This window comes from Dama dama, chromosome 13, assembly GCF_033118175.1.
Source record: "Dama dama isolate Ldn47 chromosome 13, ASM3311817v1, whole genome shotgun sequence".
Taxonomy (NCBI): Eukaryota; Metazoa; Chordata; class Mammalia; order Artiodactyla; family Cervidae; genus Dama; species Dama dama.
Window position 1 is genome coordinate 39,062,922 of NC_083693.1, and position 71,394 is coordinate 39,134,315.

General features: G+C 47.5%; 1 protein-coding gene and 1 pseudogene across 3 annotated transcripts; one reads left to right on the forward strand and one right to left on the reverse strand.

Moving 5' to 3' along the window:
* Positions 1-9,384: 9,384 nt before the first annotated feature.
* Positions 9,385-17,106, forward strand: CRABP1 (cellular retinoic acid binding protein 1). 3 transcript variants are annotated; one of them, XM_061159632.1, is made up of 5 exons: positions 9,385-9,634; positions 10,193-10,335; positions 10,880-11,058; positions 13,081-13,194; positions 13,589-13,750. In XM_061159632.1, exons 2-5 carry the CDS (start codon positions 10,266-10,268, stop codon positions 13,733-13,735), a joined length of 510 nt encoding a protein of 169 aa, XP_061015615.1. In that variant the 5' UTR covers positions 9,385-9,634; positions 10,193-10,265; the 3' UTR covers positions 13,736-13,750. The 3 variants fall into 3 exon arrangements, with proteins under 3 accessions (XP_061015615.1, XP_061015616.1, XP_061015617.1); XM_061159633.1 differs by having other exon boundaries at positions 9,385-9,560; XM_061159634.1 differs by lacking the exon at positions 13,589-13,750 and adding an exon at positions 16,823-17,106 and having other exon boundaries at positions 9,404-9,634.
* Positions 17,107-26,631: 9,525 nt separating this feature from the next.
* LOC133068005 (POU domain, class 5, transcription factor 1-like) lies at positions 26,632-28,867 on the reverse strand (annotated as a pseudogene).
* Between the last annotated feature and the right edge of the window lie 42,527 nt (positions 28,868-71,394).

Below are 71,394 nucleotides of genomic sequence, written 5' to 3' on the forward strand. Positions count from 1 at the left end.
TTGCTACAACCAGTTTGTTCTCTTGACAAAACTCTGTTAGCCTTTAAGGTCAAACTTGCCTGTTACTCTGAGTATCCCTTGACTACCTACTTTTGCATTCAAATCCCCTATAATGAAAAGGATATATATATATATATATATATATATATATATTAGTGTTAATTCTATAAGGTGTTCTAGGTCTTCATAGAATTGGTCAGTTTTAGCTTCTTCGGCATCAGTGGTTGGGGCATAGACTTGGATTACTGTGATGTTGAATGGTTAACCTTGGAAACAAACCGAGTTCATTTTGTCATTTTTGAGACTGCACCCAAATACTGCATTTCGGACTCTTTTGTTGACTGTGAGATCTACTCCATTTCTTCTAAGGGATTCTTGCCCACAGTAGTAGATATAGTAGTCATCTGAATTAAATTCACCCATTCCCATCCATTTTAGTTCACTGATTCCTAAGATATCGATGTTCACTCTTGCCATCTCCTGCTTGACCATGTCCAATTTACCTTGATTCACGGATCTAACATTCCAGATTCCTATGCAATATTGTTCTTTACAGCATTGAACTTTACTTTAACAACCAAACACATCCATAACTGAGTGTCATTTCTGATTAGGCCCAGCACTTCTGTCTTTCTGGAGCTATTCATAGTTGCCTTCTGCTTTTCCCCAGTAGCATATTGGACACCTTCTGACGTAGGGGGCTCATCTCCTAATGTCATATCTCTTTGCCTTTTCATACTGTTCATAGGGTCTCATGGCAAGACTACTTGGGTGGTTTTCCATTCCCTCCACCAGGGAACCACATTTTGTCAGAACTTTTCACTATGACCTGTCCGTCTTAGGTGGCACACAGCATGGCTCATAGCTTCATTGAGTTATGCAAGTCCCTTCGCCACGACAAGGCTATGATCCCTAAAAAATAAATGGATACAAATAAATAAAAACATTAAAATCTGATGTCCAAACCGCATCCTAGAACAATTTTATCAGCACCTCTGAGGGAGGCACCCAGGCATTAGCATTCACTTGGAGCCCTAGATCTCGATGCATAGCCAGATTAAGAACCAGGGCTTCTTAACCTTGAAAATGATGCCTGGGAATCTTGTTCAAATGCAGACTGTTATTCAGCAGGTTACACTGGGACCTGGGATCTGCATTTTCCAAAAAAGCTCCCAGGTGCTTCTGATGCTGCTGGTTCTCAGACCACAGGGTTCAGTCATTCAGGAAGTCCCTTCAGGCTCAGACGATCTAATGAGCTCATTCCCTACCTTCCAAGGACTGACTGTGAAACCTCACTCTCATGATGGCCCACCAGGTTTTTCCATCCCTCCGCACCTTCCCAGTGAAGTAGGTTATGCCAGGGTGTCCTCAGAGGCCCTGCATCACAGTGGGACAGACACTTGGGCTGAAAGACCGAGTCTCCACCTCCCCCATGGCAGGGACCAGGCCAGGGCAGGGTCCAGACAGGGCCAAGGGGCGGCTCGGCCAGCATTCATTCTCAGGCTGCTGTAACAATGTACTGCCACCGATGAGCTTCAACAATAGAAATTTGCTGTGCACATTTCTACAGATGAGAAGTCCAAAATCAGGTATCGGCAGGGCTGGTTCCTTCCGGGGACTGTGAAGGGAGAAATCTGCCCCAGGTCTCTCTCCGGGGCCAGCAGATGGCCATCCTCCCTGTGTCTCATCACATCATCTTTCCTCTGTATGTGTGTCTGCATCCAAATTTTTCCCTTTTATAAGAACACCAGTCATCCTGGATCAGGGTCCCCCCTAATGACCTCATTTTGACTTCAACATATGATTTTAGGGGAAAATGATGTATAACCCACAACAGCCTGTTATATAAGAAGTCAGCCTCAAGTTACAAGATCATCTGAGTTTTCAAGAGGAGCCAGAAGTCTGGATTTACGTGTGAAATCTTCTGATTTTTTAATGTTGGCAATGTCTTTGATTTTAGAGCAAACTGTGGGGACCTCATGCTCTACATCTGTATGGAGCATCCGTGCCTGGGCTGCTCACCCTCCCTCCCGTTGGAAACGATGCCCCAGGACAGGCTGCAGCCCCCTCCAGCACCTCCCTGCTGCCCTTGCAGTCTGCCTCCCAGCTCTCAGCTTGCCCTGCTCCCCCACCACAGCTACAAGATTCCCTCCTCTTACCCTCCTCTCCCTTCTTTTCCTTCCCTTTGTTTCTCTGCCTTTCAAGCCACCAGATTTGTGCTCTTGCAGTTCCCTCTGTCTGAAGTGCTCTCCTGGCAAACGAAGTTTTAAGCTTCAGCTCAGGGGGTCATCATTTCTCCAAAGCCTTCCTGGACTGCCCCTGGCACCATCCTCCCTTCCTGATCCTGAACCTCTTAGAACCGTCCCCTGCCCTGCTTCTATCATTGTCCCAGCTTCAGAGCACTTATTAGGCTTGCTTGCTGCTCTGTCTTCCCCTTTCCCCTCTATTCTGTGGCACCACGGGAGTTGGGAACCAGCCTCACTCATCAACTCCTAGGAGGTTCAGGCAATCACAGATTCAATTTCTGGCTCTGCCTGGCTTCAGTGACCTGGAACAAGTCACCCAACCTCTCACTGTCAGTTTGAAAATCTATAAAATGGGTATAACAAAACCCACAGCATTATTTTGAGAATTTCAGAACCTGGTACATAACAGGTACTTTAATAAATATTTGATAAATGAGTGAAACAATCACTCTAAGGAGAAGCCCTCAGAGCTCCCACTGGGGCTGATGAAATACTAGGAGTGAGTTGAGTATAGATTCTAGCGGCCAACAACTGTTTCATCTTTTGTTTTCACATGGTTTCATCTTTTGAATTTCATAGTAATTCATTTTGCATTTTACAGCAGGCGTGGTTGGTATTCTCCCTTTCATTTTACAGAGGAGGAAACTGAGGTTCACAGCGTTGTGTCATTCCATCTTGCACAGCCACTCCGTGGAAATCCAGGACTAAAGCCCTGGTCAATAGACACACAGATCTACCACACCTGTTTCTCCTGGTCCCGGTTTTAGGCAGAGTTGTTCTCATCAGCAGTCATCTGGTCAGACATCCCAGGCTGCAGACAGTGCCACAAGCCCAAGACCCCTGGGGCTGGTGGGCCAGGACGAGGGCTCCAGCCTACTCCACTGCTTGACCTGAGCCCAGGCACCCCTCTCTGGGCCTCTAGGTCCCCATCTGTGCAACAAACCAGCTAGCCCACGTGGGTTCACCTCTCAGATCTATCTTAGCTAGCTCAGTGACCTTGAACATGGTGCTTCATCTCCTGTGTTTCAGTTCTCTCATCTATAAGATGAGAGTACCTCTCACAGGACAGTGGCAAAAACATGAATGGTCATGAAGCACTTAGTACAGTGCCTGGCTCATAGTAAAAGCTCAGGAAATGTTAGCTACTTGTCTTTATTCTGTTGTGGGTCTCCACGATCCCCAGCACCCCTTCAGCCCTGGCGCTGCCTGTTCTCTGACTCCCAGTCCACTGCTCCTTCCACTCCATTAACCTAGAAGAAATCCGCCCAGCAGGGCAGGGGCAGCCCCACCCCCAGTCTTCCCCAGGAATCCCGCTCTTCTTTGTCCCGTTCTGCTGACTCCCAGATCGTCCTGGCTGAGCGGCCCCAGCCCCCACTAAGAAGGCTGTCCAGAAGACCCCCACTGGGACCCTGTCAGAGTCCCCAGCTTTGGGGGGCTGAACTCTGACCTCCATTCTTCCAGCATGAATTCAGCCTGCCTAAGGGCATGGGGCTAGGCCAGCAGGGCCCCTGGGAGGCTGAGGCTCTGGCATGACTCCAGGCAAAAGTAGCAAAGCTCAGCAGAAATACCCCGACAGGGATGCAGGTCAGTGGCCTGGGAGGAGCTGGCAACAAGGGGTCTGCAAAGGCAAGGGCTGCCAGCCAGGGAACAAAAGGGTCTGGGAGAGAAGGCCCAGGCTCCAGCCCCAGGCCCTGAGAAATCTACACCAGAGAGGAAAGGCCAGGAATTGGCCATATAGCATAGGCAACTTCAGGCTGCTGATGACGCCCACTTTTAACCTGGACTCTGGGACCCCTGGATCCTAAAGTGAGGCCATCTGCCTCTGAGGGAGAGAGACCTGTTTCCTACTGGAGCTGTAAGGGGCTCAGGGCACTGCTTGGCTCCAGCCCTTTGCCTCTGCTGTTTCTGCTGTCCTTCCCCCTTTGTCTGCCTGTTGAAATCCTCTTCACCCTTCAGAGCCCTGCTTCAGCTTAATGCCACCTTCTCTGGGAAGTTCAGATGCCCTAGAAGTGGGATGTCCTCACCTGGGCTCCCCAAGTGCCTCCCCTCCCTGCTTCAGAGCACTTACCACGTTGTCTCAAACTTTCTTGGGTGCTTTTATCTTCCCTACCAGACTGTGAGTTCTGGAACGTCTCTTCACCTCTGAACCCTGGGCCTGGTCCACAGTACTCTCTCCAAAAAGGCCGAGTGAATGAATCTACCAATGGGTCTTATGTTCCAAAAGAGTCTTTTTGCTCTAGAGATTCAAAGATCAAAACAAAAGGAGGACCCTGACTGTAAACACGTGTGTGTAAACATGCAACATTTACACAGGGCACCCTGGGAATTTGCTGGAATCCCATAAATAAAGAATTGACCAGCAGGGTGTAGCTGTGCTCAGCCAAGAGGTCACCTTTGTCTACCTGCCAGTGCCAGCTGAATCTCCTTGGACTAAGGAGTAAGGAGCCAGAGTTTGACCCCCTTTCTTGGCCACCCAGGCAGGGCACTGCTCCCTTCCCAGACCATTTGTCACCAGAATTCCATTTGGAATTCCAGGCCTCTGTCTCCTGGCCTCCTACTCCCGCAGCAGAGCTGCACTCTGAAGCCTGAAATTCAAATATTGTGATCCATCTTAACCCAGAACTTCATCTCTTGACAGGCTGTCTCTCTACCCCAGAGCCCCTACACTGTGGCAAACCGAATTCTTCATCCTAGAGGCCTTCCCAAATGCTCCCTCCGGTTGCTTTAATGGAATTCCACTTTCTAACAGTTCCATCTGCACATCCCCATGAACCTCAAAGCTTTTATATCATCCAAGGTGGAGGTCAACATCCTTCCCATGAAAATCATCTACCACAGTCTGGGTTGGGGCTCTCATCTTCCACGCCACGTCTAAGCTAAAAACCCCATACAGATATATCCTTCTTCAGTCACCTGACCCCACTGATTTACCTTTCTAAATATTTTTCAATTTGCTCCCTTCTCAGGTTTGAGCCCTCTTTATCTCCTGCCTGGACGGTTATAGTAAACTCCTCATTGACTTCCACGCATTAGCTCTCAATCTTCTTCAACTCATCCTCCATACAGGTCACCAGTGGGATCTGTTTAAAATGCAATCTGACCAAGTCACTTTTTCCTTAAAAATCTTCCATGGCTCCCATTGCTTTCAGAGGAATTGATCACAGTGGGTTTAGCACCACACCAGTCCTGCAGGATATTTCATAGACATAAGATTCATGAAATGCTGTACACAATGCCCCCCTTTAAGATTCATAATGTACATTAGCATCTTGCGGATGGCTTCAGGACTTCCCTGATGGCTAAGAATCCACCTGCCAATGCAGGGAACAAAGGTTCAGTCCCTGTTCTGAGAAGATTCCACATGCCATGGAGCAACTAAGCCTGTGCACCACAGCTACTGAAGCCCTTGTGCCCTAGAGCCCATGCTTTGCAATAAGAGAGTAGCCCCCACTCACCACAGCTAGAGAAAGGCCACAAGCAGCAACGAACACTCACTACAGCCAAAAATAAATAAATAAAAATTTAAAAGATGGCTTCATCATCCTAAACTCCAGCATCTTGCTCTCTGACCATGCCTACCTTCTTGCTATCCCCCAGTACACAGGTTCTTCAGCTTCACAGGACATCCAGAACTCAAGCCCTTCCATTTCTCTCTACCCTAGTCCTGTCAGACCTCATTGGAACCCTGCCTCATGCCCAGCATCACTTCTGTGCAGCCTGAGTCACCTCTCCCATTTTCAGAAGGGGCTCTTCTAAGTTTGCGGAAGACCATCTCCTACTTATGGGGCAAGGAGAGAATTTAGGAACTCCCTTCATGTCTGGTTCCCTTTCCTCCTGCCTCCCCCTGAAGGCAGACATCTCCACCTACATTCTGCATCTCGTCCTCTCTCCCCTTTACCACCTGTATCCATCTTCTTTCTCCTATATCTTCTACCTTTGCTTTAGTCTCTACTTTCAGCTTATAAATATCAAACTCTTCTGTCTAACATGCAAACGAACCCCCTCCCCAGTAGTCCTTTGAATGCCACCTCCTCTCATAACTGCTAATTCCTCTCTCCCCTCCCCTGTATAGCCTTACTTTTCTAAAGAAGAGTCTACCTTCTTCACTTCCATTTCACTCTTTCCATTCTGAACTCAACCCACTGCAGCCTTTCAGATTCCACCACCTTCTGAAACTGCCCTGGCTGCAGTCGCCTAGAGTTACCTGACTCACCCATTCACTGCCTTGCCTTCACGATCCTCCCTGGAGCAGCTGACACTGATGGCCCATCCTTTCTTTTGTACACGGCTGTGTCCTAGCTGGTAGGACATGAGCCCCTGCTTTTCCTCCCGCTTCCTTTGACTCTGCCCTGCTCACCTGCCCCCTACACCCTGAGAGTCTCCAAGCTCTACCTTGGTTGTCTGCTCTTCTCTATGTGTGCTCTGTCCCTGGGCATCTCATCCACACTCATGTCTTCAACTGCCCCCCAGCATGCAACCACCCACACACACCCCTGTCCTCATCTCAGACCTCTCTCTGGAACTCTAGGACCACACTGCCCACTGTCTCCTGGGTCCTGGGCGCCCCAGACAACTCACAGCCAACACATCCTGAGAAGGACTCATCTCCTGCTTCTGTGCTCCCCCAGGAGCAAATGAGGCCATCAAGTGCACAACCCACACACTAGGGTCACCCTGGTCCCTTCCTTCCACTTCTCCTTCCGCTGCCAGGCATAGCTGGTCATACAGTATGGCAGAGCCAACCTGACGGTACAGAGGAGAAAACTTGTCAAACACAGTTCCAGGGGCCCTACCCTGACTTACTGAATCCAAAGCTCCCAGGCTGGGCCTGGGAATCTGAGTTCCTAGCAAGCACCTCCAGCCTGCTGGAATGCCTGGCTCAAGTCCCAGACTGGCATTTAGGAACCACTCTTCTCTGATTTGTCCCCTGCCAGTCTCCACTGCCAACAGCACCTCTGCTTGCCCCATCTGATCCATCTTCCACACTGAAGCTAAAATGCCGTAGGACTATGGCTCACCTCTCCTAAAACCCTTCTATATGCGCCCCCCACCCAGGAGCCCTGCTTCATAGCCTTGTGCACTCAGTTGAGTGACTTCTGCTCACCTCCTGTGTCACCTCCAGCCTCACTCCCCTCTCCTCAGATGATGCACTCCAGCTGCCCCAAAGGATAATTAGTCCCCAAACCCACAGCCCTGTTCTATATAGCTCCTGGCTTTGCACACGTTGCTTTTTCTAATCAGACCTCCTCACTCCCTCAGCCCGTCTGGACTGACTCTTAACGGCTCAACACAAGCTGGGCTAAAAACCTGCCCCTTAGGCACTGTTAGCCCACATGGGGACTACAGATTTCCTAAGATTCCCCCCCCCCCCAGGTAAATGGTGGGCCCTCAAAACAGAGCCTGGACTTTGATTGTTCACCATCTCCAGAGCTGAACCCAGCAAGATTAGTGGATGGAAGGGTAAAATAAGAGAAGGAATGGGAGAGAGCAGAGAGGCCCAGAGGAGTCAGGGTGATTCTGCCTATCTGTCCTTCGGCCCAGGCCACCAACTGACCTCTCCTTAGCAGGGACTCTCCTCTGGATCCTGAGGCTGGGTTCTCAGAAATACCACTCTTGTGGGGTTTGAGCTGCCCCCCAGGCTCTGACATTCCCCTAGTAGCCAGATCGGAGAGAGAGCTGCATTCCCCCCTCTCCACGTGACCTCTGATAAGGTTTGGGGCATCTAAGAAGTCTTAGCTCCTTCTATCTGCCCTGGCCACCTCTGAACTTCATTAACAAGGACAGCGGGTTCACAGGATCCCAGGACCAACCTGCACTCTGAACTTGCAGTCCCCTCCTCTTCCTGGACCCTCTCCCACTCTTGCTCAGTGCCTGGGCAATGCACCACGACTTCCCCATCCTCTTTTCCTTTTCCCCTTTTTGCCCATTCAGTGTCTTTGCTACAATACCTGCCAGTCACTTCAAGGCTTTCCCTGTGGCTTTGACTCCCAACTTTACTGCCCTCCACTGTCCTGCTTCAACCCCTCCCCAGCCTGGTCTGAAGATGGCGGAGGCCATGTTGGGGAGGAGAGCTGGATGGGGACAGAGGTCTGCGTTAGTTGGATGGCACCCCCACTTTGCCCTCTCACTGTGCAGACACCAGACCCTCCATTAAGTGGGCTTGATTCTGTGGCAGCCCTAGCCTCTGCCTCCCACACTCAGGATCAGGTACATAATTTGTGGATCCGGTGCAACATGAAAATACAGGACCCCTTGCCCAAAAGCGGTTAATAATTTCAAGACGGCAGTAGGAAAGCACTGAACCAAACACCAAGCCCTCCTAAATGCATGGCTCTGTGTGACTACACAGGTCTCACGTCCATGAAGCTGGCCCTGCCCACACCCTTTCCCAGCTGGGGACAGCCCCTCTCCCCTCTCCTGTCCTCAGCTGTTTTCTAGGGCAGCTCCTCGGGGCCTGAGAGCAGGACCCCAGCCCCAGGCACCCACAGAGGCCAGAGCCCTGTTCAGCAGGCACTTAATTCCTGCAGTCCCTCTGGCAATCATCGCCCCCACACTACCTCTGGGCTGCAGGGTACATACACCCTCCTCAGATCTATGCTTATTGACTGATCCCCACCTGGCTAAGCCTGTGGAAGAGAGCACAAGTTGACAAAGGCTCAATCACTGCCCTCCAGGAGTTCAGTTAATAGCAGGATTAACAAGAGCAGGACCAAACACAGAATTCAGCGGGTTCAGAGAAAAATCATCATATTTGATTAGGAAGCTGAATTTCAAAAGAGATGGCATAAAAGTGGACTTCCATGAGTGGGCAAGATTTTATTTACCCGAGGAGGAAAAGGGCTTTCCCCGACGGTTGCACAGCAGGCGCACTAGAGGTGGGAAGATGCCTGGCAGCTCCCAGAATCCTGGGCTGTGCAGTTTGCCGAGGCATATTGATGGCAGAAGAGTGGGAAGAGACTGGAAGGGGATTTTAGGGTCTGCGTGCAAAGCTCTAAGAGCTGTGGTGAAGTGTTTGTACTTTGGTGGCGGAGGCACTGAGGGGGCGTTAGGTTTGGGCCGTTATTTCGGATCAAAGGGAGAAAAGAGGCGATTTCCTCCACTTGGCCCTCCCAGCCTGCCGGCAAGTGCAAAGTCTCACTTTTCTGCAAAACAGGCCGCTGATATCCAGGCTTCTGGAGCTTATTCAGTCCACCCTTCTCTGAGCTACCCACAGGGTGCAGCGACCTGGGCTCCCTCCCGCAATACCACCGCGGAGAGCCCGCAATCTCGCGCGATCCTGGGTTCCCCGCAGCAGCGCCGGGCGGTGTTGGAGAGGTTTGAGGCTTTTCCGCCACTTCCTTCCGTGGTCCTGCTCGTGGTGGTGGTGGTGGTGGAGGAGCGGAAGTTAGGTGGGTCGGTGGTGGTTGCGGAATAGGATCCAGGACTGGGAGTGGAGGCGACCTACTGGGCGCATCCAGAAGGCATGCCTGGGAGTGGGGACAGGGTGGCTCTCATCCCCTGGTGGACCTACTACCCACTTATTTTATCTGTATATTATGTATATTCTCAAACATATACAAAAGTAGAGAGAGTGGTATAATGATTTCGCCAAGCCCCAACGCCGAGCTTCAACAATTTTCTCCTCTTGGCCGATTTTGTTACATCAAACCCTCTCCCACCACCCACTTTAAAGAAGGATGTGGGTGGCCTGGGGGTGGCAGAGGCGCCCCCCACCCAGAGTTGTAGGAGAGCTGGTACCAAGCTTGCACCCCTGGCCAATGGACCGCCAAGAGGCAGAGCGCGGGCACAGTCGGGCTGGGAGAGGGGCTCACGCTGGGTAGAGGCCGCGGGGGGCGGGGGCGGGGCTAGCGGGGCGGGGCTTGGAGCGGCGAGGGGGTTGGGGGCGCTCTCCCGGTGACTCAAGGCGCGTGGGGCTGGGCGCAGAGCTGCAGTCTCCGCCTTTGCAGCTTGGAGTGTGCCCGCTGCGCCGCAGCTGTCCGTGCCTGCCGCCGCCTTCCCGCCGCCGCCACCGCTGCCACCATGCCCAACTTCGCCGGCACCTGGAAGATGCGCAGCAGCGAGAATTTCGACGAGCTGCTCAAGGCGCTGGGTAAGCTGGCCCGGGCAGCGCGCCCCGACGGAGAGTAGCGGCCGGAGGCGCCCCGGGGCCCGCGGGGAGTCGGCTTTAGGGACCAACACCAGGCAGGAGGGAGCCCTGGGTGCCTTAGATCGGGGCGAATTCCAAGGAGCATCCCATCTAGAAGTGGCGAGGAGAGCCCGGGATCCACTCATCCAGCGAACGTTTGCTGGATCCTTGGCGCTTTCCCCGACGGCTCAGCCTTTATCTCGCGCTGGATCATCGCGAGGAGATATTATTACTGAAATCCTGGGAGGGTCAGGGACTTTAAATCTGGGGGCTCATTTTGAGAACAGGCCCTACCACGTGCTACCGAGGGAAAGCCATTTACCCTCTCTGAGCCTCAGTTTCGCATCTTGAAAATCAGGGCGAGAGCCGGGGGAGGAATGGTTTAGTTGTAAGTCCCTCTTCTATAGTCAGAGGGTTTGGGAAATGCCGGGCCAGTTCTGGGACAGTGGGCGCGGGTGGCGAGACCCCGTGACCCGAACCCGGGTCGCCCTCGTTCTTCCCGGGGCAGGTGTGAACGCCATGCTGAGGAAAGTGGCCGTGGCGGCTGCGTCCAAGCCGCACGTGGAGATCCGCCAGGACGGGGATCAGTTCTACATCAAGACGTCCACCACGGTGCGCACGACCGAGATCAACTTCAAGGTCGGAGAAGGCTTTGAGGAGGAGACCGTGGACGGACGCAAGTGCAGGGTGAGGTCCCAGAGTCTGGGCAGCGTTCCCGGATCCCCGCTCCCTACCCAGGAACCGCTGCAGCCAGACGAGACCCCCGTCTGCTTTTGCAGCCTGTGGCGCGCCTTCCTTGCAGGGCGTGTGCACCGGCTGTTTGCCCAGAGGATCTATGCAACGCGTTGCCCTGGGCTCGGGAGAAAGTCCCACCCCAGCCCCTCCCAACCTCATCCCTAAATTGCCTCCCGGGGTGCTAACAGCCGCGCTTAAAGCGCGGGCTTTGGGGTTACACCGCGTTCCCTGCAGGGGTTTCTGCGGCATTTTGCAGCGATCCTCGCGCGAGCGCAGGCGGCTGGGGAGGAGGAGGTGGCTGGGCCGGGTTGCCCGGCCGTGCGGCTGCCACGTTTCCTGTCGCAGGTGGAGCCGCAGCTCTTGGCGTCCCGCCCTCCCAGGTCCCTGGGCCCTTGGGAATGCTCTGGATCCAGTTTCAGCAGTCTTGATGGCCCCGGTACCTCTCCTGCCCGCCCTCAGTTAGGTTCCTTAAAGGAAAAGACGAAATCTTTCCAAAAGCAACGCAGATTCTGCCCGGAAAATGGACTGAGTGCCCTCTTTTAGTCCTCAAGGGCAAGAATTCTGTTTCCATTTATCGGCCCCTGGGATGAATCGGTGGACTGGAGCAAGGGGTTGTAAATTCCTTTTTTAGATGGGCAAAGTCCCATTGGTTGGTCTCTGGAATAGAATGGAAGGTTGGCTACCCATGTATTTTGAGGACAGACGGAAAAATCGCCGATGCTACCACTTATTTAAAAAGTGACAAAATGTCTCCCTCCTCTCCCCCAAGGTTTGAAAAAAGAAAAACTCATAGCATTCCAGAGAGTGAGAAATTGTTTTTCACCTTTCCGGAGCCCTGCCTGTCTGATCTAGAGTGAGACTCTCTGGGCACTGGATTTGGGAGGACATAGAAACAGCCCCCCAGAAGTACCCTGGCCCATGAAGCAATATTTGACCCCCAGAGTTGGCACAGCCTGAAAATGATATCTGGGCTTGGAGCTGGCAAGATCCAAGCCCTCAGTCACTGCTCTGTTTGCAAAAACAAAAGAGAGGACATCTCTTCAGCGTAGAGGGAGGGTCTGGGAGTCTAAGGTGAAAGGCCTGGCAACAGGCAGGACTCAGTTTGGGTACATCCAACAGTGAGTACTGCTGGAGACAGTAATTCTGATCAGAAATCAAAGGTTCACGGGACAGCCTGGGGAGCAGGGCTTTTTCCATCCCCACGATGCCTAGTGAACGTGTCCCATGTGTTAGTTAAAAAGTCAGTATGTGCACATTCAGTACAGCCGCCTCGCCCCGCGGTACGGCATTTTGCTTCGTGCAGACACTAGGGAAAACTACAGGGGAATCCCTTCTTTGCCTCCTACCTCCGACAGCATGAAGACCCTCAGATCTTTTAAAAAAATTTTTTTTTTTTTCTAGAGAGATGTAACCTGGGAAGTGGCAGTGTTTTTATTCTCAGAGTCAGAGAAACTCAGGATTATCAGAGCAGGCTGTGTACTGCATCTGCTGAGTGCAAACAGAAAGAAAGGCATTATCCCCAAATCCGTGCAAGGAACAGCTCCTGATTTGCTGACTAGATGTGGTCACAAACATGGTGTCAACCATTCTAAAATTTTGTATTTCTGTTGTGAAGCTTTTTGCCCTGAACAACCAAATTGCTTGAAGGGGGAGTCCATTTTGACATAAATGAATCATTGTATGATCTCAATTTTATTCCTGATGATGTAAGGCATGCCTGAGGCTTTGCTGCTTCTGTGTGTGTGTGTGTGTGTGTGTGTGTGTGATATAAGGTATATTTATGCTCCCATAAAATCTGTGGTCAGCCCTCTGAATTTGGGCTTAATAAGGCGCAGCAGAGAAGGTTCTGTGCGCTGCTGACAGGGACCATGTGTTGCTTCTCTGCACAGCAATTATTCTCCCGTGCTCATTGTTGTCTCTGCTCCCCGCTGCCAAGACTGTAATTAATGTCACTAATGGTTTTCCTGCCCGCAGAGCTTACCCACTTGGGAGAATGAGAACAAGATCCACTGCACACAAACTCTCCTGGAAGGGGACGGCCCCAAAACCTACTGGACCCGTGAGCTGGCCAACGACGAACTCATCCTGGTGAGTGAGACCGCCCCCCCAAGCCTAAAAGGAGCTCGAAGATTTCCAGATGCTGCCCGCAGTGGGGCCCACCAACATTGTCCTCACTCACCCATTCAGGGAGAGACACTGTATGCCCTGGCTTAAAATGTGAGCAGAAAAGCTCAAAATGACAGTTTAGGCCAGAGGAAATCACTGTTAGATGGTTGGCAGGAGAGCGGAGGCAGGGGGCAGAGCAGGCATGCTGTGCTGCCGGCCACCATCCAAACCCACACATCCCGGTGGTGACCTGCTGACTTGCTTAAGCCAACCTCCCCTCCAGTTGGGCTCAGCGTGCGTGGGCTCTGCGAGGTCCCAGAGTTCACTCTGCGGAAGGGGTTTTCCTCACCTTACCATTCTCCACTTTGCTCTCTAGGAAAGATTTCAGAAATTTCAGTACGCCTGCAGTGGAAGTCTTTTTACCTTACCCCCAAGACCCCGACCCCCGCCCTGGACTTACAGACTCCAAAGGCTTTCCGGGAGACAGACAAGAAATGCTAAGTTAAGACAGTCTGAGGGTTAACTGGAGAGGGTAATCAGGGAATCAGATTGAAGTATTTTAAACATCCCTGGTCATGCAAAATATACCTGCTGAGGCTAAGTTAGAAACCTCTGTAGTTAAATCACACACCTCCTTCCCCTTTATTTGGGGGAGCATAGGAAGTGGGGGGAGGCAGGGGTGAAGGACAGCTCCCTGTTATGCTCCCTTTGTGTTTCAGAACAGACCAAGCTTTCCTGACAACAGCCTTCCCCACCCGCCTCTTCACTCCCTGCAACCACCCCCACCCCAGAAAATGGGAAAGCTGTTGTGGGTAACCAGGAAATGATATCCTTTGTTCTCCATCAGGCCTGTTGTTAACATCTCCCCTCTAAAACTGCCTGCTTGCCCCGTCTTAATGAGTGTCACCCTGAAATGTTGGGAAAGGAGGTGGCAAGGAATGCTAGGATAGGACTCACTGTGTGACCCAGGCCTGGCCCTTCCCTCCCCAAGCTGTAAAATGAGGGTTTGGACTAAAGCCTGGTTCCCCCCCATCCAGGTCCCTCTCAGCCCTGAAATTACATGTTTATTCTGTAGGAAGACCCTCAATTGAGCTGTTTCTGTTACTCCAGTGGAGGCCGCTTGATCTCACTCTTGCTTCTTGTCCTTCCCTGAGATGATTTCCCAGATTTCCTCCTTTCACAGAGAAAGGACTGGCTTCATTTGCAACCTGGTTAATGTTGTTTCCAGGGCAGGAATACATTGATGGGGTTGGGGGAGCAATTTGAGGCCAAGAGATGGAAATTTAAGAGAAAAAGGGACATATTCATTGGGACCATGGATAGCAAAGAGGGAGATGATTTTTAGAGTTCTTGAGGGTAGCTGAGGGTTAAGTAGGCTCGGTGTGCTTGGTGAGAAAGTGTGATTTTATTAATCTCTGTAGTATCTGAGCAGCCCGCACACTGGCTCAATTCTGTTAGGAGATTTCCCCCACTTCCAGCTCCCCCACTGCATCTCCACCCTTGCCTCTCTCCCTGGCTCAGCAGACATGCATACATACATACGAGCCTCAAAGGGAACATTAATTCTTGGCATTTGGGATCTAAAATATGGGCTTTTGTTCCAAGGGTTATTATCATTAATAAATCCAAACATAGGGAAATGCCGTCTCTATAAACAAGAGGCAATTTATTCCAGTTAACTTGAAATAAGCTCTCCCAGCAACCCCGAGCTATAACTTGCCTTCTTTTGAAAACTGAGTAAAGTCCCTTAAACCACTCTGGAACATTGTGTGGAGAGTTTCTTTCAGGAACCTCTCAGAATAGTTTGCGGGCTGAGAAGGACATTTCGAACGCGATTGGAAATGTAGCCATTTCTTCTTGTTTCGTGAGGCCATTTGATGCCTGGGTGAGGTGTCGATCATTCCAGCACAGGTAAAGAGTCCAACCCCCAAACTTTGGCCTGCCGTGGGACACTCCATGACCATAGAGCTGGAAGAGTTTTGGAAAACTGACGTGGTTCTGAGAGGTCTGGACATTTGAGAGGTGAATTTCTATGGGAACCCCTGCCTCACCCTCCCCCAGCACCCAGCATCATCTGCTAATTCCTCACTAATGAGGAGAGGGAGGAAGACCGAGAAGGTGTCCAGAGGAGGTATAGCTGTGCCGGTATGATCAGCAGTTCCCTATTTAGGCTGGTGATGAGCATTTGATTCCTTCATAATCACTAATGACTAGTATTTCCCTGAAACACACTTTAGAATAATGTCCCAACTCATGTTCTCTGACAGCATCTCATGACCAACTGAGTGACCCAGGGGAAGATACAAGTATGTTCAAGCTCTTGCATGCATGTGTGCTAAGTCGCTTCAGTTGTGTCCGACCCTTTGTGATCCCATGGACTGTGTAACCTGCCAGGCTTCTCTGTCCATGAGATTCTCCAGGCAAGAATACTGGAGTGGGTTGCCATGCCCTCCTCCAGGGCATCTTCCCGACCCAAGGATGGAACCCATGTCTCCAGTGGATCCTGCATTGCAGGGGGATTTTTTTTTTTTACACTGAGCCACCAGGGAAGCCCATTCATGCTCTTAGTTCAGGGTTTTTAACCTAAGGCCCTTTTGACAATTCGAAAGATAGGGACTCTCCCACATAAAAATGTATGTCTGCAAACAAACATACCTACGTCAGTCGAGAGACTGGAGACATCCTATTTGTTTGTCTTAAATTTTTTTTTTTAATATACATATGGCCTTTTCTGTCCCAGTTATCTGTGAGAGACCCAGGGGAGCAGGCCTGTGAGTAATTGCCAGTTTTTGGAAGAGTTGAGACAGCTTACTTACAGGGATGTATTTTTAGAGGCCAGAAGAAAATGGTCCTCCTCCATTTGTGGAATGATTTGTGCCCTCTCCACAGCAAACAAAGAGTCACAAAACTGTAGCTGAAAGAACTGTGGGATCATCTTGTTCAATTGCACTCCTGCCCTCAACTCCCTCCTGCTTCATCTCCAAATTGTCCAAGAGATCAGAGTGGTGCCCCAGCTCACCCGACTGTGAGTTGCAGGCCTAGGTCTGGAGGCCTATGTCATGCTCTTGCAACCAAGATCACGTTTCTAGCTCACAGGTTCCTTGAGTATTACTGACACAACATCTCAGGTGTCAGGATGGACAGCCACTTCCTAGAAGGCACTTCTACACCCTTTCCAAGGATATCCCACCTGACTGTTCATTACTGGATCCCAGGGCTCAGTGGCCCGGGCCCACTGTCCTCTTGAAATCACTTGAAAAGAGACAGAACCACTTCAGAAATGTCCAGTATGACATACCACCACCCCCACTTCAGTTTAATTTAAAAAACCAAAGCCAGGAAACTTGCATTTTTTATGTCAGCACTCCCAGGTTCCAGAAGCAAAGGAAAACTGCACACAATATAATTCTATACCCTAGCTGCCTCTCTGCCAGTGCAGAGCTCAAGGGAGGAAAAAAAAAATCCTTAGCACTGAGCATGAACACACAGCACAGGAAATTGAATGTCTGTTACAAAGAGTTTTTAACAGGGCAGTAAGTGGCCTTATTAGCGATATGCTTTAAACATTTTTGCACAGGCATCTGCACTGATTGGTTTTCCTTCCCTGCAGACGTTCGGCGCCGATGACGTGGTCTGCACGAGGATTTATGTTCGGGAATGAAGGCGGCCAGCTTGCTCCAACTTTGGGGGTGGGATGCATGTTCCCCCAAGGAATGTCATAGTTCTGAGCCGCCAGCGGACCTCCTCTTCCCCGGTATTAACGTTAGGTGATCCCAATGTCCCCCCAGTACAGTAATGCTGTAGTGTTTTCCCCAAGGCTCTGTGCCTCTGTGTCCCTGGCGCTCCATAGTCTGGCATCTGTATGGTTTCATCAGTCATTAAACTGTGTGTACACACCTCAAGGCTTTCTCCTTCTTTGGACTGCCTCTTTAGTTTCCACGAAAGTCTTGGTGATCCTGCTGACCTGAGCCCTGCACTGGTCTGCGTAGGGGCTTTCAGCTTCTACCTGCTGCCCTGGTGCAGAGCTTGGCATATATGGCAAGGGTGGCGAGCTGGGCTCCCTCTGAAAGGATTCACAATGCAGATCCAGGCGTGCTTAGACCTCACTATGCTGGTGTTTTAATTGAATTAGTTGATATATTGCTGGTTCCCAGCAGAAAAGGGAGGGCACATTCGAAAGGGTTAATTGAGGAGTGCTCAGAATGAAGGGACTATTTACACAGGCCTTTACAAGGATGGGGTGAAGAGAACCAACAAAGGATGGTGAGGTACTCAGAGACCAGCAGTAGGGAGCTGGTATACTCCCCTAGAGAGACAGACAGAGAGGTCATCAGACCACAAGAGCTATAGCTTGGAAGAGAGACCACTACGTACAAGAGTTGTGGAGTCCACGGAAGAATGTGGTCACTGCCAAAGCCCCAGTATGTGGGCAGAAGGGGGTTCAGAGGGTGGGGGAGAGTCTCTGGCTTGGAACAAGGGGGTTAAATATACTGACCACCCAACTTTCAATCTCTGATCTACTTACTCTGTCCACTGGCCAAACCCATCTGGAATCTAGAGGGCAAAAGAGTGGGCAGGTGGGGGGACGAGGGTACTGCCCACAACAGTTACCCTCCTAGGATATAGCCAAGAGGAGAATGGATCCCAACATGCAAAAGGACAACAATCCACAGTCACCAACTCTAACATTCGAAAAACCAGGAGAATTCATATGAAAATCTGCATTTCTATTTCCTTAGAAAAATTGGGAAAATCTGGCATCTCTTACAGGGCAACAGTTGGCTTAGCAACTTCCCCCTTTTTAAGTGGAACTTACACTCTCTGCCTTCCCATGGGACCCACCGTTGCCCCTGCCCTAATTTGCATTGCTTGCCCGGCTTCTTGGGCATCTCTCCCTGCCATCCTAGGCACAGGGGTTCTTGGCAGAGCCAGGCCAGAGTTGGCTGGGTGGGCATGGGTGAGGCCCAATTTAGATGACCGGTTTAAGGTGACCCTAAAGAGCTCACCCTGGGTGGCTCAGATAGCAAAGAATCTACCTGCAATGCAGGAGACCCTGGGTTTGATCCCTGGTTGGGGAAGATCCCTTGGAGAAGGAAATGACAACCCACTCCAGTATTCTTGCCTGAAGAATTGCATGGACAGAGGAGTCTGATGGGTTACAGTCCACAGGATTGCAAAGAGTGGGACATGACTGAGCGACTAATACTTTCACTTTCAAAGAATTCACACCCTGATGGGCAGACACCTAAGGCCCAGGTGCCACCACCTGTGTGTAAACGAGGACACCTTTACCTGATTTATCACACCTCTGCAGTCCAGAACACTACTTTGCTAATGGGAACTTCAGCTCTTTCTCAAAGATTCTACTACCTACATCTAGGAGGAGTTGCCTCATGGTTTCTTGGAGGAAGGGGGCTGGAGTGGCGCCTCAAAGGAAGGGGAGAACCAGGACTGTCTGGAGCACCACTGTTTACTTAGACTCAGAGGCTGTAGCCTGTTTCTCTTGAATCCTTTTCTTCTTCAGTTTCCAGAGAAAAAGGAACAGTGTTTCTCATCCCTCTTTGAACACTGCTCACGAGACATTAGCATGGGACCCAATATGGGAGTTGCTGCTATAATTATCAACCTTTAAATATTTGTGTGTATACACATTGGTGGCTCAGATGGTAAAGAAACTGCCTACAATGTGGGAGACCCAGCTGCCATCCCTGGGTCGGGAAGATACCCTAGAGCAGGGTGTGGCAACCCACTCCAGTATTCTTCCCTGGAGAATTCCACGGACAGAGGAGCCTAGTGGGCTACAGTCCATGGGGTCGCAAAGAGTCGGACATGACCAAGCAACTCACAGACACATTACATATGATATATAATTTACACATACATGTAGGATGAACACCTACACAAAATACCACTGTCATCAGAAAAACCTCACTATGATGCTGTTCTAAACACGTCACTCCTCTGCCCAGCAAACCCATGGTCTGCGACAGAAAGGTCAAACTCTCTGGCACCCTCCATGTCTTGGTCTCACCAGGTGAAGCAAAGAATGAGCGCTTTGGTGTCTGTCACACCTGGCTTCAACTCCTGGCCACACCTTTGGTTTGCAAGTACTAGAAACCCAACCCCAACCAGCCCCAGCATAAAGGAACATACTCTGCGACAACACAGCTGAACCTTGAAAATGCTACGCTAAGTGCAAGAAGCCAGTAACAAAGAACCTCAGAGCGTGTGGTTCCATTTCTATGAAATGTCCAGAACAGATAAATCCATACAGACACAGAGCAGATTGGTGGTTGCCTAAGGCTGGACATAACGGGAGGAAATGGGAGTAAAAAGATTCTCTGGGATGGGGGGGCCGGTGGTAATGAAAATGTTCTAAGATTAATGTGGTGATAGTTGCACAAATCTACAAACACACCAAGAAAACCACTGAATTATGCATTTTAAATGGATGAATTATATACGAATTATCTTAATAAAGCTATTGCTTTCTTTTTTTAAGGAAGTGCTGACCTGGTTGTGAAGAATGCTGGGGAAACTCTCGGTATTCAAACAAAAGCTTCAGGAGCTGGGCCTTAGGCCCTAGAATCTGAGGCAAACCCCTCTACCCCTCCATCTCTGACTCCATTTTGACTTCTTTATTGAACAGATTCAGGTCATATGACCACCCCTGGACCAATCACAATTGAGGGAAACATAATACAATGATTGGTCAGGCCTAAGACATGTGACCTCTCCTGGGCTAGTGGGCAGAACCTTTTAGAAAAGGAAGAATAGAGGGGAAAGAACTGGGTAGGAAGGAACTGATTAAGCCATCCTCCATGCTGGCTAGCAAACCTTTCACAAATTATTTAGTCCCTTGCTATGTAAAGTGAGACAATAAAATCCATTTGGCCTGGTTGGTGTGGAGATTAGTGGAATTAAGGCTTGTAAAGTACTAAAAGCTTTATATTTATCTTCCCTGGTGGCTTCTGGTAGAGAATCTGCCTGCTAATACAGGAGACATGGGAGACACAGGTTCCATGCCTGGGTGGGGACGATCCTCTGGAAAAGGAGATGGCAACCCTCTCCAGTATTCTTGCCTGAAAAACCCCATGGACAGAGAAGCCTGGCCGGCTACAGTCCATGGGGTCACAATGTCAGACACAACTCAGCGACTGGACAACAAAAGAGCTTTAGAGATTTCTACACAATCCTGCCCTGTAGCCACATGGGTCCAGACCCTGATTCCCACTCCTCTGAGTCTCTCAGATCTTTTATATTTTCAAGGCCTGCATTCACCTCCTCTAGGGCGTCTCTCTACGTCTTTTGCACCCACATCAGGCTCACAATTACCGCCTGCCTTGTGCTTGAAGGGCTTCTATTGTGGTCCTGTGTTGTCATTCCACATCTCCTAGGTTTCTGACATTTTCCGCCAACCAGCCTGTGTGGTCCCTGAGGCCAGGAATGGCTGCTTAACCATCTCTGCCTCCTCCCCCACCACCCCCTACTGCCCCACCACAGGGCTTGGCAAATGGGGAGAACTCTGTAAACATGTGCTGATTATCTGACTGATGAAGGGCCAACAGTTTTTATAAGATCTAAACCTTCCTGAATGGATGTCTGCAAGGGAAAGCAGACATATGGGCACAAACAGCAGTACTCAACTCAAACACCATCCAACAGTAAGAGAAATCCCTCAGGTAGGTAGTATATATAATACACATAGCATATTATATCTCAGAGGCAGGGGGATAGAGATCGCAAGACTCATTTAAAATAAAAGTTCGAATAGTGCAGGAAACCCTGCTCAGGAGCAGGAAAACTTGGAAGAAGCAAACTTACTGATTGCTTGTCCCAGCACCCCTTCCATCCACCTCCTACAGTAGAGGCTAGGAAAGTCAATGCTTTCTTTCCCAGCCTGCATTGCAACTAGCGTTGAGCATGTGACCCAGTTCTGGCTAATGAAACATAAAGGTAAGTCTTTCAGAAGGTTTCCGGGAAAGACGTTTCCTTCCTGATAAGAGAGGAGAGCCTGAGAAGGCAACATCTTACTGCCTCTCAATATGGTATGTGATTGTGATGCCTGGAGCTGGTGCAACTATCTTATAACCATGAGGAAAGGAGATGTCAGCTCAGACTCATTGAGACAGTACAACCCCTACCTCTCTTTGGATGTATTGCTATGTGATCTAAAAAAAGAAAAAAGCCCTTGTTTGTTTAAGCTTGTTAATTCAGTGGTTTCCATACTTGCAAGTAAAAGCATTTCAAGCTGATACACTGAGGTGATGGAAAGGACAGGGGCCTGTCTGGATTGCAGATTTCTAGGAAGTCTTGTCTTGATGATGACTACCACTGCTATGGAACTAGACAATGTGCCATCTTGCTCACAGGAAAAAATAATGTCAAAATATTCTGTGGCAGTTAAGATTCTGTGCATATTGTAACATCTTTCTTAATTCTCTTTTTTATTTTTAAAATTTGTAAATTTTATTTATTTATTTGGTGGCACTGATCTTAGTTGCAATAGGTGGGATCTTCAATCTTCGTTGGGGCATGTGAACTCTTAGTTGTGGTATATGGGATCTGGTTCCCTGACCAGGGATTGAACCCAGGCCCTCTGCACTGGGAACGCTGGAGTCTTAGCCACTGGACCACCAGGAAGTCCCTCAAATTCCCTTTTACTTCATCTTCTTCTCCTCATCATGGCAGCCAACACTTCCAAGTGAACAGCAGATGTTATCAAGAAAACATAGGGCAACCAGCCTACTATGCAATGCAACCTTTCGTACCACCAGTCTAACCCCACCCACTGCTTTCAGAGCCATCTGTCCTCTGGGAATACACTCCAGGGCTCTTCCCGCCTTTACTTTAAAGCTCATTGGTGTCTGGAAAGTCCTTGGACCTTCTCAAAAATGTCTCTTACATCTATATCTGCCCTCCCCAATGTCCAGCAAACCATCTCCTCTAAGATAAAAGAAAAGCAGTATGTCACTGAGTGAAAAGTTCATTTTTGCAAAGTCCCCGATGGTCAGATAAATGTGGGTCAGAGTAGATTTGAAGTCTTCTCTGACTGAAAACCCTTAAATTGGTTGGACAGTTGTGCTTATCCCAACTCATCAGGGCTGCTTTGCTTGTAAGCGCTCTCAACCGTGAAGAGATGAAACTCAGAGAGGAGAAATGATTTGCCCAGGGTCATCATAGTAGGTGCTTGTCAAGATCAGAAAGACTTCTTTCTCTGGATTGAGAGGTGTTTTTTTTGTTGTTGTTTTTTGTTTTAACTCTTTATTATAGAAAATCTCTGGCATACACAAAAATAGAATTGTATAATGATTCCCATATACCCACCACCCAGCTTCAACAACCATTGTGTCCCATCTTGTTTCATCTACGCTCTCCTCGCCTGGATTATTTTGAAGCAGATTCTAGACATTTTAAGATTCTACTTATAAGTATTTCAGTGTATTGTCTCTGCTGCTGCTGCTGCTAAGTCGCTTCAGTCGTGTCTGACTCTGTGTGACCCCATAGATGGCAGCCCACCAGGCTCCATAGTCCCTGGGATTCTTCAGGCAGGAACACTGGAGTGGGTTGCCATTTCCTTATCCAATGCATGAAAGTGAAAAGTGAAAGTGAAGTCGCTCAGTTGGGCCCGACTCTTCGCGACCCCATGGACTGCAGCCTACCATGCTCCTCTGCTCATGGGATTTTCCAGGCAAGAGTACTGGAGTGGGTTGCCATTCTCTAGATGTTAATAATTACCTTAAAAGTGACTACAATATCATTCTCACATTTTGGAAATTAAAAATAATTCCTAATATCATCAAATATCTTGTCAGTGTTCAGAGATTCCTGTCTCATAATTTTTTTCTTCCTATTTGTTCAAATCAGGATTGAAATAGCCATACTTTCTGACTGATTGATACATTTCTTAAGTTTCTTTGAATCTGTAAGTTCCCCTCTACCTCATCTTTTTTTTTTTTTAAACAGTGTATTTGTGGGAAAAACTGGTTGTTTGTCTTGAAATTTTCCTATAGTCTAAATTTTGATGATTACATTTCCATGGTGTTGTTTAAAATGTTTTGTTTCTCCTGTATTTCTTGAGAAGTGGTAGGTAGAGCCACAAGCTCATTTAGATTCAGGTTTGATTTTCTTGGCAAGAATTCTGCAGAGGTCATGGGTCTGCTGTACGTCCCTCAGTGGACTCGTGATGTCTGTTTGCCTCTCTGTGACATTAGCAGCCACTAGTGACCTTTGCCTAGAGTCATGGTTTCACTAGAGGTTGAAACCTGGGGATTCTACTTCTATCATTATTTCTTCACTTTTGAGCTGGAATATTTCCATTAAAAGATAATTCCTTTCATCTTCTATGTGATTATCATGAGGTATAGTTTACATAGAAAGTGAAAGTCAGTCAGTCGAGTCTGACTTTTTATGAACCCATGTACTGTAGCAAGCCAGGCTCCTCTGTCAATGGAATTCTCCAGGCCAGAATACTGGAGTGGGTAACCATTCCTTCCTCCAGGGGAATCTTCCCAATTCAGGGATCGAACTCAGGTCTACCACATTGCAAGCAGATTCTTTATCGTCTGAGCCACCAGGGAAGCCCTTATATAGGAAAGGCAGAATCAAAGTTTGATTCTTTCCCTGTATTTACTAGTTTTCAAAGTCATGTATTGGTCCTCTTGACATCCTTTAAAAGAGAGCAGTGTATTTTTGATGAGTTTTTGTTTGTTTGTTTGTCTGTCTGTTGTTTGGTTGGTTTTGTTTTGTTTTGTTGCCACACCATGCAACATGTGGAATCTCAGTTCCTAACCAAGGATCATACCAGTGCCCCCTGCATTCAAAGCATTCAAAGTGCCCCCTAGACCAGGGAAGTCCCTGTTTTTGCTTCCTTTTTGAAAGTCACTTGAATTTGTGGTTCTAAACATAGCTGATGTGTTTTAATTCATTGCAGTTGCTATCCTTATAGATGCTGAAAATGGCCCATCTTTCCCCAGGGGGAGCCTTTTCAAATTGACTCTTGAGTCCTTCAGGAGGGCCCTGGTCATCTTTGGTAAATTCCTTGGTATGACACGATGTTCCAGGCTCCTTCTATGTGTTTCCTGCTCCAGACCTGGAATCACCCATTTCCTGAAGAAGTCCAGTCCTTCTGGAAGGCAATGGGATTTATCAATAGAAGTCACGATTTAGGAGCCAGGGGAGGGGTCTAGTTTGATTCTAAGGTAGAAGCCAGAGTTCTAGGACCCAAGAGGCAAGTACTAGACAGAAGAGTCACTCTGTAGTCCTGTGTTCCCTTTATCTTTTGCCCAAGACAGTCCTAAACAACATTCAGATGTTACCAATGCTGAATATGGTCAGTTTTCTGAGAATGACATCTCTTCCTTTTTACTCAGAAATCTGAGTAGTTTCTGACTAACCCCTTTGTAGTAGAGGCAGTAGATTGGGAAACATCTGTCTGCAATTCACCACCAAGCTCTGAGGGCATCTGCTTTAAAGAGCATGTAACGTGATGGGCAGGAGTCACTTCCAATCAAACCTCTCTTTACTACACAGGAGGCGGGATTAATGGTCCATCCTTTTGTAGGAAAATTAAGCACAATTTCTGGGCAAAGGGCAGATTCTCACAAGGGTTCTGCAAATATTATGCATTGTATTTGTTACAATTGGGTAATTTATCTTTCTGGGAAAGTTACCTACAGGACTTGGAGAAATTTACTTAATAAGAAAATAGATGACAGTCACAATTGTATAATTCCATTTGTTTCCAGGAAAGGAAAATTCATCAATTATGGTGAGTGAAGGGGAGGGCCTGGGGGTCCCTGAAGTGAAATTTTATCAGGGTCTCCAAGAATAGTCATACTCAGGAGAAGTGAGATTTGGGGATTGTAGCATTCAAAAAAATTGGCTTTGCAAACAATTTGCAAGGAAAAATTATTGAATCATGGGCTTTTACAAAGAACATAATGAAATGTGAAAACTCTGAGAAAGTTTGGGGGTAAACCCAATTCTCAGAAATACACAAAACAAAATTAACACTGAGTTGTTGGTTTTTTTTTTTCTCTTCCTATCAGGAATAGGTTCAGAAAAATATTAAGTTCCCTTGGTCATTAAAAAAAATAATAACTGTAATGACATAGTTCAATGCAAAGAGCACATGAGAGGATCATAATTGTAAGCCTGGCTTCACCACTAATTTGCTTTGTGAGTAAGTTGCTCTTGTTCTTGATATCCCCTCCCTGAGGCTCTGACTCCCCATCTGTGCAAAGCAGAGGTTGCCAAATGTGAACAGAGGCAGGACTGGCTGCATATGAATCACCAGGGGGAATCCAAAATGTCCACCAACAGAGAAATGGTTAAACCAACCACAATAAACCACAGCATGGAATTCTCTGCAGCTGTCAAGGAGAATGAGGCGCCTGCGTGTGTATTGATGTGAAAAGATGTCCAAGCTATATCATTTTTAAAAATGAGTGACGATCTTGTTTAATGGGAAAAATATAAACTACATGGTCAGCTCTTTTCAGGACAAATACAAAACCCTCAAGGATACACACCAAACTGCTAAATAGCAGTTACCTCTGAGAATTGGCTGTTTTTAACTCTCATTATTTCTGTATTGCTGGAATTCATTTAGAAAGAGTATGGATTACTTTTGTAATTCAAAACAAATTTTCATTTAAAAAGTAAGAGATCCTGATTCTCATCGAGGTTTGGGATAGAGCCCAGGAATCTGAATTTCTTTGTGTTTCCCCAAGTAGTTTCTAATAGAAAAACTGAACCCATGATCTCAAAGGTCTCCTGACTCCTAACACTATGAACCCATGAAGTTTTTTGCCTCAAGGCTTTGGGGAAAGGAAGAGAAGGACCAAAGAAAAGAAGAGAAGACAGCAAAGAGGCACAATATTGGAAGCAGAGATAATGATGACCAAGGTGTATGTCTCTGTACAGTTTCCAGTACCACTTCACACATGTATCCTTTGTGACACGCACAGCAATCTTGGGACGTAGGCAGGTCAGGTAATACCATTTTATAGGTGGGAGCAATGAGGTTTAGAAAGGTAAAGTCCTTGGAGTGAGTTACCCAGTTTGTAAATGGCAGAGCTGGGATTACAATCCTGAACTGTCTGACCCCAGAGCCAATGCTTTTTCTACCACTGGTGACACAAAATGTTTCCCTTATTGTGATCACCAGAGACTGTATTCATTTTTTTAGGTCCCAGGCTTCTTTATTGAAGAACATAGTGATGACTGATGTGGGGATTAAAATCAAGAGCATCACTGAACTTCACCTTCTCTTCAACCAGTTCTCCCAAACTCCCTGCCCCCAAACCCTTTGTATTCCCAGTTCCTCTCTTAGTGAATGAAGAACTTAATCCCCCACCCCAAGTACAAACCCACAGGGTTCTCTCTCTAGCTCTCCTGTTCCTCTGCCCCCCATTCCTAGGACGGGCAGGCCCTGTGGTTTGAACGCACGGGAGAGCCCAGAGCAGTGACAGACTCCTGGGGGAAAGGCCTCACCTTCAGGGAATGGGACCAAGGAGTACAGACTAGTGAAGTGAGGGGTCCCATAGCCTGGGGTACCAAAATGGGGCCCTGCACCACAGGAAAGGATATTGGCCCCCCTGAGAAAAGAGACCTCAAGGATTTTGCAGCAACCTCAAAATCCTCTCCTTGGGAATGAACAGTCATTGCTTGCTTGTTAGCCCTTCTGGCGATGGTTGCAGAACCACATCCTTCTCAAGCCCAAAATGCTGGGCCGCTAGGCTGCCGCAGAGTGGGCTTCGCCACTGCAGGAAGCCTCTGTTCTTCCTATTGCTGTCCAGGTTGCCTCTCACTCAACTCTCGATACTCTTCCAGGCCTGCATGGGTTTCTGCCTTGCGTATCTCCCGCAGATTCTCATTCTTTTTTTTTTTTTTTTTTTTTAGATTCTCATTCTTGTCAATTTCCATCTACCCACCTCTGCAGCAGGGGCCACAGCTTACACATGTCCTTGATACTGAGCCTCAAAGCCTCGAAACGGCAGATTGTCATTTAGCTGAACACCTTCCCAAAGAGAACCCCTAGGGTGAGCCCCACAGCAGCCTGAGCAGATTCCAGGGTGATCCTCTCCTGCTTGACGAGCTTGGCAGATTGTTCGGGGTTTTTCTGAAGAGCTTTGATGTCCTGGAACTCCTTGGGGTTCAGCTCCAGCTTCTTGCGCAGCTTCACGGCGCCAGCGGGGGCGGTGCAGGGCTCCGGGAGGCTCCCTTGGAGTTGGGGTTGCTCTCCATCCCAGCTTCTGTCTCGCCCGCAGGCTGAGGGGTCTCTGGGCCACCTTGGGGCACCAGCTCCACTCCAACCTGAGGGGCACAGGCAGTTCCTCCACTGAAGTCGTAGGCCGAGAGCACAGGGTAAGCCCCCACACCTCAGCACCAGGCCCAACCCCCAGCCCCATCTCCCACCCAAGGAAGCCCCTGGAAGCTCATCCAGGTTCCTAGCCTGGCTTCAGCCCTCTCGGCCTGTCGCCTTCACCTTGTGCTGGGGTGAGAAGGCAAAGTCAGAAGCCAGGTATCCTGCTGTGGGGGAGAAATGTGCCCCAAGCCCAGGGCCTAGGAAAATGAGAGCTCTTCAAGGGACTACAAAATAATGTTTACAGTTTAATGATACCAAATGACTTCTCATAGAAAAAAAAAAAAAAAAGACAGTATAACAATAACTGACATTTAATAAGGGTGTACTCTGTCCCAAGGCGTCCCAGGTGGTCCTAGTGGTAAAGAACCCTCCCGCCAATGCAGGAGACTTGAGACTCGGGTTCGATCCCTGGGTCCGGAAGATCCCATGGAGAAGGAAATGGCAACCTACTCCAGTATTCTTGCCTGGAGAATCCCATGGACAGCAGAGCCTGGTGGGCTACAGTCCATAGGGTCACAAAGAGTCGGACACAACTGAAGCGACTAACAGGACACAAGCTGTCCCAAGTTCTGTGCTAAGCACTTTTCAGGCAGTGTCACTTTTAATCCTACAATAAACTAATCAAGTTGGCACAGTTTTTAATCCCCATTTTACAGATGATAAAACTGAAGCTCAGAGAGGCTAAATAACTTTACCCCAAATGGACTAAATTTGGCAGTAGGTTTGAACCCAGGCCTTCTAACTGAAGAAAAAAAAAGCAGACAAAGAGAAGAAGTGGGAACCAAGTGACAGAGCAGTGGGTGTGTTCCTCCAGTCTCCAGTTTCTTAGAGCTGTCATCACCTCACATAGCAAGGGCTCCTGGGGACCTTTCAGAAGGAAAGCTCAACCTGCTGCCCAGCCCAGGGCTGCTGGGCTGTTGGCCAGATTCCCTCCCTCCCACAGTATATTTCCTTTGCCTCCATTGATAAGTATCTAGTTTCACCAAAGGTTCCAAGCTCCTGGATCTGGTTTTAATCAGGAGCTAGAGCTGAGCCCTGGAGCAGTGGCCTGGCAGTCCTCGGTGAGGCCCCGATGGAGCCCAGCCACCTTCTCTTCCTCAGAGGCCTCCTGGAGAAAGGTGCTAGATTTCCGGAGCCCCTGCCTTGGGCGGTGGTCCTGTGGACGCACCATTCGAGGCCCCTTCCTTTGGGCAAGGTTTCCGGGGGCTGGGAGAGGGGAGAAAGAAGACTGTTGGCATGGGTCAGGCCAATAGTCATTTTGTAACCAAAGTGCCTGGCCCGCATTCCCCTATAATTGGCTTCTGCAGCCACAGCTAGGACAGAGGCTAGGGCAGCAAGGAGGATGGTTCTGGTCTCTTCCCATCCACTTAACAGATCCCACCTGTGCAGCCCTCCTGCCAGTCAGGGAGGGGAGATCACACCCACTCCCTGGTTTCCTGGAGCCCATCTTTGGCCCGGTGAGGAGATACAGATGAGGAAACACAACTGTTCAACTGTATGACCCTGACTGAGGCAGAAGGCATAATTCTGAGAGCTTGTGGGGAATTCAGGTTGGGAAGATCCCCTGGAGTAGGAAATGGCAGCCCACTCCAGTATTCTTGCCTATAGTATCCCACGGACAAAGGAACCTGGTGGGCTACAGTCCATGGGGTTGCAGAGTCAGACACAACTGAAGCAGCTTAGCACACATGGGGAACTCATGATTCATCACAGTCAGTGCAGGGGGGAGAAGGCATTTGCACAACGACATGAAGGAGGAGGAGGGATTTTCCAGGCAGTATTTAAACACTGGAAAATGGAGAGTGTGTGGTCGACTTTGCAAAGCCTGGCAGTAGTCCACATGTCCACTTTTGTGTGAATTAGAAAAAGAAATGCTCTCTGGGCAAATACAGAAGGCACCCCATCCTCCCTTGCACAGTGCACAAACTGGGCAACTGTTCTAGTGGCCCTGGGACCATAGCAGCTAAATTTTGCCTGCCCTTCACATTTTCCTTTTCCATTCTAGTTAAAGAAACCTTATATTTTGAAATGAAGTGATTCTATGTGGTTACTGCAGGGGTAACCCTTAACCCCACTAGGGGTTAGCTTGATTCAGTCATAGCTAGTCAGAATACTACATGTTCATGGCCCCAGTGATTGGTTCTGGCAAGGGGCATGTGGTCGGAGCTGGGCCAGTCAGACCCTCTTTGGAAAGGAAGGGGGCCCAGGGAAGAGGAACCCTCTATTGGCTGGGTTTTCTGGCTCTCAGAATTTGTTAAGCCTAGAGCTTTCAAGCCAATGGTCATTACTTTTGTGGAGATGCTGCCTGAAAATGGTCAACACAGAAAAATGTACAGCTAAGAAGCTTAGAGGAAGAGATAGAATTCTGATACTGTTTAAACTCCACAGTTCACTTCTAGAACGTTTTAGTTACAAGAACCAATAATTTCCCCTTTTTGTTTAATCTAGTCTGAGTTTTTATGCCTACAATCAAAAGGAATAACCATTATGGAAAGAATTGCTGGGATTCAAGCCAACAGACACAGAGTCTTCAGTGCTTTAAGAAACCAAACCAAGAAAGCTTTGGCTGAGCTGCAAGGACTTCTAAATCAAGAGCTGAAGATGAGAACATGCGTGTGGGGAATGGCTAGACTGTATTCAAGCCTCTTCCAGGTGGCAAATCCCTGAATACTCACGATGGCCTGGGGAGTCAGGTGGGACCACTCGGATGTAGATATGCCATTTAAATCCCTGATTGAGATGAGCCCTCAGTTGGGGAGCTAGTGTCTGAACCCTGGGGCACAGTGATCCCTGGCAGTCTGGGGAGGACCAGCAGAGAATGGCTGCCTGGTGAGAGACAGGCAGGATATCTTGCTGAGTTCCTAGGAAATCTGATTTATTTCATGTAATACTACCCACTCTTGTGTCCCTGGGCCTTTGCATATGCTGATATCTCAGTCTGGGACACCCTCCCCACTTTGTCTGTCTGGCTAATTTCTACTCTGCCTTTAAATTTTAGCTCAGAGTGTCTCTTTCAGGAGACCTGCTGTAGCAGTTTGAAACACAGCTGCAATTTTTTTTTTTTTTTTTTGCCTCTCCTCCCATGAAGAAGTGGATTCTATGACCCCATCTTATGACCGCTTGACCCATAGAACATGTTGGGAGTAATACTGCATTCCTTTTGAGGCTAGGTCATAAAAGTATATGAAGCTTCCACCGTGTTCACTGAGAACACTCACTCTGGTACCCCTGAGACACCATGTAAAAAGCCCAACTACCCTGAGACCACCATGCTGGAGAAGCCACAAGTAGATGCTCTGGTCAACAGTCCCAGCTGAGCCCATTCTTCAGCCAGCCCAGCCCAGACACCCAATCTTCATGTCACGTCCAGCCTTTAGAGTCACTCTAGCTGAAGCCCAAGGTATCATAGAACAGGGAAGTGCTAGCTCCACAGCTCTCTGTCCAAATTCCTGACCTCTAGAATCTGTAAACACGCATGGATTTTTGTGCCACTAAGTTTTAGAGTGGTTTGTTTTGGAGCAAGAAATAACTGAAACACCACCCTTGACTCCTCTGAGTGAACTTCAATGCTTCTTCCCTCATTTGTTGTTTTTTTTTTTTCAAAGTTCCTATGCATCACTCCAACAGAGCACTGGCCACCCTGGGCTGTAGCTGTCTCATTAATGCCTGTCTCTTCTGCTAGTCCTGGGGACTTAGGGCACAAGGGGCTGTATCTCCTTCATCTCCAAATTTCCATGCCCAGGAGTTGCACAGAGCAGACATTAACAGATGAGAGAGAGGGAGAATGAGGATGGCTCGGGGAAGCAAACACTTCCCCGAGGAAGTGTAACAGGTCCAACTGTTACAGGCAACGAGGGAAGTCTAGCCACGTGGGCAGCTGCAGGACGCTATGGGAGCTGACACAGTAGAGGTAACACTCCAGGTGGGAGGTCACAGTGAGGCCCACAGTAAGGACGATCTGAAATTAAGCCACCAAGGTAACTAGCAGCCTCGGGCTCCTTCTGTTGGTACAAACCATTGACAACCTCAGTCTCAGAAGCTGGAGAGGAGCTGAGCCCATGATGAGAGCTGACTCCATCATAAAGAAAGGAGAGCTCTGGGGCCAGGAGCCAGGCCTGGGACATTCGCCAGGGAGACTCATCTTAGAAACACAGGTGTAAGCCATTCCATTCAGTAATAGATCTGGTTGCTTGTTTAGACCATCATGATGGGGGGTAGGGTGGGGGAAAAGGGACAGATATGGGGGAGCTGAGCAGAGTCCCAGAGAGTCCATCTGCCAGAGAACCCACTTAGCCCTGCCTTTGAGGAGTGGGAGGCTCAAGATGACAGAGCATTTTCATTTCTTTCTTTTTCTTTTGGAAAATTGTTCAGAATTTACTTGGGAACACAGTCCTGGAAATGTTAATAATAGGGGAAGTTAACCTAACTTTTGCACTCGCTGCCTCGAGTTAGGACGGCAAGCCAAGCGAATCTGGATCTGGGTTTCAGGGCAGAAGCATCCAGGATGCAGAGCCCAGCTCCCAGGCCTGCCCAGGGGTTTTGGCAAAACCCGAGGCTTCTGGAGGGAGGGCAATGTTCTTGTCTGAGCCTCAAGCAATCTGTGAGGTTTCAGGACAAGCTAAAGAGAAGGAAGAAGGGAACTCATATTTGTTGAGACATATGTGCCAGAAGCATTACTGTCTTTGGCAAACAATCCTCATCAAAACCTTTTAGATGTGTATTAGTGGTCCCATCTTATAGCCAAGAAAACTAAGATTCAGAGAGCTTGTGAGAAATTGCTATTGTGGTGCTGGAGAAGACTCTTGAGAGTCCCTTGGACTGCAAGGAGATCAAACCAATCAATCCTAAAGGAAATCAGCCCTGAATACTCATTAGAAGGACTGATGCTGAAGCTGAAGTTCCACCTGATGTGAAGAGCCAACTCATTAGAAAAGACCCTGATGCTGGAAGAGATGTAAGGTGAAAGGAGAAGAGGGCAGCAGAGGATGAGATGGTTGGATGGCGTCACCGACTCAATGGACGTGAACTTGGGCAAACTTCAGGAGACAGTGAAAGTCAGAGAAGCCTGGCATGCAGCAATCCATGGGGTCTGCAAAGAGTCAGACACAACTGAGCGACTGAACAACAACAAAAGTGTCAAGAGAGGCAGCAGAGAAGGGCACAGACCCTGGGCCGATGTCTCTGTGACTTCCCTGGTGGCCTTGGGGTTCCTGTCCTTCAGTGAGAGGGCTGAACTCATGATCCCACCCAGGATCGGCTTGCATCCTGCCTCTGCCACACTCAAGCAGTGTGACCTCGGGCAAGTCACTTACACTTCGTGTGCCTTTGCTTTCCCGTCACAGAGTTCAACAAGGGTAAATTTTCAGAGAAGAAGGGGCCCCTCCCTTCTTCCATTGCCCTTCTTTATGGAGTATTGGATGTAGAATGTGACATCCATCAAGGGCAGAGCCCAAGAGCACAGGGACCTGTGCCATCCCCCTGTGGGCATCTGGGGCTTTGGCGGCAGCAGCCAGTGTGTGCTGTTCCCTGGGGGAGGGTGAGAGCCCCACGCTGGAGCAGCCGCCGCTGCCAGGAGGTGGTAAGCCTGGTGCTCGGGCAGGCAGGCGCGGCTCTAAGCCGTGAGCTGAGGTCTTCCTGCTGGCCGTTTTCTAAGTGGCTACAGCTGTGATGTGAGATCATGCAGCCGGCCAGCTGCTGATGAGAGGGAAAGATATTCCCCACATCTCTTCACTCTCCTCACCACTCTGCCGCCGCTCAGGGCCACACTTCTTCCTCTCAGGGATGGGGCTGTGAAAGGAGGGATTGGAAGAGGACACTTGTAAGAAAGACCCACAGAAAAAGGGCTGTGCTCCCTTGGCAGGGGGTGGGTGGTGTAATCACAGGAGATTTGGGGGTAGATTTTGCTGGCACTATTTTTCCGGGACATTTTTCAATGAAAAGATTTAACAGCCTTGCCCTTTCTGACGTACAAAATATTCCCTGTGCCTCCAGGGAATGTCAGGCAGGCATCTTGTTTCAAAAAGGCAATGCAAACACATGGTACAAAATTGAAAAGTACCGGGGGAACTTAATATAAAGTTTCCCTCCCAATCCCCAGCAGCTAGAGGCCATGCTGTTACTACTTCTTATGTGCATTTTCTAAGCACGTGCTGGTGTGACTCAGATGGTAAAGAATTTGCCTGCCATGCGGGAGACCTGAGTTTGATCCCTGGAGAAGGGAACGGCTACCCGTTCCAGTATTCTTGACTGGAGAATCCTGTGAACAGAGGAACTTGGCAGGCTACAGTTCATTGGGTCACAAAGAGTTGGACATGACTGAGCAACTAACGCTTTGATCATTATGCTCATCCCTTGTTACGCTAGCTCACAAGTCCGCGTCTCGCCTCCCCTGCTCTTCTCTGTACCGGAAGACGCTGTTCCTCACAGGCTACCGTTTCTAAAATCCTGAGTCGGCCGTCTTCAGGTTGAGCACAAGTCAAGGGCAGGCACCCAGCAGGAAATAAAGGGCAGAGGGGTGAGAAAAAAAGGTCCTCTGTTCCCCTCCCTCTCTGCCGTGTGTGGATTCTCAGCAGCAAATGTGTCTCTTCCATGGATGTGGGATGCATCATTTAGGGTTCCAGACCCACTGGGACTCCAGCTCCTCCAGCCCAGTAAGAGCCTCATCCCTTGGTCCTTCCAGGGGACAGGTCCAGCCACTTCTTTGAGTTGATAGTTTCTGAGCTGCCTTGCCTTCCCTTATTTGGCTTCTCAACTCTTACATCACTTGTTTTCTAGTCAATTCCCTGACTTAAATTCTGTCTGAGAAACCTTTGGTGGTGTGTTTTTCTAACTGGACAGACTGATTCCCTCATTAAAAAAAAGAGTTTTCCCTCCCAAGAAAAACTCTTGGGCAACTGAGAACTCATGCATACATGCTCAGTCGTTCAGTTGCGTCTGACTCTTTGCAACCCCAGGACTGTAGCCCACCAGGCTCCTTTGTCCGTGGAATTTTCCAGGCAAGAGTACTGGAGTGGATTGCCATTTCCTCCTCTCCTCCAGGGGATATTTCCGACCCAGGGGTTGAACCCACCTCTCCTGCACTAGCAGGCGGATTCTTTATCACTGTGCCACTAGGGAAGCCTGAGAACTCATGGATCCACATAAATATTTCCCCCTTTTCCCACCCCAAATTTGACATGTTATATATGGTTCTGCATCTTCCTTTTATTATTATTTTTTGTTTGCTAATATGTCTTGTAGTGTTGTTGTTGAGTTTCTTCATATGTATACATATACAGAGCTATCTCTTTTTAAAATAGAAACATAGGATTCCTTTGTGCACACTGCATTTATTCGACCAGTCTCTACTGAACACTGAGGTTTTCCAGTTGTTTGTTACTATAAATAATTTCTTGGTGAATATCCTTTACATTTGTCACTTCACCCTCATGGAGATCTATCTGCAGGATAAATACCTAGAAGTAGATATGCTGAGTAGTTTCCTTTATAATTTTGATAATATTGCCAACTTGCCCTGCAGAGAAGTTGTGCCAACTCAGTTCACCATACGGCCTCCTGTACTGAGAGGTTTGTGAGACTGGACTATAAGCATCCTGAGGGCAAAGACTATGTCTCTTTTGCTCACCAGTGGACCCCCAGAGCCCAGTGTAGTACAATTAGTAGATGGAAATTTGCCAATGGACTCGGCCAGATCAGCAGCCTCCTGGCCTTGAACAAGTCCCTTGGATGCCAGGATCTCAGAGCCCCACCACCCCCCACCCTTCCAGTTCTGGGATCAAGGACTTCCAAACTGGGTAGAGCTTCAGAATCATTGGAAGAGTCCAGGAAGACAGGTCCTGGACTCCATACAGGGATCCAGCTGCCATGGGCCTGGGGTAGAGGCCCTGGCGAATTGTGAGCCATCACCAGGTCCCCTCAAGGATGGGTGGCTCCTGCTGGCAGGGAGCCCTCAGCTGCAGGCTCCCTTTGGAAAACGTCATGGCTGGAAGAGCAGCCTTGCCCAAGGTCTTATCCCTTTCCAGGAACGATTGCTTCTAATAACTAGTCAACAGTCGGCTTGGCCCCGACACCCCAACTCAGGACAAATCTGAAGAGTCGTCCCAGGCCCAGAACTGCACAAGGGGCGGGCCGAGACCTCTATGGAGACTACATTTTTTCCCTCTGCTCAGTCCCTCTTCCTTGCTCTCCCTTCCTCAGGTATGGATCCCAAAGGCACTTCTTTTTGAAATCTGAACTCTAAACCCCTTCTCAGAGTAAGCTTCCCAGAGAACCCAACCTGTGAGTCTGTATTCTAACCCCTCCCCCTTGGTGATGTGACCTGTAACTTCTGTCCACTGTGAAGGTTACTTTGGATGTATGAGATCTTAATGCTTTTATTTTCTTGGTGCCATAGACCCCTTCTCAGGGTAATGTCTTTAAATACCTAAAATAAAGTACATAGGCTTGCAAATGAAAATCAATTATATTGGAATATGGTAAATCAAAATATTTTTTGCATTCTGAGATAGTCATGTGTGTTTCTTTATTAAGCCATCCACTAGGACCTAGCATTGCATCCACCAACTACCCTGATTTTGAAGTAGTGAAGAGCACAGACTGTATCTTAAGATACCTGTGACCACTGTAATACGATATGAAAATATGGGTGATTTCTGCGGGGACAGAATTCCAAGTGCTGCTAATATTATTGAGGTTTGTTGCTTGCATTCACCATAGGGCAAAATGTTGAATTACTTTTAGAGGTTAGGGAAAATAAAGGTGTCATTTTTGTGTGTCTAAGTCTACAGACCCCTCTGAATTCTATCTGCAAGTCTGTGGTCCAGTGAGTGACCTGCTCCAGTGGGTCACTTGTCTAATCATTGCAGCAGTTCCCAACCTTTTTTGGCACCAGGGACTGGTTTTGTGGAAGACAGTTTTTTCATAGACCAGGGGAGGAAGGGATGGTTTTGAGATAATTCAGGCACATTAAATTTATTGTGCACTTTATTTCTATTATTATTACATCAGCTCCACCTCAGATCATTGGGCTTCCCTGGTGGCTCAGTGGTAAAGAATCCACCTGCCAATGCAGGAGACAGGGGTTTGATCCCTGGGTCTGGAAGATCCCCTGGAGGAGGGCATGGCAGCCCACTCCAGTATATTTGCCTGGAGAATCCCATGGACAGAGGAGCCTGAAAAGCTACAGTCCATGGGTTTGCAAATATTCAGACACAACTGAAGTGACTGAGCACCTACAGATCATCAGGTATTAGATCCTGGAGGTTGGGGACCCCTGGATAGGGTTCCTTGGTCTGTTCTCACTACAAGTCTCCAGGTGGGATCTATTGCCAAACTGAGGGCAGAAGATTTTTAAGCAAAGGGTGGTTGGGATGCCTCTCTAATCTCTGCCCTTCATGAGGTGCAGATAGAGAAAGCATCACTAAATCAGCATTGCTCAGCAAAGCAGGGGCACCCTAAGCCTCCCAGTTTGAGCAGTTTCCAGTTATACTGAAACAAAGTGCCAAGTTGTTTTCCAAGTCCTCCAACCTGGCTGCCTATTCCTCCTGTCAGTGCAGCTGAGCTTCATCTGCTTTTGGCCCTGATGCCCCATGAAAGGCCAGCCAGCTGCTGCCCTGATGGGACAGCCCTCAGTCTAGTTCTTGTTCATTGTTCAGCCACTTGGTTTTCTCCGACTCTTTGTGACCCCATGGACGGCTGCACGCCAGGCTTACCTGTCCATCACTATCTCCGGGAGTTTGCTCAAACTCATGTCCAAACTCATGTCGGTGATAGCATCTAGCCATTTCATCCTCTGTTGCCCTCTTCTCCTGCTCTCAATCTTTTCCAGCATCAGGGTCTCTTCCAATGAGTCATCTCTTTGCATCAGGTGGCCAGAGTATTGGAGCTTCAGCTTCAGCATCAGTCCTTCCAATGAATATTCAGAGTCGATTTCCTTTAAGATTGACTGGTTTGATCTCCTTCAAGTCCAAGGGACTTTCAGGAATCTTCTCCAGTGCCACAGTTGAAACCATGTGACTACTGGAAAAACCATAGCTTTGATTATGTGGACATTTTTTGGCAAGGTAATATCTCTGCTTTTTAATACACTGTCTAAGTTTGTCATGGTTTTTCTTCCAAGAGCAAATGTCTTTTAATTTTGTGGCTGCAAATGTCTTTTAATTTCCACAGTCATTTTGGAGCTCAATAAAATAAAATTTGACACTGTTTCCACTTTCTCCCCATCTATTTGCAATGATGAGACCAGATGCCATGATCTTAGTTAGTTTTAAGTCTGTTTTTTCACCCTTTCACCCTCATCAAGAGGCTCTTTAGTTAGACCCACAGCAAATGTACTGTCCTGTTCAATTAAAGGCAAAATTCATTCAGAACATGTTAATTCCCTCACTCCTCTGAGTAAGTTATTGTGATTTATCTGCCCTGAGGCCTGTAATGTGGAAACTGATGTAATGATGGTTGGGGGCAGCAGGGAGTGTTTGCTGAGTGTCTTAGAGGTGTGATCCATCAGAAGTGGAAAAAGTGAGAATGCTGAGGAGGGTAGGGAGGGGTGGAGAAAATGGGTAGCTTTCTAAAAAGGAACCACCTAAAGGCTGGGCCTCTGGTAGAAGGTTACAAGATGGAAACCTTGCCTGCTGAAATGCCCGCCCCATTCCCTGCCCCAGGGCCACCTTCCACTGAGTGATGTCACACAGGTGGCACTTCTACATCCAGCCCCAGCACATACTAGCCCACTGACATTGGCAAGTCATTCATGCCTTCTAGCTTCAGTTTTCTCACCTCCAGAATGGGACAGTAGTACCAACATGGCCAATGTTTCAGGGTTGTTGTGAGGACTGAGTGAGAGGATGTGGGGGAAAGCTTTGAGAATTTGTAAAGACTGAGTGCCTGTGAAATAAATTCACATATGGCGGGGGTAGGGGGAGATGGATGCAGCTGGGTGAGCAGGGCTGCTATGTCCGAATCGACATGTTGTTGACTCTTCAAGGGAGTCTCTCCAGACATCCAGCGTCTACTGCTTGCCAAGCCATTCGCCCTGGCACAGGACCGGGGAGGGCATGCCTTTTACGGTGCAGTGTCCCTGCCTGCCCTTGCAAACCTAGACCACGTCCAGCTAGAGGGAAGGAAATGAACCTCCACCTTTTCTCTAATGGACTTTTGTGGAGCTCTTAGATTATAATTGTTTAATGGACACATAACCGCAACAATCTCAACTTGTTTCTGTTATTATCTACAGAGATAATTAAAAAAAAAAAAAAACAACAGTGGATAGGTTTTAACAGCTTAATACACAGTAAACACAGCTGCAGTCCAGACAGCAGAGTGCCCAGTACTGAAGAGAGGTGGCCGTGTCCTGGCTGTGTAGCAGGGAGATGTCACACTTGCTTTGTGGACAACCCACAGGCAACGAGAGCATCAGAGCTGCCTTTCATTTCTCCCTCCTAACTTCCTAAGTCCCAAATATATGACAGTTTTCAGTATAAAAATCCTAGTTTGGGAGGTTTGCCCAACTTCCACTTGCTTTCTCTGATCCCAAACACAGAACAGACTCAGTCCCCCATGGTTATAGGGGTTGCGGTGGTTGGGGGAAACAGCAGCTGGCACTCAGCAAGGGGTGATTCCTTGGGCCCCAGGGGCTCAGGGGATTGGGAACTACAGTAGATTGAATGATGTCCCCCCAGATATCCATATCCTAATCCCCGGAACCTGTGAATGTTACCTTTTATGGCAAAAGAAATTTGAAGATGTGACTACATTAAGGATTTTAAGATGGGAAAATTATCCAGTTTATTCAGATGGGCCTGATGTAATCCTATAGGAGGAAGAGGCAGGAGATCAGAATGAGTGGGTGAAAGGGAAAAGGTCATGTGAACATGGAAGCAGAGATGAGAGGGATGAGGCCTTGAGCAAAGTAGTGCTGGAAGCCACCAGAACGGGAAGAGACAAGGAATTTATCCTCCCCTGGTCTGCAGGAAGAAACAGCCCTGATGACACCTTGATTTTAGCCATGGAATTAAAAGATGCTTACTTCTTGGAAGGAAAGCTATGACAAACCTAGACAATGTATTTAAAAGTAAAGGCATCAGTTTGCCGACAAAGATCCGTATAGTCCAAGCTTTAGATTTTCCAGTAGTCATGTACGGATGTGAGAGTTGGACCATAAAGAAGGCTGACTGCCAAAGAATTGATGGTTTTGAATTGTGGTGCTGCAAAAAACTCTTGAGAGTCCCTTGGACTGCAAGGAGATCAAACCAGTCAATCCTAAAGGAAACCAACCCTGAATATTCATTGGAAGGTCTGATGCTGAAGCTCCAATACTTTGGCCACCTGATGTGAAAAGCTGACTCACTGAAAAAGACCCTGATGCTGGGAAGGATTAAGGGCAGGAGGAGAAGGGGGTGACAGAGGATGAGATGGTCGGATGGCATCTCCTGCTCTATGGACATGAGTTTGAACAAACTTTGGGAGACAGTGAAGGACAAGTAAGCCCGATGTGCTGTAGTCCATGGGGTTGCAAACACCTGGACCCAAGACATAGCAAATGAACAAGGCTCATTCTGGCCTTCTGAACTTCAGAACTATAAGAGAATACATTTGTGCTGTTTTAAACCACTAAGTTTGTGATAATTCATTACAGCTGCAATAAGAAACAAAAACACAGTGATAAACCTTGCTGCATGTCATGATCTGAGAGGTCAGAGGTAGTATGACTTCAGGAACACCCATGGTGGCCCTATGCCAAATCTTCACTCTCAATGTCTAAAATTCAAAAGTTAAGGCTACCAGGAATAATAGCTAACTTTAATAAGCACTTACTATGTGCCAGGCTTGTGGTTAAGTGCTTTAATTTAAAGCCTGTCTCCTTTTGGTAGTTCAGTTCAGCTCAGTTCATTCACTCAGTCGTGTCTGACTCTTTGCGACCCCATGAACCGCAGCACACCAGGCCTCCCTGTCCATCACCAACTCCCAGAGTCCACCCAAACCCATGTCCATCACCATGTTGGTGATGCCATCCAACCATCTCATCCTCCGTCGTCGCCTTCTCCACCTGCTCTCGATCTTTCCCAGCATCAGGGGCTTTTCAAATGAGTCAGCTCTCCGCAATCAGGTGGCCAAAGTATTGGAGTTTCAGCTTCAACGTCAGTCCCTCCAATTAACACCCCGGACTTGTTTCCTGTAGGATGGACTGATTGGATCTCCTTGAAGTCCAAGGGACTCTCAAGAGTCTTCTCCAACACCACAGTTCAAAAGCATCAATTCTTTGGCACTCAGCTTTCTTTATACTCCAACTCTCACATCCATACATGACCACTGGAAAAACCATAGCCTTGACTAGACGGACCTTTGTTGGCAAAGTAATGTCTCTGCTTTTGAATATGCTATCTAGGTTGGTCATAACTTTCCTTCCAAGGAGTAAGCGTCTTTTAATTTCACGGCTGCATTCACCATCTGCAGTGATTTGGGAGCCCCCAAAAATAAAACCTGATACTGTTTCCACTGTCTCCCCATCTACTTCCCATGAAGTGATAGGACCAGATACCATGATCTTAGTTTTCTGAATGCTGAGCTTTAAGCCAACTTTTTCACTCTCCTCTTTCACTTTCATCAAGAGGCTTTTTAGTTCCTCTTCACTTTCTGCCATAAGGGTGGTGTCATCTGCATATCTGAGGTTATTGATATTTCTCCCGGCAATCTTGACTCCAGCTTGTGCTTCTTCCATCCCGGTGTTTCTCAGGATGTACTCTGCATAGAAGTTAAATAAGCAGGTGACAATATACAGCCTTGACATACTCCTTTTCCTATTTGGAACCAGTCTGTTGTTCCATGTCCAGTTCTAACTGTTGCTTCCTGACCTGTATACAGGTTTCTCAAGAGGCAGGTCAGGTGGTCTGCTATTCCCATCTCTTTCAGAATTTCCCACAGTTTATGGTGATCCACACAGTCAAAGGCTTTGGCATAGTCAATAAAGCAGAAATAGATGTTTTTCTGGAACTCTCTTGCTTTTTCAATGACCCAGTGGATGTTGGCAATTTGATCTCTGGTTCCTCTGCCTTTTCTAAAACCAACTTGAACATCTGGAAGTTCATGGTTCACATATTGCTGAAGCCTGGCTTGGAGAATTTTGAGCATTACTTTACTAGCGTGTGAGATGAGTGCAATTGTGCGGTAGTTTGAGCATTCTTTGGCATTGCCTTTCTTTGAGATTGGAATGAAAACTGACCTTTTCCAGTCCTGTGGCCACTGCTGAGTTTTCCAAATTTGCTGACATATTGAGTGCAGCACTTTCACAGTGTCATCTTTTAGGGTTTAAAATAGCTCAATTGGAATTCCACACCTCCACTAGCTTTGTTCGTAGTGATGCTTCCTAAGGCCCACCTGACTTCACATTCCAGGATGTCCAGCTCTAGGTGAGTGTGAGTGATCACACCTTCATGATTATCTGGGTTGTGAAGATCTTTTTTGTACAGTTCTTCTGTGAATTCTTGCCACCTCTTCTTAATATCTTCTGCTTCTGTTATGTCCCTACTATTGCTGTCCTTTATTGAGCCCATCTTTGCATGAAATGTTCCCTTGGTATCTCTAGTTTTCCTGAAGAGATCTCTAGTCTTTCCCATTCTACTGTTTTTCTATATTTCTTTGCATTGATCTCTGAGGAAGGCTTTCTTATCTCTCCTTGCTATTCTTTGGAACTCTGCATTCAGATGGGTGTATCTTTCCTTTTCACCTTTGCTTTCACTTCTCTCCTTTTCACAGCTATTTGTAAGGCCTCCTCAGACAGCCATTTTGCTTTTTTGCATTTCTTTTTCTTGGGGATGGTCTTGCTCCCTGTCTCCTGTACAATGTCACGAAACTCCATCCACAGTTCCTCAGGCACTCTATCAGATCTAGTCCCTGAAAGCTATTTCTCACTTCCACTGTATAGGCATAAGGGATTTGGTTTAGGTCATACCTGAATGGTCTAGTGGTTTTCTCCACATTCTTTAATTTAAGTCTGAATTTGGCAATAAGGAATTCATGATCTGAGCCACAGTCAGCTCCCAGTCTTGTTTTTGCTGACTGTATAGAGCTTCTCCATCTTTGGCTGCAAAGGATATAATCAATCTGATTTCGGTGTTGACCATCTGGTCAACACCCTTTGGTAGAGAGGTCCTCAACTCTGAATATTAATTAGAATTCCCTTAACGTGTCAAAAGAATAGATAGACATGAGGACCTCACCCAAGACTTTCTGAATCAGAATACAGAGGTACAGCCTGGGTATCTAAAAGTTTTAATTGCCCCTGCAGATGATTCTAATATGCTCCAAAGCTTGAGTCAATGTACACAAAACTTATAACAAAAATCTATAACACAGAGCTTTCATACAAACATGTAATGGATATATGTCAAAGATTTGTTGAATTCATGAATGAGGGCAATGGCAGAAGAGTTGAACCCAGCAGAATGGCAAAGCTGGTTCAAAGGAGGGCACTAGACACTGGGGTCTATATAGTTACTGAAAGAAAGAAAGCTGCAATATGATGGCTAAATTAGATACAAAACTGGTTCATGTCCCACAGCACAGTCAAACCATAACCTGTAGCGCTGTCCTTTTCTGAATGTCTGGAAATCCTTTGTAGCTTATCAATTTTTTACAGTTAACATCAATGTTTACAAAATCTGGGCCCTGACTAATGGTAAATAGTAATTCAAATGAGGTTACATCCCTAGAGTCAGTAACCCTTAGGCAATCCTTAGAAAATGCCTTTTTCCTTATTTTTTTTTAATTGAAGGATAATTACAATATTGTGTTGGTTTCTGCCCTATATCAACATGCATCAGCCATAGGTATATATATGTCCCCTCCCTCATGAGCTTCCCTCCCACCTCCCACCCCTGTAGGTTGTCACAGAGCCCAGTTTGAGTCCCCTGGGTCATATAGCAGATTCCCACCTGCTGTCTATGTTACATGTGGTAGTGTATGTGTTTCCATGCTAATCTCTCCATTCGTCCCACCTCTCCTTCCTACCCCCGCCCCCTCCCACCCCGTGTCCATAAGTCTGTTCTCTATGTCTGTGTCTCCATTGCTGCCTTGCAAATAGGTTCATCAGTACCATCTTTCTAGATCTAGGAGGACTTTTAAAGGGCGTGTTTTTGTCTTAATTCCAGGTTTTGGATAATTTCTCTAATTTAGGGTAAGTGGTGATCTCCATTAAAATGCAAATACCTCAGGACCAGAAATACTTCTGACTGATTTTAGAAGTCCACTCATGCCTTTATTTGGCCAGTATGCATTCATTGAGCACTTGCTGTGTGCCTGGCCCTTGAGGGTAGGGAGATGGATAAGACCCTTACACATACACTGTCCAGAAAGAGAAGGCCACACACACAGGTAATCCACACTTGAGGCAGTGAGTTAAGGGTCCTAAGAAGGTCAGAGAAAAATAGCCCTTCAAGATCCCCTGCAGAAGGAAATGGCAACCCACTCCAGCATTCTTGCCTGGAAAATCCCATGGCGGGCTCCATGGGCTCACAAAGAGTCGGACACAACCGAGCAACTAAACAATAACAACAACAGGTTTGAGAGCTGGAGGAAAAATCCATGAAAGGAGGCAGTGCCAATAAAACTGGACTTTGAAAAGAGGGTAAGATTTCCATAGAAGATGGGAATGGAGGGCATTCCAGGCAGAGGGAATAGTGTGGACAAAGGCTCAGAGGTAGGAAAGCAGCAGGAATGTTTAGAGGAATAGGAAGCAGTGTAATTTTGCAAAGAGCTTGTTTAAGAGACTGGGGAGAGAGACAAGATAGTACAGACAGTCAAGGATGGGGCCAAAGAGCAGCATGAATTCCAGATTAAGATATCTGGACTAGTTGACAACCAACAACCACTGCTAGGTTGGGGACAGAGGTGGACCTGTTTAGCTTGTTAAGAAGGAATCGGATGGGAGGAAAGTGCATAGAAGAGGAGCCCCCACGGCCCCTGACAGAGGTTTCAAATGTCATGGTTTGGGGGTGTCAGTTTAGGCCATGACCTGACTTCTTTAGAATCTATGTTTTCTGCACCCAAATGAAGTCCTTTGGGATAACCCCCTAAAAATCCACTCCAGTTTTAAGACCATCAGAGGCCAGAGTGAAGAAGGGCCTGCGCCTGTGCAGTTAGCATTTCAGAAAGGGAGGCCTCTTCTCCTGGGTTCTAAGTGTTACCTCCTCCCAACTCTGCCCCCAAGGGCCAGGGGTCAGGGGCCAGGGGCCAGGGGCCAGAGGTCAGGGGCCATGTTCTCAAGGGGCCATCACCCTGCTGGGCCTTTTCCCCTCATTTGGACACACTGCTCAGCCAACCCCACACCTCGGGCACTCCTTTCCAGACTATCCTGGTGCAGGATGTGGTTTCCGAGAATATCAGTCTTGAGGGCAGATAAATCAGGATTCAAATTCTCTCTTCAGCTCTCTCTCACCAGCTTCAGTTGTCTGAGTCTCCAATTCCTCAGCTGTGAAACGGTAACAAAAGTGCCTCCCTCCGGGCTCACGTGGGATTATGCGAGTAGATGTGTGAAGACACCCAGCGCCAAGCTGGCACACGGCATGTGCTCAGTACAGCGTTAGCAGCAGACCCCACCTGCTCCTGGAAGCCTTCGCCTTTAGAGTTTGGAGAGGAAACCATCTTGCATTTGAAGGAAAGGATATCTGGGTTTTAGTCTTTTGGTGGGGGAGAGGCCACTACCTCTCCTTGAGCAAGCCCCTGCTCCATGGGGGGACTTCAGCTTCTTTGTTTGGGACACATGTGGGTGGTACAGGTCGGGCCAAATGACCCCTGGGTCTTTCCAGGCATGGGGGTTTGTTTCATTCATGTCTGTAAACCTCTGTCCTTTTGACAAGTGGTTATTGAGCTAGGGTTCAGCAGTACATGAACTGAGAATTTCCAGATGCACAAGCTGGGTTTCAAAGAGGCAGAGGAACCAGAGATCAAATTACCAACATTCATCAGATCATGGAAAAAGCAAGAGAATTCCAGAAAAAAAATCTACCTCTGCCTCATTGACTATGCTAAAGCTTTTGAATGTTTTGGATCACAACCAACTCGGAAATTCTTAAAGAGATGGGAGTATCAGACCACTTTACCTTGGGAAACCTATATGCAGGTCAAGAAGCAACAATTAGAACTGGACACCGAACAATGGACTAGTTCAATATTAGGAGAGGAGTACAACAAGACTGTATATTGTCACCCTGCTTATTTAACTTCTATGCAGAGTACATCATGCAAAATGCCAGACTGGATGAATCACAAGCTGGAATCTAGAGAAATTTTATTGCCAGGAAAAATATCAATAACCTCAGATACACAGATGATACCACTCTAATGGCAGAAAGTGAAGAGGGACTAAAGAGCCTCCTGATGAAGGTGAAAGAGGAAAGTGAAAAAGTTGGCTTGAAATTCAACATAAAAAAAACTAAGATCATGGCATCTGGTCACATCACTTCATGGCAAATAGAAGGGGAAAAAGTGGAAGCAGTTACAGATTTTATTTTCTTGGGCTCCAAAATCACTGCAGATGGTGACTGCAGTCATGAAATTAAAAGACACTTGTTCCTTGGAAAGAAAGCTATGACAAACCTAGGTGTGTGTGCATGGTCAGTCATGTCCAACTCCTTACAATCCTATAGACTGTAGACTGCCAGGCTCTTCTGTCCTGGGATTCTCCAGGCAAGAATACTAAAGTGGGTTGCCATTGCCTCCTCCTGAGGATCTTGCTGACCCAGGGATCAAACTCACATCTCCTGTGACTCCTGCATTGGCAGATGGATTCTTTACCACTGAGCCACCTGGGAAGTCCATGACAAACCTAGACAGTGTATTAAAAAACAAAGACATCACTTTGCTTACGATGGTCTGTACAGTCAGAGTTATGGTTTTCCCAATAGTCATGTATGAATGTAAGAGTTGGTGCATAAAGAAGACTGAGCACCAAAGAATTGATGCTTTCAAATTATGGTACTTTAGAAGACTCTTGAGAGTCCCTTGGACAGCAAGGAGATCAAACCAGTCAATCCTAAAGAAGATCAACCCAAAATATTCACTGGAAGGATTGTTGCTGAAGCTGAAGTTTAATACTTTGGCTACCAGATGTGAAGAGCTGACTCATTGGAAAAGATCCTGATGCTGGGAAAGATTGAAGGCAAAAGGAGAAGGGGGTGGCAGAGGCTGAGATGATTAGATAGCATCAGTTACTCAATGGACATGAATTTGAGCAAATTCTGGGAAGTAGTGAAGGACAGAGGAGCCTTGTGTGCTACAATCCGTGGGGTTGCAAAGAGAAGGGCATGACTTAATGACTGAAGAACAACAACTATGGTCAGGCCCTGTACTGGGCAATGGGATATGGCAGACAACAAGGAGGGTATGATCTACCTATGGGGTGCAGAGCTGAGGCCCCCTCCAAGATGCTAATATTCTCTCCTTCCCAGAGTCACTGGACAGCCTGGCTATGGGCAGCTAACGCAGGTTCCCAGGAAATCGGGATTCAAGTCTGTACCAGGCCCAGTACCAGGTGTTTAGGCTGCTCAGGTAGGAGGCAGGGCCCCTGTCCTTGAGATGGCTCACAGTGGAGGGTGGGGTAGGGACACATATACAAGGCTGCACAGTGATAGGGAACCCGGAGGAGAGCATCGAGCTTCCATAGGAATGGGCTGTGGAAGGGTCACAGAGCTGAGCCCCTGAAGGCTTGGGAGGTTTCTCAGTTGGAGAGGGAAAGGGAGTTCCAGGCAGACAGGACACAAAGGCCTGGAGGCGTTCTGTGCAGGGGAAGATCTGGAGAGTGGTAAATAAAATCTCTGCAGATGGTGACTGCAGCCATGAAATTAAAATTGCTCCTTGGAAGAAAAGTTATGACCAACCTAGACAGCCTATTAAAAAGCAGAGACATTACTTTGCCAACAAAGGTCCATCTAGTCAAAGCTATGGTTTTTCCAGTAGTTATGTATGGATGTGAGAGTTGGACTATAAAGAAAGCTGAGTGCCGAAGAATTGATGCTTTTGAACTTTGGTATTGGTGAAGACTCTTGAGAGTCCCTTGGACTTCAAGGAGACACAACCAGTCAATCCTAAAGGAAGTCAGTCCTGAATATTCATTGGAAGGACTGATGCTGAATCTGAGACTCCAATGCTTTGGCCATCTGATGTGAAGAACTGACTCATTGGAAAAGACTCTGATGCTGGGAAAGATTGAAGGCAGAAAGAGAAGGGGACAACAGAGGATGAGATGATTGGATGGCATCACCAACTTAATGGACATGAGGTTGAGTAAGCTCCAGGAGTTGGTGATGGACAGGGAAGACTGGCGTGTTTTAGTCCATGGGGTCACAAAGAGTCAGACATGACTGAGTGACTGAACTGAACTGGACTGAAATGGAGAGGAGATGGAGGTGGAGAATCCTGAATAGCCCTGGGGTGGAATTTGGACTTTATCCTGCAGGCTCTGAGGATCAGAGAAATTGAAGAAGAGGTGTCAGGTGACCATATTTACATGTTGGGATGATCACTCTGGCTGAAGTGTGGAGGAGGGGTTAGCTAAGGCAAGAGTATATGCAGAGGCAGCTGAGGCAGACATCAGGAGAAGGAATGAGATGGTGGGGAGGAGAGGGTGGCCCAGACCAAGGGTGGCAGTGGGGAGGGGAGGGTGGTTGTGAGGTGGATGTCAGGGAATGATGGTGTGTTGGATGTGCTGGGAGGAATCCAGGAGTATTCCAGACTCGATCACAGGGTGGAGGGTGAGAATAGTCACTGAGGCAGAGAAGAGGAAAAGGAGCAGGTGGGGGTGGGGTGGAAGGGATGGAGATGATGGGTATATTTGAAACATGGAGCCTGGGAACATGAGATTTCAAGAGGAGAGACCCGGCTGGGTTACGTGGTTGCTGATAGCAGACAGGTAGGAGTTGAAACCCAGATCTGAAGGGTTCGGCACAGGAAGGGAATCTTGCAATGAGAATGGAGGACTGAGAATGCCAAGGGCCCCCACCACTTTAAAAAACCCTCCATTTTCTTCTGATTGTAAGAGTAATACATGCTCCTTTTAACAAATGCGGCCAGTGTTTTGGTATCTCTCCTCGTTGGTGAGGGGCTTCCCTGGTGTCTCAGATGGTAAAGCATCTGTCTGCAATGTGGGAGACCTGGGTTCGATCCTTAGATCAGGAAGATTCCCTGGAGGAGGAAATGACAGCCCACTCCAGTATTCTTGCTTGGAAAATCCCATAGACAGAGGAGCCCAGGGTCACAAAGTGTCAGATGCGCTGAGCGACTAAACTTTGACTTCCTTTCACTTCTTGGTGAAGAGATAGTTTATTCATTCAATATTTGTTTATTGAGGACCTGCTGTGTGCCAAGCATGATACTGTCATTCTTTTTGTTTTCAGTTTTATTGAAATATAATTTTCATACCATGATGTTCATCCATTTCAAGTATACAATTCAATGATATTTAGTAGATTTAGTGAGTTATGTAACTATCAACGTCATCCAGTTTTAGAACATTTTCATCACCCCCAATAAGATCCCTCTTGCCCACTTACAGTTAATCTCTGGCCCCACCTCTAGCCCCATGCCACCACTATGCTATTCTGTCTCTGTAGATTAACCTTCATTTTGATCTCTTTTTTCAGTGTCACAGTTTGGGTTGTACCTCATAGCAGCAGCCCTTCTTGTTGTCCCTCAGAGCATCCATAGCTATTCTTGCCCCTTTAACACCCCAGTGGCAATACCTCTTTGCCCACATGCCATCAACACCAAGCTAGCACCAGTATCCAAAGCCAGCACTCCCAAATCCACACATCCATCCCATTACCAATACGTCCCACTGCCCCATCACCAACAACTCTTCCAGGAACTAGCTGGTCCTTTGCTGCCAGCTGCTCTTCTAACTGCCTGGTAATCCCAGCTCTATGTTATTCATGTGTTTCCATGGCACCCCTCTTTCTGACAATGCCTCCCCACCAAAAATTATCCAAGGTGCCAAAAGAGCACAGATGAAAGACTTCTCTGCCAAAGAAGAATCAAGGCAGGCCTCCAAATGCAGAGGGACCCAAATGAAGTCATTCTACCTCCTTGCTCCCAGACACAACTTCCCCTCAACTATTTCACTCTAGTTTTATGACCCCAGACTTCAAGTGGGTGCTCAGTATCGCTGAATAAACCTATTACTGTTGTCCATGGGAATTTACTTTTCCACTCCCTTTCATACATTCTTCTTGACCCTCCAGTATCTTCTCTAACACCCCCCATCACCCTTAACTGATGGTCTCACCATCCTCCCACCTATTCATCATCTCGCTATGCTTAAACCTACACCCCCACCTTCCTTCCTGTTCCATGAGATGAGCTGTCAGTCTCAGGCCAGCTCCCACTACCTACTTACCCCTCGTTTTAAAGTTCATCTCACTGCTGTGGCCTCTTTAAGGATCCTGCCCTTGCAGCCATCCCCTCCCTTCCTGTCTTATCCATTTCCCACTCTCTGCTCGACCACGCTCACCAATGTATAAACATCCTCTAAAGAAACCTTTCCTTGACCCCACAACAACCCATTTTTCTCTTCCTTCTTGCAGCAAAATATCTCCCAAGTGTCATTTATATTTGATATCCCCATTCTTGTTTTACTGCCCATTCTTTCCTCAATCTGCTGGGGCATTTTGAATAGGTGCTTGTAACAAGGGTATAAAACACACAAAGTGATATCTAGTGAAAAGGAAGGCAGTCCCCTTCCCCTTCTCCCAACAACCCAGTTTCCCTCCCTAGAGGCAACTGACAGTCCTCTTTTCTTATTCCTTATAGAGGAAGTAAATATTAATACCTCAATTGACTCTAAATCTGCTTTTATGTCCACCCATAACAGTGACCTCTCTCAGGCCAGAGTCAAAGACCAACTCTGTCTCCATCTTACTCAAGTTCTCAGCAGCATTTGATGTGGTCTACTAGTTCCACCACCTTTTCTCCCTTTTCCTCTCTGGCCATTTTCCCCCCAGTCTCCTTTGTGGGCTCCTCCATCACCTTTAGATTTCTAGGTGGTGGTGTGCCCCTCGGCTCAGCCTTTAATCTTATCCCTCTGGAGGCATTCTTTGTTTTCTAGTAGTCCTGTAGCTCCCAATCTTTTCTGTATTCTGACTACGACCACATTTTAAAAATCTCGAGAACTTGAGCGCCAGACTCCTAAATGTTAATCCTCTTGGATATCCTAATGGCATCTCAGACTTAGGGAAACACTGATTTCCTCTTCCAAACATTTTCCTTTCAGGATGTGGTGGCATCACTCACCCATTTACTCAGGCACCTGAGCTTGACCTTCCCACAAGCATCCAGTTCACAGGAAGACCTGTCTGCCCCTCTTTCAGGATATATCTTGAATCCAGCCTCTTCTCATACTTCCACTATGAACCTTCAACCCAAGTCTCCATCCTCTGTCACCTGGAACACAACAGCCTCTTCCCTGTTCTCCCTGCTTCTGCCCTTCCCCTCAAAGTTATAGTCCTTTCTCCATATGGCAACCACAGTAAGCTTAGGAAATATCACTCCTCTTGTTAAGACACAAGCCTTCTAATGATTTCCTACTTTGCTTAGAATAAAATCCCACCACTCTGGCCTGGCATGATTCACTCCATCCCCCCAGCCCCTACCCCTATCCTCCTTGAAGTGCCTTTCCCTCAGATCTTCAGGGACTGCCTTCTTCTCACTACCTCTAAGGACACAATGCAAATGTCACTTCCTCCACGAAGCCCTCTTGGATCACTGTCATGCCTCTCTACTAATTTTATCCTCCTGACAACCCTTCTCAGTTCCTGAAATTACTTGTGTATATGACTGTGTCCCACTCAGATGTAGACTCATTGAGGACAGGGGTCTCTGATTTGTTTCATACTGTTTAATCCCCCACCACCTAGAATAGTGTCTGGCACATGGAAGGAGCTCAATTCGTCTTTGCTGATAGACTCCTGGAATGAAAGAGCAAGCTTATCAGTGAAGGGTAGGGTCTGTGAGGGCTGGGAGCCCTTCCTAGCATTGTCTGATCATCTGTGGTCTCTTTAGAGTTAAAAAACTTCCTCCAGTGCGACCCTCCCCATGAGTCCCCCTGGAGACTTGGCTGAGGTCAGAAAGGTAAGTCCTATTTAACTCCTTCCCCCAGCGTCCTCACACCCACAAACCCAGTAGAATCTGCATCTGGCTGCATTGTACCACAGGCTTGTAAATATAAAGCCTCCTCTCCCCCCACCCCCCACCCCGCTCCTATCCATATTTCCCCTGTGATGTCAAGGGGGAACAAGCTGTCTTCACATCAGACCCGGGAAAGTGGGAAAGACTTGTACACTAGCTTATCTCCCCTCAGGGAGATGTAAAACTTGCCCATAAATAAAAGATTTTATTATTTAGCTTGAACATTAAATTTCATCGGTCTACAGCATGTGTTTCATTACCAGCAGACACTAACATGTACTTAAAAATGAGATTCTGAAATGCTGCCCTGGCTTGCAGAATTCTAGCCGAGAGACTCCAGTGTGGTCTTAGGGAGATGGTCCAGACCTCACCTTCCCAAATGGCACTGGTCATCATGATCCTTATATTCACAGGCACTTTGTGCTGATTAAACAAGTGGCATTAGAGGCGGCAAAGATGCTCCTATGGTGCCTCTACTGCTGCTTCCAATCTACTGCAGACTGGGAAAGAGAAAAAAATCCCACAGCCAGTGCTGTTAGAATGGACTCCAAAGTAAGCATCAATACCCGCCAGATAAATGCTGTGTGAAAGACACAAAGATTTCATGAAAGTCCTTCTTTCTGCCCACTAGCTTTATTCCTTGCTTTCTGTTTTCTCACTTCCTTTGTTCTTGACTGTGCTCCAGAGAAACCTTTCTCAATTGCTAACGTGTATCACCTGGGATCTTGTTACAATGCTCCTCGGATTCAACAGATCTGGGGTGGGGCTTAGTTCTAATAAGCTCCCAGGTGATGCTGATATTGCTAGTCATTAGAACCACCCTCTCCAATATGATAGCCCCTAGCCACCTGTGGCTATTTAAATTCAAATGAAAATTAATTGAAATTCAAGATTTAGTTCCTCCAGTGCCTTAGCCACATTTCAAGTGCTCAGGGGCCGCATGTGACCAGGGGCTTCCATCCTAAGATGACACAGATATTGAACATTTTCTTCCTCTCAGGAAGTCCCATTGGACAGCCGTGCTCTTCAGACAGGAAGGTGTTGGAAATACAATTACCTGCCCCCCCCCACCACCTCGCAACGTGTAATGTGTGACTTTCCCTGACACCCCTGGAGTGGCCATGGGCAGATAAAAATCTACTTGAGATCAAATGCATAAGCATTAAGTATCATTCTTGTCCAGATGAAGTCCTTGGTCTGACATTGCAGGTTTCTCTTCCTCATGGCCAGGCCCACTGCTGTGGATGCACCTTGGTCATGACCATGGCCATCACTTCTGGGAGACATGAAGCAGGAATTCAGTGCAAAGATTTGCAACCTGCCCACCCCCCTCCCCAACCCCAGTCTCTTCCTCACCCTCTTTATTTGCTAGGAGGTCTGGAATGTGCCGGGGAGCTTTACAGCAGTGGTCCCAACATTTTTGGCACCAGGGATCAGTTTTGTGGATGACAATTTTTCCACAGACCAGGGTAGGGGGGGATGGTTTCAGGATGATTCAAGTGTATTACATTTATTGTGCACTTTACTTGTATTATGATTACATCAGCCCCACCTCAGATCATCAGGCATTAGATCCTGGAGGTTGGGGACCCCTGTGTTACAGGACAAACTGCAAAGAAACTGAGGCTCTTTGTCTACTGCTTCCACTTCTCTGAGCATCTTCATTCCACGAAGAGGTGGGGAGAAAAGATTGCCAGAGAACTGAGTTGATTCCGCACACATTGGAGCAATAAAGCAACGAGAAAGCCCAGCCCCCTCCACTCAAACCCATCCGGGCCGCCAATTGCTGCAATAACTCACAGCACAAAATTCTCCAGCAGGGGAAGGAGGGAGGGCAGAGAGATTTTTCAAGAATGCCTTTCATGTGGACCCAGAGCTGTCATTTCCCCGGCAATTCTGTGAACCAGGACCTGGGGCAATTGACCAAAGTGCAGTTGGTGAACATGTGGCCAGCTGGAGCCATCACCCTCCAGAGGCGCATAACCCGGGGCCCCGGAAATGCCTGCCTCACCGCCCACAGAGTTCATGGCCCAGCAGGGCAGGAAAAGACCAGAGAACGGGGCTGTCTGGCTGGGGAACTGCTGTCTCCAGCTAAGCAGGAAAAGGCTGGCCTGGAGCTGAACCCAAGCAGCCTCCTTCCTTGGGCAAAAATTCTGCTAATTTGCATTGGAACCGCAGCCTTATCTCTATAGCTTCATATTCAAGATTGATGCCGTCCATCCCAAGTGGTCAGGTCAGTCCTTCAGCCAACCCGTAGAGAGGCAGCGGAAAGAATGCTGGTACCTGGGTCAGAAGAACTGGATTCAAAGCCTGCCTCTGGCCCTTACAAAGCATGAAATTTTGAACAATTCTCCTTTCCTCTCTGGGCCTCAGTTTGGGGGGTTTACTCAGCCTTTGGTACACAGGTCCAGGTACTCAGTGAAGGTTGATCTATCCATTTCATACTTCCTAAGTGCCAGGAGCTAGGCAGGACAGTGGGGGAGATGGTGGTAAGTCCTCCTAGACTTGGCAAAGTGGGGAGGGAGATAGACATTCATCAAAGAGGCACATGAAATAGCGTAAAATGACAACCGTGGCAGATTCAACAAGGAAGGTGACAACCTGGAATGAGAATCTCTCTTGTGGAAATTGGCCTAATTAGGGAGGCTGACTTCTCTGAAGATGTGATGACTGAGCTGAGAGCTCAGAAGTTATAGAGGTTAACTAGGTAAGTAAGGGAGGGAGGACACTCCAAGCTTAAGGAAGGTATGTGCAAAGGTCCTGTGGCAGAAGATTGGCAGTCCAAGGATGGTTGAGGCAGAGGATACATGGAGGGATGAGAGACTGGAAGGGGTGTTGAGATAAAACTCTGCATCTGCCTCCTGCGGGCCTGTGCTAGGTCTTGGAGGTCAAGCCAATCATAAATATGTCGGCCCTCAAGGAGCTTACAATCTACTAAAACAGGATGATAACTGTTAAATGTTTCCTTTCAGTGTTCTTTGGTGCAGGAAATACATTATTGCATCTTGGCCCATGGCTTGTAACAAATTAAGATGATGTCAAACTCACCCACTTAGAATTTCTAAAACTCCTGACCTTCTACACACACACACATAGCTCATCTGCAGAGAACCAAGAATGGATCAGACCCTGCTTCCCAAAGAAGTCCAGAGATGGTTGCGGGAGAATGAATTCAGCCTGACCAGAAATGTCCCTTTTCTGCAAAATGCCCTGCCTTCACTTTATTGACAGCAGGCCTCTTAAAAAAGAAGCTGGAAAGTCCATGTGAATCACATCCCATTTTCCTTCTGACTACACAAATGGTTTGCATTAAGCGACCATAGTGCTTTGCTGCCTTCATTCCTTCCAGATGAGGGTAGAACTGCAGGCATAATTGGATGAGTGAGTGGGGTGATTGATGGCTCCAGCCAATCAGAGAACATTTTCTGCTGGAGTCAAGAGAAATGCCCCAACCTTGACCCACTTGGAATGGCTCAACCTAAAAATCAGAAACCCTTGACCAAGGAAGAGGAAGCTGCATCCCCAGTAGTGGGTATATCTTTGTTCTTACCCTAGGTGAGGTGCCACCCTTTCCTGCTCCTCGGCAGGTGGCCTAATGGTGGTGACAGTGGTGGGAGAAGTAGCAATAGCAGGGAGTGGCACTCCTGTCCTAGGAGGTTATTGTAATGAGGATGAACTTACTCCACTGACAGTAGTCTGTAACTGAACTAAGTTCACTGCTGAGTCTCCGTCTATCAGGTGGTAGAAATTTAATCTCAGTCAATTTGGAATTTTCCCTCCCTCTTTTATTTGAATGGTGCCTAAGCTCTGGGGAGGTTTATGGAGAACCAGTGGGGGAGGGGGTTGGTATGGAATCTGATCCTCAGTGTGGTCAAGAATCCACGTGGGCATCATCCAACAAGGTGGCCTGATCTTAGTGATATAGTGGAGTGGTTATTAAGGGAACAGATTCCAGAGCCAAACTGCCTGGGTTCAAAACCTAGCCACATCACTGACTGGTCCTGGGACCTTAGCTAAGTTGTTTAACTTCTCAGTTTCCTCATCTGTAAGATGGGGATAATAAAGTGCCTACTTTACTGAATTGTTCTGAGGACTAAATAAGTTAATGCTTTAGAATAAATGCTTTATATAATAAGTACTCCTCTTTATATGGAGGTTTGACATTGATGTGCTCCCACCATTCCTGGTGGGTCTTTCTGGGTTCCCAGGACCCCACCCAGGCCATTTTTTAATCATACAGGACTAAGTGTGGTACCAGCATCAAACTGGACCCAGAGAGCTTGGGGAAGGCACTCCTGAACCCCACTTGCCCTGGACATACCCCACCGTTACCCCCATCTGCCCCCATTCCACACTGGGCACTTGATCTAGAGGAGGGCAGAACGCAGACTCCTTTCAATGGCCCCTTCCCCGCCCCCCCACCCACCCAGTATCCAATCTTCATTTTCCTCTCTCTTCCCTCCCCTCCCACCTCCCAACCATGAACTTATTTCTCCTCCTTCATCCTCATGCCTTAGTCCCATAAATATCCCCAGGACCTTAGTATTTGTGACTCAATAGCTGAAAGGACTGTTTTGGGGGTTCTACTGTATCATCTCTTCCATCAGCGAGCAAGGGAGGAATCCTTTGACTGGTAGAAAGGGGAAGGATCGAGAGATGGAAGGAAGTGTTGGGGGTTGGGGAAAACGGGGCCCAGCTGTGATGTCAGATGTTTTTCTCCCAACCTGTGTCGTCCCCTTACTGGAGATTCCACTCAGGGCTAGTGTCTGGTTGTGGAGATAGCACTGTTTGTGCTGGAGGCCTGCCATTGCTGGACCATGCTGTACCCCGATACACTCCAGATAAAGCTGCAGGGCCCTTTAGACCAAAGGCAGGAGCACTTGAGAATCCCTGCAGTTGGTATGTCAGGAAGCATGCTCTCAGCACAGCCAATTGGTCCAGCTGATTGCCGCCAGGTGCCCTGGGCACTCTGCCAGCTGCTGGTGCTAGCATTGTGAGTGCTTCCTGCTAACAAGCCCTATCAAGCTGATTCTGATTGCACAATGGTACTTACCCCTGACAGAGAGAGAGCCAGCTATATACATCCTCCTAGATCCAGTTTCTATGGAAACCTACTGCTCTTCCTTTCTAGGAAAGGAAGACTGTCCTCCTTACTGGGCCTTGAACACACCAAGCTTGCAACCACCCCAGGGCCTTTGCACTAGCTGTTTCTTCTGTTCTATAGCTCTTTCCCCAGGTATCCACATGGCTGAGTCCTTCAGATCTTCAACCAATTGTTGTCTCATCACTGTCTTTCCTTAATTATCCTATTTCAAATTGTTATCCTACCCCCATTCTCCATTCCCTTCCCTAATTTATTATTCTCCAAGGCATTTAGTACCATCTGTCCTATTTGTTTATTCTGTTTCTCCCCAGCCCGTGAGGGCAGGGATTTTGTCAGTCTTATTCACTGCTCTAGGAAAGAAAGTCGAGATGAAAGGGCCTCACAGGAGCTCTCTACCTTCTCCATGTTGGGTACACAAAGCCGTCAAGCCCAGAGAGGTTACAGGACTTGTCCAAGACCACACAGCCATTAAGAAAGGAAAGAGAATCTCTCCTAGTTAATTTCTAGTGAACTTGTTCCCTGAGTATCTCCCACTTTTTCCAGCCTTCCCATGGGTTTCTCACACAATGCCAGTACCCTTAATCCCTCCCTTTCCATCTCTAGCTGTGGAAACCCCCTCATCTTTCCAGGCCCAGCTCATGGCCTTCTCCAGGGAGCCTTCCTGGGTACACTAGCTGGGAGCGACCCTTTCCTCCTGGGAACTCCTGGTTCTCTTTCTCTGCCTCATGAAGGCACTTATCAGAGTCAGCCTTGTATTGTAGCTCTTCCTGTTCTTACTAGGCCTTGTACAACCCCACGCAGGGGCTGTGCTTCCCTTCTCAGAATCTCCTGTCTGCACCAGCCCCCAGGAAAGGAGTGGAAGTAGGAAAAACAGCCTCTCTTCAGCTTCAGAATTTCCACATCCACCCCCAAACTTATCCATTTCCACCTGAGGTTTGAGGGAAGGACAGAGCCTTGGTGGCTGATTACTCACCCAGAACCTAAAAGAATGAACGGAGGGATGACTCTCTCTGACCTCTCTCTAGATTGTTCTTTCCTTTCAGGCAGGATCTGTGTGTCATAATTCTTCCCCCAAACCAGTACTTGCCTCTGGCTTTATGAGAGGCATTTCACCCTCTTTATGAAAGGAAAAATGGAAGAAATGGTAGAAAGGATTGCAGACCCATTTCAAGTTCAATTTTAGTATGGTGAACACACTGTCAAACAGCTCTTTGCTGATGAATCCCCTGATCTGCCCCGCAGCCCCCACCTCCCAGTGGGAAGGTCAAGCCCAAGTCAAATGCTCCACCCCCCCCCAACACACACACACACCCACACCACCCCCCCCCACACACACACCCCACACCCCCGAGCCCAGTGGGGCTGGCAGACCCGCAGCAGGTGCCCCCAGGGGGCGGGACCACCGCTCTGGGGAGACTCCAGCGGGGCCAACATCAACAGGGAGAACATGAGGGAGGGGGTTGCAAGCAGACCTTCCTGAGCCTCAGCCCTCCTTTCTCCCCCCTGGAATAATTGTAAACAATTCAAGCACCCGCTGACAGCTGAGATGGGAGAGGCAAACCCCGGCTGGGGCGTCCAGCTTAGATTTCACATAATGAGCCTCTGGAATCCGGGAAGTGATTACCAGCCCACTGGGGAGGGACCACCTACAGGTCCTGAAACCTTTCACCGCTGTCCCACATGTGGCTCGAAGGATGTCGGGCTCACCAGGAAGCTGCACTTAGAGGAAAAAGATGCAAAACACAGATTCCATCAGAGCACAGTTCAGCAGGGCGGGGCTTGAGAATTCTGTGATGGGGATGGGGACCCTGAAGGGTGAGCCCAGGGGAAGAGAGATCAGGTCTTAGTTTTTTCAGCATTCTCCAAGAGGTGAGGCTTGAGAAGGGCCCAGAATCCACCCTAGCAACCCCACATCTCGTGCAAGGCTCATCTCCCCGCCTGAATGTGTTTATTGAGTTTACCTATTTTAATATCATGGAGCTGGAGAGAACTTGGGTTTCACAGTCAAGCTGCCTCATTTACAGGTGAGATCATCAAAGCAGAAGGGTGGGGCTCAGCCAGGCGTGGGTCTCAGGCCCTCTGTCCTGGTGGTGGTAGCCCACCCAGCCATCCTTAGCTGGTTTAGTGCCAGGAGGGAACCAAGCCAGTCTGGAATTGCACCCACTCATTCCTTGTCTGAAGAGCTGAGCCATTGGAAGCCTAGACCTTGATGGGGGCTAGGGTTGTGTTGTGGGGACCAGTGACAACCCTGTCTGCTCGTCACTGTGCCCCATCCTTCACCACATCCTCTCACTCCCTAGACTGCCCCCGGAAGGTAGTGGGAATTGTGTTCTTTATTTTACAGACAAGGCAGCTGCAGCTCAAAGAAGTCTCTTGCCCAAGGTCACACAGCTGAAAAGCAGTGAAGAAGTGATTTGAACCCAGGCCAATCTGACACCAAGCCTTTGCCCTTCCAGTATGCTGGGCTCAGGAAAGATAGCCTGGTACAGTTGAGGCAGAAGCTGTCACACAAGGTTAGGAAGAACTTTGGGAACTATAGTAAGGAAGAGAGAGAAGATTGCATCCTTGAGGCCAAAGATTCTTAGTCACAGAGATATGGCTACCAGACCCCGAGACGGCCATGCAACCTCTCTGGGCAGTTTTTTCTGCTCTGACTACAAACACAGAAACGGATTCTCCAGACAAGAAAGACCAGCTCGTAAAACAGAAAGCTCCACAGAGACAGGGCTTCAGGGAAAGGTCAGAGGCATTGTCCTTGGATTCCTCCGGGGAGGCAGAGGAGTTCAGGGATGCTGGCAACAAGATAATGCCAGCCTGGTATATAGGGGGTACTGGCCAGGGTCTGGAAGTTCAAGGGAGCAGGCAGGGTTGGGGATGTGGATGCCTGCCAGAGTCCAGCTTAGCCTTGGGCCAGGCCCAGAAACCAGTCCTGTTAAACAAAGGATTGCACAACCACCTCATAAATGACATCAATTGAGAAGGTCGAACTAACTCGTTCCAGCTCTGTGAGGCTCTGGTCAGAGGGGGCAGGAGAGGGCAGGCTCCTGAGTTCCGGGGCAGTATGTCCATGCTGGTTTAATTAACAACATGATTTCTGCTTTCCTTGGGCACAGCCTCGCATGCTTGCCCCTAGCAGCTGCCTGGTGTCCTTAGAAGAACCAGGAAAAGGGAGGGGGTACCCTAAGGCAGTGAGCGGGGTGCAGACAGGAGAGCATTGCTTGCCCAGGGCAGCCAGGGCAGGAGGTCTAGGGGTGGCAGAGCAGTGATACAAAGACCAAGACTGGAGGTGCTGTTGTAGGGCTCAGGTCAAAAGGACCAGGAGAGGCTGTCATGGGAAAAAGAAGCCAGCAAACTTGCAGAGTGTAAGGCAAGTCAAAGCAACCAGTTCAAGATAGGGTCATAACAAACACAAGGGCATCACTGGCCAAGTTTGGGGCATTGCCGGCTATGCATATGACAGACTAGTACCACTAAATTGTCACAAGCAGGTAGGACTACAGACTAAGTAATAGAACTCAGAAGATATCAATATAAATTATGAAAAGATTGGGAGACTTTGGTTCTCAAAGTGCAGTGCTCAAATCTGCAGCATTAGGTTCTCCTGAGAAATTCTTAGACATGCCAAGTATTAGTCCCACACTAGGTCTACAGAAACAGAAAATCTGGGAGTGGGGCCCAGCAGTCTGTTTTACACCAGCTTACAGGTGATTTGGATGCATGCTAAAGTTTGAGATCCATTGGCTCCTCAAAGTGTGGTCCACGGACCAGCATCATTGGCTCACCTGTAAGCTTGTTAGAAATGCAAAAATCTCAGGTTTGACCCCAGACCTGCTGAATCAGACTGCAATTTAACAAGATCCCCAGAAGGTTCACATGTACCTTACAGTTTGACAGCTGAGCTCCAGCCCTTGGATTCTGCAGTCTGAATGTGCACCAGTCTGTAGGACAAATAGATGCTGATGACAAGTGGGCCACACAGTTCCCATCATAAACAAGGACTTTCCTTATCTCTTCATGAATCCATGCTTCTCCCAGAAAATGTCATTGAGAAAAACAATGGCTTCACCAAGCCTACAAACATGCCCCAACTAGACATTGTGCAGAAAGCAGATTGAAAAGGTGACGAGACAAATAGCCTGACAGGCACTATTCATAGTCCACAGGAGACAGCTGGAGCCTCTGAGATGCAGGCAGGCTCCCAACCCTCTGCGATACAGAGATGATTTAAGGAGAAGCAGCTGAGGGTGGCTGCAAGTAAGTGAAAGACCCACAGAGACACTCCTGAGAAGACAAACTGCTGAGACAGGAGGCTGGATCCATGACCTGTCATCCCATTTGCCCAGGGTGACCTGGGCTCTCATTCTTTCCAGGGAAACCAGCAGGGCAGCAGTGGTGATGAAGTACAGGAGAAGAACTCACCTCCGATCATTCTAAGCCAGAATACTTTATCCTCATGACACCAGAAAGAATGGCTTTCTCCCCCATCTTCCTGCTGGCTTCCCAGTGCCTGATTCTACCAGACTAGCCTTTCCGTGGTGTTGTTGTTTAGTCTTTCTATACCCATTAATAACATCTGATAATTATTATTTAGTGAGGGTTTACTACGTGCCAGGCTCTGGGTTAAGTACTGTGTACCTACTTTTTTCACTTAACCCTTTTTAACAATTCCATTAAGTAGGTAGCACTATTTGGGGTTTTCAATAATAACTAGGCATTTATTAAATCCTATTGGGTATTTGCTACTCGTTTATTGTTGTTCAGTTGCTAAATCTCTGTGATCCCATGGACTGTAACACGTTAGGCTCCTCTGTCCTTCACTACCTCCCATACTTTGCTCAGATTCATGTCCATTGAGTTGATGATGCCATCCAACCATCTCATCCTCTGCTGCCCTCTTCTTTTGCCTTCAATCTTTCCCAGGATCAGCAGTCTTTTCCAGCAAGTTGGCTCTTTGCATTTACTACAACTACTCAGATGGGGAAACTAATGCTAGGAGCAAGTAAGTAGCTTTCCAAAAGTCAGCTGGATAGAAAAGTGGGCAGACATCCTGACCCCAGAGTCTCCACCAAACCACTGTCTGTCACTCAGAGTGTGGTCCTTGGGCCAGCAGCTTCAGCATCTGTTTGGAAGCTCATTATGTATGACCCAGACTTACAAACTCAGACTTGGCATTTTAACAAGATCCCCCAGGATTGGTCTGTGCATTATAGTTTGAGAAAAATGTCTGGTTATAAGTGCTGCCTTCCCTTGCAATGATGCAAATCCCCTTTGAAGGAGGAACACAGCTGACATCAGTCAGAGACACTCCAACAGGAGTGAGTTTTAGCTTGTTTTGGGGAACAGGGTGTTAGGAACCCGGAGAGGGCACCAGGTCCTAAGCGACCACGAGGGAGGGGAAGAGAGGGAGCAGTGTGTGCCTTCCTTAGAAGCACACTGGCCTAGAAATCCGCCTTCCCAGGGTGAAGTTCTGCCTGCCTTGTCTCCTGCATGTTGCAGAGTCTGGAGAACTGACGGCTCCCACAGACTCCAGTGAGAAAAAGCCGCAAGAAAACATGTCTGAATTCCACTTTCCTTGGGCCTCAGCAGCCTTCTCTGATGAAGGTCATAATCTTGCCCACCTCCCTCGCAGATGTGATTTAAGGCCTGCCAGGATTTGCAGGATTCCAAGCAGACCACAAGTCTAGGCATAGTCCTTACTATGAGGTCGACCAGGTGTCTGATCCCTCTACCCTGCAAGGCTGCAGCATGAAATCTGCTAAAGGTGAGACCTGGACCCCTCTCAGAGCTCCTCCCAACCTCACTCCCCTCTTCTCTTCACACTCACTCAAAGACATTCCTGAAGCAGCTTCCTCTCTTCTAATACTTGCACTAAAATAGCCTCTGCCCATTTATGATTCTGCCCTTTCTCATGGAACGCAGTCCCTCCAAGGCCTTTCATGACCTTGCCTATGTCCTTCATAGTCACTGCATTATAAATCTGATTCCAAAGATCAGGGTTATGTGGTTAAGCGTTCAGGGTCATCAGGGCTTAGATCCCAGCTTCCCCATTTATTAGGTGTATGATCCTGAGTGAGTTTCTTTTTTTAATTAATTTATTTTTAATTGAAGGATAATTGCTTTACAATATTGTGTTGGTTTCTGCCATATATCAACATGAATCAGCCATAGGTATGCATATGTCTCCTCCCTTCCACCTCCCACCCCATCCCAACCCTCTAGGTTGTCACAGAGCCCTAGTTTTTGAGTGCCCTGAGTCATAGCAAATTCCCACAGGCTATTTTACATATGATAGTCTGTATGTTTCCTGGCTACTCTCTCCATTCATTTCACCCTCTCCTCCCCGCTAACCCCATGTCCTTAAGTCTGTTCTCTGTGTCTGTGTCTCCACTGCTGCTCTGCAAATAGGTTCATCAGTGCCATCTTTCTAGATTCCATACATACGTGTTAATATACTATATTTTTTTTCTCTTTCTGACTTTGAGTTTCTTAATTGCTCTGTGATTCAGTTTCCTCATTTGCAAAGTGGGAATAATAATAGTCCCTAATTTACAGGATTACTGGGAACATTAAATCAATACTACATGTTAAATACTTAATGAGTGCCAACATTTAGTTGATACCCAATAGCTAGTATTTATTAAACCATATTTCGAAGTCTCTCAAGATGCATCACTTGTGAGACAAATCTGTAATTTCAGAGATGTTAAAAAAGTTTTATCCGTCCCACAGGGAAAGTGTTCCAAAACCAAAGATGTTTGGGAAATGTCATGTTTCTTTCCTGCCAGATATCTCCAAACCTTCAAATGCTACCTTCTAATGTGATTACCAGGGTAGTTATGGCATTCAGTGTTCCCCAGACTTAGTAGACAATGGAACCCCTTTTCCATGGAGCATGTGGAACATTGTGTGGAATATAGTTTCAGAAGTGCTCACCTGACCCAATGCATTAATGTCACAGATGGGGAAACTGAGGCCCAGAGAACAGAGGAGGCTTCCTGAAGTTACTCAGCTGGTTAAGTGATGGAGCCTAGGCCACTGAACAGCCCAACTGGAGCCTCCTCTGCTAAACCAACTACTCCCCACTTCACCTGTCATCCCTCACACTAACCCTGAGAGGTCCCCAGGAAAGGGACCCTCCCCATTGAACAGATGCAGTTCCCTGGTCACTGGATGATGGGCAGAGTAGAGCCCAGATCGGATTCCTTGGCTTCCTGCTGAAATCTATCTATACCCTAAAGACTGTGACTCTAGACAGGTGGAGGTACGTGACTAGGAGGGAACAGGTGAGCAAGGAAGGTCTGGAAGGCCTGGGGGAAGAGGGGGTCTCAGTACAGTCAAGCTCCCACCCTGGCAAACCTCACTTTCTGAAGCAGCCTTGCTGGGCCAGTCCTGGCCTCTCCCCTGGTGGGCTGAGAGGCAGGCCATCAACCGTCTGCCCACCAATCTTGGTCAAGCAGTGGGGGCAGGATGCGGGAGGAGGTATCCCAGAGGAACTGCCAAGGCCCCTCATCTCACACCTGCCCACATGCAGAGCCCATGGAATGCAGGGCAGACCTCCAGGCTCAGTGTGATTCCATTGCCAAGGCACAGCCGCGGGGACCCACTGCGCAGACTTCAGACCGCATTTATGAAGTCCACGGGGAAGTTCTTTCAGCACAGCAGTTAATTTGATGACTGCTTTGTTTTAAGAGCAGTTTGTGTTTCACTGGCTAAGGTGAATTACTCTGAGGAGCTGTTAAGCAATTCATCAACTTTTGAACCTCGGTATGATGTTTGTGGTCAAACATGACTATTCTCACAGACCGAGTGACTCCCAACCTTTTCCCCTTTGAGACACACATGATGGATGTTGTTTACCCACATGCTGGACCCACCCGCAATGGGAAAAGACTCCCTCGGATCAGCAAAAATGGTGGGAAAAAAAAAAAAAGTCTGCACCAAGTGTTGGTGGGAAAGGTTAACTTTTATACATTGCAAGTGAGAGTACCCCTGCCCGGAGAATCCCCACGGACAGAGGAGCCTGGCCAGCTACAGTCCATGGGGTCGCAAAGAGTTGGACACGACTGAGCACCTAAGCGCAATGCAGCACAGTGAGAGTATAAATTTTATAAAATATTTATTTTTATTTATGTACTTATTTGGCTATAACAGGTCTTAGTTGCAGCATGCAGGATCTTTAGTTGTGGCTTGTGGGATCTAAGAGTTCCCTGAGCAGGGATCAAACTTGGGCCTGCATTGGGAATGTAGAGTCTTAGCCACTGGACCACCAGGGAAATCCCCAAGAGTATAAATTCATATAAAATAGAGAACAATTTGGCTGCACCTGATTAAATGGAACATGTATTTCCTATAAGCCTGCAATTTCCTATAAGCCTGCAATTCTATCTTGAAGGATGTGCCAGAGAGGAGTTCAGCATGTACACAGGAAATATCTCCAAGGATATTCACTGCGGGATGTTGGTATTCATGTCAAACTGGAAACAACTCAAACGTCCATCAATAGGAGAGAGACCAAGCAAAATATAGTATAGTCACATAATGGAATATTTCACAGCAGTTAAAAGGAATGGGTTAAATATATATGTGTCATTTTGAATAGATCTCCAAAATATATTGTTGAATTAAAACAAAAATTGATATTTGGTATAAAATTTAAATTGTATTTATATAAATTTTCAAATGGAAAAATCAGTATTATGTATTTATCACAGATGTATATAAATGTTAAAAGAAAAAAAAAACCAGACTGAAAGGAACATACCACATTCATGACAGTGGTTGTCCTTAAGAAGGGGGAAAAGGAGTGAGGAGGGGTTTCAAGGACAAAGGGAACTTCATTTTCTCTGGAAGTGACGCTATCATGTCAGTTGCATCTGATGCATCTCTGAGACTCTCTTGACTTCCCCGGTCTCCCGAACTCTTAACCACTTGCTCTACCATTGGCACTACACAGCAACTGACCCTCCACAGGTCCACACAGCTCTACCTGAGGCTGACTGGTCACTCGCCCAGAATCTTGGGTTCTCCCGTCATTTCAGGGCTTGAATGAAACAGGACCTGAGATCTGGCTTCCTCAATGGTGACCTGAAGGGACCAGATATAATGCAGTAGTTCTCAACTGGGGCAATATTGCCCCAGGGGTCACATCTGGTAATGTCTAGAGACATTTTTGGTCATTATACCTGGGGGTGTGGGGATACTACTGGTATCCAGAGGGAAGATTCCAGGGATGCTGCTAAACAGCCTACAAGGCACAGGACAGCCCTCCTACAATCAAGATTCATCTAGCCCAATGTCCATAGTGCCAAGTTGAGAAACCCAGTCTAGCGGTTAAGAATAAAGACTCTAGAAAGACAAGCTGTGTGACCTCAGCTGAGTTACTTCACCTCTCTGTGTGTCCGTTTACAGATTTCTTATCTGTAAAAGCAGCATAACAATTGTGTCCACTTCATATGGTTGTTGTGAGAATTAAATGTATTAATAATTAAACACATTAATAATTTATGTCAGTAAATGGCACTCAGAGAATGTTGTGGAGGTGTAATAATAATAGTGGTAGTAACTCTGCCATGAAGAATACATGAACACAGTGATATATTTTAAGGAAGCCATTCACAAGCTTCAAGCTTCGATAGTTACAAATATTTCACAATACACTTCACAACTGACTGTAACACACTGGGGATACCAGAGGTTATGAATTCTCAGATGCACACTTTCCCCACACTTTGATGTCTCTGCATTCTGGATACATCATACAATCACTGTTGGCAGGCCATTACACACAGCTCTCTCTGTCCACACATGTACATAAACCTTGGGCATGGGGATTCCTGGCTTGGAAGGAAATTCTGGAGACAGTAGAGAAGATTCCCCCCCCGACCCCCTTTTAAGAAATGGTGTGTCACTCACTCTTGATGGCTCAGAGGACAATATTATGTGAAAATATGGTTATTAGTGATGCTGAATTAACAAGTGACTCTCTTCTGAAGGGAATTCATTTTGCTTACTTTTTTCCCCTTATGTCGGTACAAAAGTAATATATTATCAAACATCCATGTCTAAATAAATGAGAGATTTTTTTATTACAGACATGTTTAAAAATTCTACATGAGAAAGCCTTGTGTTAAAGGTAAAATTTCTTTTTTTAGTGGTACGGAAAATGGTGCATCTTACAATTGATGACATCACTGCTTTGATGAAACATGTGTAATCATACTGTAATCTTCTGAGTCCTCATAATGTGCTAATCAGATTACTTATATTATCTCATTTAATCCTCTTACTAGCCCTATAAAGTATGTGCTATTGTTGTTCATATTTTGCTATTGAATAAACAGATTCAGAAGTGAAGTAATTTGCCCAGGGTCAACAGCTGATAAGCAGAACTGGGACTCCAAAGCCTCTGGGCTCAACCTTTGTATCTTGGTGCAGAACTACAGTCAAAATCTGTATCTTTTTCCCAGGTGTGAGCAACCTAAGGAAGGGATAGTAACAGCAGAATGTGGCTGAGCCAATGTTCAGCAACCTGTGGGCTGGCTCTCCTGCTGCCATTTCTCTTTCCCTACCCCCATTTCTCACAATATACTTCACAACTGACTGTAAAGCACCACCAGACTTTGCCCAGCATAGCTCCCTCACCCAGTCCAGTGGTAAAATATAACCAGAACTGTGACCAACGTGGAGACCAGCACATTTCAGAGACTGCTGGTCTCCAAACTTCCCTAAGGAAGCAAAATTCATGTGCTGCACAGCTGAGAGGGGTTTAAAAGGACAGAGATGTTTTACAAGCTCTGGGTAAAAATCATGTGGTCCTAGGCTAAACCACATCTTTGGAATGTTTCATTTATCTCCTTTATAGTAAAGTTCTGTCTCTGCAGATTCCAGCAAATTGTGGAGCAAAAAACAGAGTCATGTAACCAAATATCCAAAGGTAATTATACAAAGGCAGATGTATCCTATTAGCATCACCACGACTTAACTCCATTCTGTGTCTCCTCTCCAGGCTGATAGGCCTTCCCAAGTCTCCCTGTGGGTTGGTGGGAAAGCAGATTGGCTGGTCACAGGGGGGTATAGGGAGATGGTAAGAATTGCATTGGGAATCTGTGTTCAAGTCGTAACGCTTGTGGGAACTTGAGCGAAACACTTGACTGTCTATGCTTCATTCCTCCCTTCAAACACGCGCCCGCCCCCCCCCCCCCCCCACACCCCTTACCCCAGGTTCTAAAACTAAATGGCAGCTCTAGCTTACTCCCTCCCATAACCCTGTGGAATCTGGTTTTCATTCTCATCATCTTTCAGGGCCTCTCAGCAGTTCCTGTGCCCTGTTTCTCTCAACAAGCATAACTACTTCCACCTGCCTTCATAATTGGTTCCTGGGACAAGAAAAGCCTCTTGACAAGCTGGACTGCCTCACATGTGTTGGATAAATACTTGAAATATGGACTTTCTCCCCCCTCAGCCACCCGTCCCCAGGGTTCAGGACTGAATGCATTGAGAAGTGCTGCTGTTTTGTGTTGCAGGAGCAGAGGTTTTGCTTTTTCCTCTGCTTTGCAACTCACTCCCTCTGATGAGTAATGAAAGAGACTGGGGTCTAGACATTCTTAGATTATTGCCTGCCCCATTCTCCTACTCAGGTCATGGAAGTTGGCAACTCCAACCACTCTTTGCATAGAGGCCTGGAGGGGGGACAAGATTTTCTGCATTTTGCAGCAACTGATGGCTAAACTGGGATGTAAGTCCTGGTGGTCTGACTGTAAGTCCAACAATCACAGTGAGAGAGAGTCAGAAGAGTCTGGGCTATGGATTCCAGTCTGGGCTATGGATTCTGACCTGAATTTAAAGCCAGCATTGCCACTGGCTTACTGTGTCTCCTCCACTTCCTTATTCCTAGAATGGAAATAATAAACACCTCATAGAACTGTGAGCATCAGGCAGGATAATGTACATGAAGTTCATGCGGTCTTTGGTTTAAAACCAGAAAAGACCCAAGTGACAACTGCTGGCACTTTAATGGGGATAGAGAGGAAGTGTGATTGTCCCACTCAAATGGGGGATTTGTGCTAAAGTAAAATACCGAGCAGGGCAGAACTCTTTTTACTGAAGGGACCTTAAATGCCCGCCCCTATCATTTAAGCATATGAAGATGTGGAAGCCACACTTTAAAAGGGGGAGAGTGCATGTGTGTTCAGCCATATCCGACTCTTTGCAACCCCATGGACTGTAGCCCTCCAGGCTCCTCTGTCTATGAGATTTTTCAGGCAAGAATACTGAAGTAGGTTGCCATTTCTTCCTCCAGGGGATCTTTCCGACCCAGGGATGGAAACTGAGTGTGACTCCTGCATTGCAGGCAGACTCTTTACAACTGTTCCACCTGGGAAGCCCATTAAAAGGGGGAATTGTGAATCAAAACTACCCTGAGTATCATATGTAAATTATACCTCAATAATGCTGATTTAAAAAAAAATTATCCCAAGATTGGAAAAGATAAAAAACCCTGATGACAGTGGGTATCAAAGGGTGTGGGAGCATCTGGTGCCCTCTGAGGAGGGCAGCTTGGCAAGATTCATCAAAATCAGTAATGTACATGCCCTTGGGTCCAGCAATTGCTCTAGCCATAGCCAGTTGTAGATGGCCTATCTTCCAGTACAGTAACCACCCCGGGGGTTCTTCATATAAAACACAGCATGCCCACTGGAGGGCAGAGCGGACGAGAGGCCGCTTCACTGAGAACCGGTTGTGCTGTGGGTGAGGCGACAGACATCATTAGTACCTTGAGGGGAAAGGATTCTCTGCCACTAGAGTTGCAGAGAGGTTGGGGTGGAGAGCAGCTCCTAGCTTTGAGGGCATCACTCCCAGAGGGCTTAGAGCCTGGCAGATCTGCTCTGCTACCTACTAGCTATACAGTCTAGCGCAAGTCATTTTGAGCTGCTTTCCTCCATCTATTCGCTGAGGATGGTAGCACCTTCTATGAAGAAGTGACATGAGGATTAAATGAAATCCACAGGATGACCTGGCTCAGTGTCTTGTGTCTGGTCAGCAAGCAGAGCAAGTTTTCTCTTCTCCAGTTTATCCTTGTATTCCTCTTCCTATTTTTGTCTCTTCACCTCTCTGCTGCCTTTTTCTTTTTAAGTTGTAGCTAACACACCCCTGCATCACACCCCAGCAGCCTGGAAGAGCAAACTTCAGACAGTAGTGGACCCAGGAGGCAACTGCTCACGTCTCAGCCTGAAGCTCCAAACTATTCTGCCCTCCCCTCCTCCCCCTGGTCCTGATTGCCTGGCACACTTAGTTGGCTGGATCCTGGCTTTAGGCTCCTGGATTTCCTCCACTTCCTGACACGGCCCCCAGCCAGCTCCCCAGTGTGGTTTTGGTTAAGCTTACACCTCTGGTGTCAGCTTCTTCCTTTCTCTGATTGTGAACCTCCCCCAACCACACACCTTAGGAGAAGAGGTGGGAATTCACTCTCCACTAGTCATATCAAAAACAGTGCGTTTTAAAAACAAAGAAGCAAACAGACAAACAAAAAACGCTTTTATTTTAAAATAATTGTAAACGCACAGAAAGTTACAAAAACACTGCAGAGGTCCTGTGTACCCTCTACCCAGCTTCCTCCCATGGTAACATTCTACATGTCGGCAGCACGCTTCTAAAATATGTGTTTGGTACTTGTGCCATCTGGCAAGGATCTAGTATAAAAAGAAGATTTAGTGGTTCAAACCTTGTCATTCACATCTTATGTTCCGTCCCTCCCTGAAAGGCCTGGTCTTTCCTTTCTCCAGGCCATGATTCACTCACTGCTTTTGCCCAGAAAGTATTCCTTATCAGCCAGAGACTCAGCGAGCTTAAGCCAAAATGGAATTTACTGGAAAGATATTGAACTGCCCCCGAATCTATGAGAACACTGGGATCAGAGCAAGGGCCAGGAGAAGGACATCCAAAATTCCTCGGTCACTTCCTCAGAAGGCTCCCACGGCAAGGAGTGCAGGTCCACCACGTTGTTTCATGTTGTTTTTCCTGTCCTTTGCCATCTCTTAATGAAGCTTCTCCGCATCAGTCCAGCCAGAAATGGCTCACGCATACAGCCCTTCCCAGCTGGATTGTGTGTCTTGAGGTGTCAGGTTTTCGATCTCTATATAGTCCATAATATTTATTCAACATAGGAAATCAAGAAGTATGAATAAATAATTTCTAGCTCTAAAGGTGGTTAGTTTACTTTACCAAATTATTTAACCTTTAAGCAAAACCAAAATGAGGGGAAGTTGCCTCCTTTCACTTCATTTTTGACTCCTCTCCTTAATGAGAGTGTCAAAGTAGTCTGTGAGTGACTTTGGCTTTTTAAATCACTGACAAAGCTTTTAAGGCGCCCATGAACTTGCAAATAACAGCTACAGAAGGTTTTAATTAGCATGATGTGGAAAAAAGTCACTTGACCTCTAGGTGCCCTTCTTTAAAAAGTGGGATAATGAGACTGGCCACCTGCCTAGCTCACGGAGGCACTTGTTTGTTAATGAGACCAGGGGTGGCAAGGTGTTTGGAG

What these genes read in the sequence shown, in the direction of transcription:
- CRABP1 (XM_061159632.1), top strand. Translation starts at nt 10,266, where the DNA reads ATGCCCAACTTCGCCGGCACCTGGAAGATGCGCAGCAGCGAGAATTTC. An exon ending in TGGACGGACGCAAGTGCAGG is followed by an intron (nt 11,059 to 13,080) that starts GTGAGGTCCCAG and finishes TCCTGCCCGCAG; the next exon opens with AGCTTACCCACTTGGGAGAA. An exon ending in CCAACGACGAACTCATCCTG is followed by an intron (nt 13,195 to 13,588) that starts GTGAGTGAGACC and finishes TTTGCTCTCTAG; the next exon opens with GAAAGATTTCAGAAATTTCA.